Source organism: Ylistrum balloti, unplaced genomic scaffold, assembly GCF_031769215.1.
Source record: "Ylistrum balloti isolate Yb309-2 unplaced genomic scaffold, AGI_CSIRO_Ybal_v1 Utg370386, whole genome shotgun sequence".
Lineage (NCBI taxonomy): Eukaryota > Metazoa > Mollusca > Bivalvia > Pectinida > Pectinidae > Ylistrum > Ylistrum balloti.
In genome coordinates, this window is record NW_026782268.1 from 213261 (window position 1) to 285349 (window position 72089).

The 72089-nt window shown below is 34.8% G+C and overlaps 1 protein-coding gene across 1 annotated transcript; it reads right to left on the reverse strand.

Moving 5' to 3' along the window:
- Nucleotides 1–10423: 10423 nt before the first annotated feature.
- LOC132554146 (uncharacterized) lies at nt 10424–45125 on the reverse strand. Its single transcript, XM_060218448.1, has 2 exons — nt 44000–45125; nt 10424–10728 (listed from the first exon to the last, which is right to left on the reverse strand). The coding sequence occupies exons 1-2, from the start codon at nt 45123–45125 to the stop codon at nt 10424–10426; spliced, it is 1431 nt and encodes a 476-aa protein (XP_060074431.1).
- Nucleotides 45126–72089: the final 26964 nt, after the last annotated feature.

Here is a 72089-nt window from a genome sequence, read left to right on the forward strand (position 1 = left end):
TCTTATCATATCTGTCATAAATGTCATTGATCGCATTTCATACCAATATAACAATTGGTTAGAAAACATGCAAAAATGTTAGGAGTATCTGCGGAATAGAAAATACATCAACAAAGACTGGCTGTATTCTGGACACGTATTGTTTCATCGGCTATGTTATACAGGGACGTAACCACATTTCTAACGCTGTTGTGGATAACCAGGAAAGGATGTGACTTTGCATAATGTGACCCTGGGCAATAAGGTGTGAACAGTACCGTAGCAACACGGATACGTTCGTTCATTGGCGAAATAATGCAATTTCATTATAAAAAAACGTGGTTTATCAGTCCATGATTAACGACTGGAAATGTTTCACTCGTTGTTTGGAATCATTGCGGGGCATAGTCAATACCTATCTTGTACAACACAATTTATGACTCTAGCGATATAAGCAGCTAATGTACGCATTGCGATATAACATTAAAGATAATGACTCTGAGATTATTTAATTTGATTAATCATAAGTCATGCATTCAAAATACCTGCCAATAAAATTTCGGAAATGATACCAAACCTATTTTGCAAAAAATATAACGCACGAAGGTAAATTTCTCTAAATCTTTTATAGGTTGTCAAAATTTTTATCTTTTAACAGTAAGTGAATGTACAAAAATGACTTCGACTGATATTTGATATACAGGGGCCATGATTGTTAAAATGAATGCGGATATTTGCTGATTGTTCAAGTTCTAGAATCGTTGTGTTTCCGAAAGATACTACGATAACAATGAAAAAATAATTGTCTTGGCAAAACAAACCATTCTATACCGAATGCTAAAGATTTAAAAGAAAAATTAGCATAACAAGGTGGTGATGATTATTAAACCTGTTTAAAGACAAGAAAATACCAATGCGACAACATAACAATAATCCAAATTCAATAAAACCGATTTACACGAAGATCCATGGGAAAAATTAACGGAGAATAAAGCCAGGTATTCCGATAGAATAAGCGCCTCCTGCCTCATCGACGACACCGCTATGTTAACTTTGGTCTATCCAAGTAGGTAATGTCACGTTCTTAAATGAGAACAACGTATACAACAATGGAACCAACTGGAAGATTAACGAGGATCTTCATATCGTACAATGAAATAGGGTAGTCTTAATAAGGTCACTGTGGCAACGGCAAAGCTATCTCATAATGTGTATGAACTTGCATCTTTTGAAACCCTGTGTTACGAGTTCGTCAATTGTCGACGACTTCTTGCATGAAATGTTATTAAATAGTTTCTGATGTAGTCAAACAATTCATTAAATTTGACCAATGAAATATTCTGTTTATAAAGTAAAGAGAAAATGTTTGACGCAGTTGTTTCCCTTTGTCCAAACGAACGCCAATTACGTTGTCAGAAGGGAATGCAATAGAGCAGTAATGTGTACCTCAATACTGAGCGAAAAGTGGTATAGGAAGACTGTAGAAATCATTCATCCCTGATCTGTAAACACCGAGAGTAGATGTATCTGCTTTGAACAAGGATGCGGGTCTGTCAAACAGGACATGGTTACCCAGGTGACAGCCAGAGTGATTCCACAGGTTGTCGAGGCTGTTAAAGGACCATCAAAACACTATGTTTCAGAAAGTATCAGGTCATTGAAATAATTTGATGACTATGCACTCAGTCACCCCACATGTTTTCGCAGATATAGAGTTTCAGAATATCTGGAATTTGTAAGTCTGCTATTAGTAAGGCAGAACGTTCGTAATGAATATGAGAATATATTCTTCAGTAAAAAAAAGTGTGAACTTGAGTAGAAAAGGCAAGTAGAAATAGACAGATGCATCTATTTGCTATATTTGTTTCAGCACCAAAATGATACTAGATGAAAATAAAAAAAAATGGGTATCATAAATATTATTGGAATGTTTTGCTCTTTCGAGTAACCTCCTCGTTAAGGCATATGAAGGTTAAGATTTCACTTTGATAGAAACTGTATTGTTGATTAAATTTAGACTGTTTATAGTTTTTCGTCATCACAGTCAAGAATATCATATAAAAACAGTCTCTATAGATGACACTGCTGGCAACGGTTTAAGTAACAGTCCAGTTCAAGTAAATTGATTGTGTTATGTTTCATTATAGATACTTCCGTTGCTGTCTACCTTTTTTATATGCAGAAGGTCCAGTTTGAGATATTGCATGCAGTTTTTGTCGTCATTTACTTGGTCTGTATATTAACATCAGCTCCTTGGGGCGCTATTGTTTTACAATGAAATGGAAAGGAAAGCTAAGTTCGCAGAGGCACGTGTGTACTTTTACAAAATGTGGAAAACTATTAATCTCTAAATGTACTTTTAATCATTTTCATGACGTCTGGTGTCAAGTCAATTCCCTGTTTGATAAATAGGACGTTTGATATCTGTGGTAGACTCCGTGCTATCTAACATTCGTCGGGTAATAATCCACCCACATTTCATAACATCATTAGTTTCTATTTGACAACAATTAATATTTGTTCTATCATATAGAGACAGCTCCCATATTGTTCCCGAGGTGCTTGTTAGGACACTTTGGAAGAAATGATTTTACATTGAATGATGAGCCCTACACTCATTGACATTTTTATAGTACCATATCACCAATATGACTGATGACCATCCATTTACGATAACAGAAAGATGTTTTTTGTCCATCTTGGCCAAGGATGTAATAAAAAAAACCATTCACGCTTTTATGGCCAGGACCAAAGAACCAAGTGTCCCACATATGTTTTCTATGAATACAAGGATCACGAATGAGAAGAAAATTAGTCCTCAAGCGTCTTTAGATCATATGCAGTATCATATGTGAATGGATATAAAGATTTCATGGGTTGTAGTATTTACGTGTATTCAAACTATTTACACTGTAATTTCAGACTTTCCAACAACAGAGAAATCTCTTTAAACCAATATTATGATAGACAGGTTTTGAAACAACAAGAATGAATACAACATTCCAAAAAAGTTAAATAGTACATAAAACATTGACTAAGTAGCTGTCCTGCATTTCAAAAACATGCTGTTTCGATGAAAACAAAATTTTTTGTTTGTTTTTTTTTTTGTTTTTTTGTTTTTTGTTTTTTTTTTTTTCGTTTTAAGAAATAAAAAGAAACACGTTTTTATGATTATATCTAACAACAGAGAAAATCAAAATAAATATATCTCCTCAATTTATTATTCCTAAACAATATGTGTATGTATGTAGACAATATTCATAAACAGGTCAGGTCACAACCTTCGCTAAATTAATGAATCAATAAGGATTGATTGAACATTCAGCCTGAATGATTTTTTTCTGCATTCTTTCTTGCTGAAGTATCTGAAATGATCAGTGTTAAGACTGGTTACATATAAGATTGAACACTGTGTTTTATACAGGAAAGAATATAGGTGGCAGTGAAAGGACTTTTAATCTCCTTTATCATACATATTTATTATTGTTTCTTGTTTCTGTTTAGTCTAAATCATGTCATATGCTTAAAAAGACTCTTGCCTATCAATCAACATTTTCCTAAATCAGCCGCCCTTTGATAGTCGTTGCCTAAAACATCAAATTTAGCGACTCCTATGTCGCCCTGGAAAAAATGAGGTTATTTCAGACCGCATATTGTCAGATAGAAACGAATGAACGCTGGGCATATCGCATACACACAGGGAAAACCTAGAGGGTGAGATCGTCTTTAAGAACCATGAAAGTTATTCTTAGAACGATTTATTAGTAAAATTCAGACATTTCAAATTAATTGAGCTGTCGTCGCTGTATGATGCAGTTAAATTCATTGTTTGGCTACACTGTATCGCATTCTAAATTCAGAAAAGAAAAAAAGAAATTACTTGTGTGTCTTTTGTACAGTCTTTAAGACAGCAGGTGGTAGACACAACTGGTGGACTTTTAAGTCCACGAGGTTTGCTGTTACCTGCTTGCCACGTTAAAAATTCAATCGGATAGTGACACAATTAAGAAAAAAACCATGTAATTGACGCAATTAAAAATTTATCTGAAATCAAAATCACGAAATTTATCTAATTACGGGACTGTTTGGATTTCGGAAAATGAAATGCCTCATGTATTGTTATATTTCTAGACATAAAAGAAAATTCATTTATATCAGATTACACTAGGTAAAATAAAAGCAATATGTTCTTTAGGTCTGCATCGTTTACATGGTGTTCTAGTGTTTGTTATAAAGTTTGCTTATGTGACCTTGTATAAGGGTCAATGTCATTACCGGAAGCAGGATTTGTCGGGTTTTATTCAACATACTTGCCGACCAAATATCATGATTCAAGTCATTTTGATTAATTAAAAAAAACCACATGGAAGTGACTGAACAAGTACAAGCAGAAACAGACAAGATGTTCTGTCTTGGTGTCGTCTGCTTCATCAGTTACGTTTACCATCTGTCGTGTAAATCTTGGTCAACTCACATAAATGACGTCAGGTCCCAAAATGATAACCATGTTAGAAACAACGGAACGACGACATATAAAGCAAAGCATCAAATACTTCCAATTTCAATTGCTCAAGGAAATCAAATATTTCCCAATGGCATCATTATAATGAATAATCCATACTCTTTATCAACCAGCATCTCTCAAAACCTTGCGTTTTCAAGTTATCCATCACTTGTTACATCTTGCGTGACATATAGACACATTACATTAGGTAAAAAATTTTGCTATCCAGAAAATGTTGCTTCTTCGTAAAACCTCATATTTTGCGGTAAGATCACCTATATTTAATCAAATTATTCAAACAGTCCTTAGGCTGTTAGCAAATGACCTTATCTTCTCGAAATTTCTATAGCAGTTGATTTTTCGAAATCGAACCTTTTACACAGGATTGATATGAACCGTTAAATCTTAAGAAAAAAACAGTCATCTACATTTCATGAAATCATTCAAACAATCTCTAACGCAGTTAGCAAATGACCTTCCTGTCGTCTAGAAATTCCAATAGCTGTTTTTTCTAAACCGCACACTCATTTATAACGCATTAATATAAGTCCTTACCGACATGAATCAACCTTATTCGGTCCACACATCCTGATTAACAATGCTGCTGCTCATCTAGCATGGCCCGTTTCATTGTAATCAGTTAGAACAAAATGGATTGCAGAAATTGGTAATTCCAAAAGTAACAATGTAACGATCGCGAGATCTATTTCAACAACAATTAATCTAGTAATGTAGAAACACTGCCCTTGGTTTTTTCCATGCATTATGATGCATTGTTAGATAAGAGTTTGCCATCTTCCTTCTAAATCTTCATTCCAATACTCCTTTTTATGTTGTCAGATGTGTGTGATCTATAACAACGTTTTAGTTAATGAAAATAGAGCTCTTTTAGATAATTTCATGATCGCAATTCAATCAGAACGTTAAAGATGAAAATATCTATACATCAAGATACACGGTCAGCTGTTGTAATTACTTTCGGTCAACCAAGATATTGTATAATGATAATTTCCATATGACACAGGTACCATATTTTATATTAAGGTATAACACTCAGGTTGATATATAATTTTACCTAATGAGGTCCAAATGACCTAAAATTTGCGATGCATTATCCCTTTTGCTTTAATCTAACAATGCATCAAAATGCACGGTCAAAGCCAAGGGTAATGTTTCTATATTACTATATTGATTGTTGTTGAAATAGATCTCGCGATCAATATCTGACAATATAAAACTGAATAATTTATGGTATTTTTTTTCTTTTTTATAATAATTAGTTTTAAACAATGATCTGCAGGTTTAAAATAAGATATTTGATGAATTTTTAAAAGAAGTAAAACGCAAGATATATATGAGATTGAATGCCTTGTTGCGTTAATCAATATCTATCATCTAGGTCCTTATATGAAGATGAATTGAAGCTTAAAATTACATTACCATATACAAAATTTTTTAAGGTAATGTTCATAACCCTCCTCATGAATCACCTTTTGACCCTATTGTGGTCCTAAAATCAGCACCACGGATTCTCAATCAAGTACATTGTATTGTAAATGATTTCGGGGCCTGGTTGGCTCTGTCCTGTCATTATAAATATACGGCTTCACCTGTTATCCCGAAGTCTTCTTTGCTTTCTCTAAAGTTGACAGCTTCTCTTGCGTATGCCGGTAACAATGGTACTTGATGTTTCCTGCTTGAGGCACAACAACGACCGAGCATGTATGACTCTGTCTTTCCAATGTCAATATAACGAACCGGGGAAAATGTGCAATAAAAGAGACAGGGCAGAATGTAGTGCTAAATCATGGACAGGGAATGATATAGTGTCAAATACAAGAAAGGCGAGGGGATGTAGTGTCATTAAATGGAAAGGCGAGGGGATGTAGTGTCATTAAATGGAAAGAGAGAGGATGTAGTGTCATATAATGAACAGGGGAGGATGCAGTGTCATATAATGGACTAAGAAGGATGTAGATATAAACTATTTATTTTACAACAATTGCGAAACAAGTTATGTCAACTTATGCTGATCACTCTTGTTGGCCCGGATGTAAGCGCGCGAGGGGTCTTATTGTGGGAGGAAACCGGAGTACCCGAGGAAAACTCACGTGGTCGGGCAGGTGACCTCATACCTTTTCACGTCGAACCCCGGTCGGCTAGGTGAAAGGCGAGTACGTTACCACTGCGCCACCCGACCACCCTAAGAAGGATGTAGTGTTATATGATGGACTAAGAAGGATGTAGTGCCAAATGATGGACATGGATGGATAGAGTGCCATATAATGGACAGGGATTATGTCATCCAATGCGCCATTTACAACAATTGAATAATTCATGTGCAATTTGTAAATGTAGAGCAACTGCTGAGATGGTATGAGTCTTTTATGTACACCTATTACATTAAAGATCATTCTTACGTGACAAATACCGTAGAGAAATTCAATGCAAATGATTTGCTGACTCAACGGCATGATGACAATGAGAAACAAGGGAACAAGGGGTATATACGATAGAATATGGTCCATCCAGTGCTCCTCACAATTACTGTCCAAATCGTAAGTGACATATTGGTGGCCATTGTTTTCTGATCAGTATCAGAATACATAATTAGAAACCAAGGGAAAAATTAAAATGAAATTTGAAATAGATCCATCCAGCGCCTCTTAAGAATGCAAAAACAAAATGAAAGCTAACCGTCTGTCAGCCATTTTGATTTCGGATCAGTCCCAAAGTGGGACTACGCACAATATTGGACCAAGGGGAAGCAACATTTTAGATTAAAAAAAAAGGACTATCCTATAATTCTAAGACACTGATTCTAAAATTATAAACACATTAGAGCGTCCACTGATATATAGACATATTCTGAGACACTGATTCTAAAATTATAAACACATTAGAGCGTCCACTGATATATAGACATATTCTGAGACACTGATTCTAAAATTATAAACACATTAGAGCGTCCACTGATATATAGACATATTCTGAGACACTGATTCTAAAATTATAAACACATTAGAGCGTCCACTGATATATAGACATATTCTGAGACACTGATTCTAAAATTATAAACACATTAGAGCGTCCACTGATATAGACATATTCTGAGACACCGATTCTAAAATTATAAACACATTAGAGCGTCCACTGATATATAGATATATTCTGAGACACTTAAAATTATAAACAGTTTCACTGATATATAATATATGAACTGATGAAATATAAACATTGGGACTGATATATAGACATATTCTGAGACACTTATTTGAGTTTCAAAAATGAACGATGAAATATAAAATTGGGATGTGCTCTTACGTCGAATGATATTCTGATCACTACAATGTCTTTTTCGTAAAAGATTGATCGGCTTCTACTTGCACTTTGGTTGGTCCTGTTTGTATCCATATAATACAACGTCCTCCTAACATCCGGGTACACCAATTGAAACGGTGTCCGAGGAGCGGACAAATAACAAAGAACAGAAAGAAAGATTAGGCTACAAAAAGGAAGTCTATGTCATATCAGGATATAAAAATGTCAACAACAACACTAATAGATTCCTATTCCTTTAATGACGTCAATTAAATAGTGCACTTGATTCCTCAAGTCAGCTGATGACATCTTTTCATCCTCATGGTATCGATACCAAGCCTTAATTATAGCATGATTTTCTGCAGTGAAAATATCGCTTATTTCTTAATGAACGGAAATAACAAGTTTTGATATTCTCACTCAATACAGGCGAATCATATTAGCTTTAGCGCTGAAAGTGTCACTTCACCGTCAGATGCAAACTACGGGAATGACAATTCTGATAGAAGCAGCACTACGGAATGGTAGGAAACTATCTTTATAGTTATTTGTTGATGCATGCTAATATAAATATAATCATTATGGAGTTGTTAAATACTTTTGAGACCCGATTTGAAAGATGTATCCGGAGAAATAATGGTAATCAAACGAGAGCGAATATCACACATAGATATAGATTGACACGTAAATGGCGTAAAATTCACACTGGCATCGACGGAAGATGCAAAATTGAAATAAATAAAGCATTTATTGTAGTTAGATGAATAAAAGATATATTCCATCTCGTGAAAAAGTCTTAAATATATAATTTACCATCCTACTCGATGACATACATATGTATAAGTGTTATTCATTAAAACAAAAAATGTTCTGTTGACAAGCTGTCCTTATTGATTATGTTATAAGTGAAGATCGAGATAGGACACTGAACGTTGAGTTTATTTGGTTTGGTAAACTAAGGTTTCCTAATTGTATGCAAACGTTCAGCACTTTAGAGTTTCCAATACATAATGAAGGTGCAATCTGTCTTAACTTGTTTGTTAGTTTGCTGTATTTACAGCCCGAAAATAGTCATGGATATTTCGAGACGTCTTCTTGTAATATGTATTCGCTATCCAGTTGAAAGCCAATCAGGGGATCAGTCAAATGCTATCTAGAGCAAGCGGGATAAAGTGTCTTTCCCAAGAACACAGCCATGAGAGCTTTTAAATCAGGTTATTAAAAAAAAAAATTTTACCCGACGTTACGTTACCATATTCCTCGGGATTTTACCTGACGTTACGTTACCACATTCCTCAGGTTTTTACCTGACGTTACGTTACCAAATTCCTCGGGATTTTACCTGACGTTACGTTACCATACTCATAGGAATTTTACCAGCCGTTATGTAACCATATTACTCGGGCTTTACTCGGCGGTACGTAATCTTACAGCTGAGATTTTAACCCGATGTTACGTAAACATATACCCAGGATTTTTACCCTACGTTTCGTTACCATTCACTTCGGAATGTTACCCGACTTTACGTACGCCAATGCTCAAACCAGACTATTATATTTCCTTCCTTCTGAATTCACGTCATTGATTTTACATAACATACTTGGCACATCCGTCATCTGAGAAGCTACATGTCTTTGACATGACTAAAATCAAAAACGTATAGTCATTTAATACTAGCAAATAGATAACAACACTGTTAAAATGTCAGCAGTCTGTATTCTCGTAATCGCTCCCGTATACAATATCCGTATAACAGGAAGTATTCTGATGTATGTATAGCATGGGTAAAGACCGCGGAGAGAACCGATATGTCATGCTGGCGAATTCAGAATTTACCTCATATTCGATTTAGACAAAAACGCAGTTGACATGAATAATTGATTGTTGTATTTTACACATCATTTAACTGTGTCGGCGTCGGGGTGTTGTTTCAAATGCTGTCAAGTGCTAATAAATCATACCCTTGTTTACGAGGAATGATGGACGTTCTGTGTGTGTTCATAGCGGGGATATCACTATTGTCGCCACCTGATGTGGGATAAAATCATTTTCTGTTAAAAAACTGTGATCTATGCTACGGTCTAAACAAGTTTTTTCTTGTGGTTATTAACAAAATGTTGTATAACAACATAAAGTCGAACCTCGTTATCTCGGACTTGTATAAGTATTTCGTCTGTCTCGGCCAACCTTTTTACCAAACATTCGATATTATTTTAATCGAGTACTCTGTTAACTCGAAGTTTTCCAATGGTCCCGCCAACTTCGGAGTAACGAAACTCGACTGTATAATAATTCCTGTAAAGCCTTAATAGGACAAAAGCAAGCTGTTGACAAGTTTAGCAGCTGTTGTTCATTTTATTTTTTTCAAACATCAAGCTTGTACCATGTAAAAACGTTTGATTGTTTTATATAAGTAAAATCGATCATTTCAAACTAAGTTTGTCCCTACGACAGATGATCTTGTGCTGTTCCTCAAGTTTTCGAGACTCTACTCTTAGAACACCGATAGTGCTACTGTGTCTATCCAAGATGACACCATTATTTCTCTTACACATTCCAAATACAGAAAATTTCGGTAAAGTAAACGAATCTGATGATATATTATGCTTGGTAAGGCGATCACACTTGCATGATTCGAAGTTCCAAATAAAGGTTTTGCGTCTGATTAAGGACATTCCCTGCTTCACCTTCCCCCTGGTTTTGTGTCCGACGAATAGCATTCCCTGCTTCACCATATCTCTGGTTTTTTGTCCGACTAGGAACATTCCCTGCTTCACCATCTCTCTGGTTTTTTGTCCGACTAGGAACATTCCCTGCTTCACCATCTCTCTGGTTTTTTGTCCGACTAGGAACATTCCCTGCATCACCTTCCCCCTGGTTTTGTGTCCGACGAATAGCAGTCCCTGCTTTCCTTACCCCTTGGTCTTGTTACCATATTTGATTTACATCAATTGGCAGCAAGGTCGTCTGAAGAAAAGCTCAAAGGTAGGATGTTCAAATATTAAACTTAAATTGAGCCTTTCTTCAGACGACCTTGCTGCCAATTGATGAAAATCAAACCGGGTAACAAAACTAGTGGGAAGGTGAAAATTATATGGAAGTTTTCTGATCGTCTCAGAAATCTCATTAAGGCATATTCTGTTTCTTTGTGCGATGAAGCAGAGGACGGGTATTCTTCCGGAACACTTGGTACTTTCTCAGCAGTTTCTGTTAAAATATTTGTTTCGTTAATTTTCATTGAATAGATATGAGTTTATACCATCAAGCATTCATTAAACACATTGCTGGAACATCTAAAAGGTTTGCCCTAAATATGTTTACAGATTGAATTACTATATATTAAGGAAGTGATGTTTATCGACACCAGTATTTTCGAGGTCTTAACACCTCATATGTCATCCAAATCAGGTCAGTATTTAAAGAACAAGATCTTCTTAACTCTAATCTAAAATAAACAATGATTTGTCGAAGTTTATTTGTTATTTCGAGCAGAGTCGCATATGACACAAGTGTTTAAGTTTAGAAATCCTTTTTATGAACTAGTAAACAACAGGTTTAGAAGTACTCAATCTGCCTAAGTTCTTTTAATGATGAAACAAATTGCATGTTTAAAAACATATCTCTTTTCCGTAAGGTTCGGTAGGTCTTCTCTGAACACTGTCGCATAAACATAAGTCTTGCTTTTAGTTTCTCTGAGTGGCGCCATGTTTGTGGAATTGTTTGCTTTGATAAGATTGCACTTCGAAATACATATATATCAAGATATCCTTAATATAGAAAGTTTTCAGCCGTTTTCGCTTTAAATCATTCAAGTTCTAATCAGTAGCTATGGTAATTTGAAGGACCTAGTTGAGAGGCCGTGGTGGCGGAGTGGCTTCTGACCGTCTTAATCAGTAGCCAGCTACCTATGGGTCGCAGGTTCGAGGCCAATGTGTAGCAGTCGCCAGGTAGTTGCCGCTGGTCGGTGTTTTACTTCGACTTTCCTCCACCAACCAAACCCGATACGTCCTTAAATGACCCTGGTTGTTAATAGAACGAAACAATAAACCAAATTTCCCTTGGTAGGAGAATGCAAGTACAAGTCTTGTTTGTGAAAGCTTGTGACATGCTCACATAAGATTCATTGTGCTAGTGCATGTTTGAACGACTTAATGTAATAAGCAGTAAACTTTTGTCGCAATAATGAATAAGACAATAGACAAAATAAATAGAAACAAGTTTTCTTATTTACCTGACTTCGATTGTGTACCTAAAAGCATTTAAATGAACATCTATGGAGTGCATATATCACGATTATTCGGTATTACTATCTCGTCCTTATGTATAGTGGCTTGTGTTCCGCAAATAACTGTGTAGAGTTAAGTATCTTTATTGATAAATGCGTACACTAATTATTGAATATAGACAGTTTTTTTTTTATCTGATAACATTTGCCGTTACAGTCGAGGTAACAAAACTACGAAATTAATATATTTTATCAAAGTTAACTTTATGAACAATACAAGTAACCAGCGTGAAAAAAAGACAAAGAGATTACCGACATCTTAACAGACTTTAAGATCCAACTGAAGTTCAATGAAATTAGAAGATTAAAAATGGTAAAACGATTAAAAGAAACAGTGATACGTTTTGTAGATTGTCCAAGACAGGAGGAACATTACATCGGTCAAACGGTAAATGCATAAACTGATGAGAGAGTTCTGATATGCAAAAATGATATTTCATCTTAAAGATAAATATGGCAAAGGGACATTCCCTCTATATTTTTTTTTTATAAAATGATGAATACCTGTATCAAAATATGAAAATAAAATGATAAAATGGACAATTCAAATGGGCAAAAACATTCTCAGCGGACAATAAAGGTCCTCAGAATTAATGTTATCTTAACAGAAGTATTGAGGTTATTAACTCCCATTATATAAACTATTTTATGTAACTTTGTGGTAATTAAGAAGTTATATTAATTAATCGCCTTCACAGAACCCTTTTATGGCTACGTTATCCAAGAACTCCACCATTTTGTGACAACAAATTGTGCCGAAAACGACAAAAAATAAAACCATTGTCCAATATGTGATTTTCATGTGTGTATCACGTGTTCTTCGTCTTGTATGTTTAATTTTGGAAATGATCTGCACAACACAAGCAATCACCTTGATTGTGGTATGGGACGAGAGTATTGCCATACACACTAAAAAAGAGACAAACACAGAGGTATAATATGTACAGTATCTATTTACAACATGTTTAAAGTGCAATTATTTACACATCTTTACTAAATTTTTAAGCTGTATACACAGTGCTCTTAAATCTATACAACAGTTCGTTTTACCGACTCACAGTAGTCTTTCAACATCCACAAATTGTCGTTTGGTAATTGGGAAGGTCTCTCTGGTCAGTTAATGATAAAATACAGAGTCCCAAGAGTAACGTGTGCACACAAATCTGGACGTTCCACAAAGCTCAAGAAAGATGTTACAACACCTCCATGAAGAACGTAGGCGCAATCCACCAAGATCACATGGTAAACATCCAAAGAGCATTATGCAAATCCTCGCAAGGAAAACATCAGATAAAGGAATTAAGATTGGTGCTGATTGGGGACCAGTTCGTTCATATCTACAAGGTCACAAACTACAAAGAAAGAATTACACAGAAAAATACTTAAATGTCTAAATCCAGTGTAATTTCTAAAAGAAAAGAAAAGAAAAAAAAATACGAAAAATCATTATAAGTATATGTTATTTTATACAAATTTTGACTCAAAATATGACCGATCAGTGACGTCAATTCAATATAATGTATTGGCGATTTCAATGGACGTTAAACATTATGAAACACAAACCATTTTTTGGTCAACATAGTGATCTTACTGTGAAATATTCTATTTCTTCGTGTGGACGTATTTAATGCTCGTCTGTTTGTTCGGTTGTTGTATGCCATGCTCTCCTGACATTACTTACTTGGATTGACCATGGTTTACGTGGCGGGTGTCGTCGATGAAGCAGAGGACGCTTACTCTTCCGGAACACCTGATCTTCTTCTTGTACCTTTACTGGAGTTTCCCTGTAAATCTTCCTATTGTTCATATTTTGGCATTGTTTTATTGAATCTGAGTTTTAATTATGATTATGTTGCTATACTGGTTTTTTCTTGATGTTTATTTTGTTGCATCGGGAAATTGAATCACTGTCTGTTCGTCCTTTTGTAAAGTCCGGTCCTCTTCATTTTATTTCCCTGACACTACATTTTTATCTTCGACTTACGCGTTCGCCAAAGTGATAAAGATAATTATTTTCCTGCTGGATGACTTCGGTAATAAACTTTAGTACGATAGCACTAACAATTCGGTAACATATCGTTACCTCCCGAAAACACGAAACAGTCTGCATAGCCAGTGAGTTGGTTGTTGAATGAATATAGATGTTGATAAGACATTAAACTGTGTAAAACAAATTAAATCTGACTCGATTTTCATATATTTTCTGTCTGCATCACGTTACCACAGGACAACAAATACTTCCGAATAAAACAAAAGAAAGGCCGAAAAAAACGCCTTTCATAATAGTCACTGCGGAACGAATAATTCCCGTTCGCCTTTAAAAAGTTTACAGCTATGCAGACATTGTAACAAAATGATAAATTATCGCATGCTTTTAAATGTATCAATTTAATCAGATCAATTGCATTTCTGAGCTATTGAGTGCAGTATTTGCGAAAAAAACATAGAGAGGCGAGCACAGCCCTAGGAATCAGTTTGATTAATAAAACACACAATACGTCAAATAAAGACACGTCTGATTTCTGTATCACGTGTCCCTTTTACACTACTCGCTCATCGACAAGGCATTCTCAACCTGTGGACGATCGCATTCAGCGTTTTAATCACATCGGTTCACCTTCTAGCTATCGCCAAGCCTTAGAAAACTTCTCTTTGTGTGAAATACATTTGTGTCTCAGAAAATCTTCCGTCCGAGGATACAGATGTGACAGCGCTGTTCCACATTAGTTGATATTGTATCGCGTTTTATAACAGATGGTATTTCCTTTAGGCAAATCTTTTGTTCATAATATTTCTCTCCTAAAAAATCACATGTTTAGTCCATATAAATTGGATCTCTTGTATAGTTTTGAATACTACCAGCATATAATTCAATATTTGTCACCAATGTAATTTCTATACTTCGTCTGGTATTGCTGAATGACAAGTTAAAGCAATGAGCGATCAAATAAGGAGTCAACATTTACGATTTTGTCCGATTTTGAGGTACAAAAATTTAATCAAATATAAATTTCTCATTCAACATAACTCTTAAGTTTGTTTGTTCTTTTTTTGAAATTTCTATCAGCAATATAACTCCTAAGGTGTTTTACCTTGTAATCGTCATTGCAATGGCTAAAACAGACGGCGTGACATTTTAAAGACTAGCATGCCTACCAATATTCAGAGATAAAGACATGATTTTGTCGACCTAGAAATATCACACACGTTTACTTAAAGATACTCACTACTTCTTAATACTTACAAATATCACCTTTGCTGTACCTCGATATAGAAATCACTTGTTGCGGAACTACAAAGTGTTATTGGTTTTCTCTTTAAGATTCGAGAACATTCAATGTACAGAAAACTAATACGTTAAACAGGACTTATCTCCACATTTGTTCACTAAAAACACTCATAAATGTTGATTATACCTCATTTGTTTTGTTTATCGTTTGCCTTTCAACTGTTTACTTTCTTTCTTTATACTTTTCGAAGACTATAAAATCATCTATGTGTGTGTCAATTCTCCTAATACGTTGCTGAAACAGTCTTACAATTTCTTAAAACCAATTATCATTATGAACAATGTTTTTCATAAATGTGCCAGGACCAATTAGTTAAATTAAATTTCAACAAAACAATTCAATCAAATTAAAAAAAAATATCCTTGCACTGTCGACTTTTCAAATCAACTTTATTTCGCGCTTAGTCGTCCGTCAGTCAGTTAGTCCGTCCCACTTATAAACAATTTCTTGTTGTCACTATCGATATTCCTACCAAATGTACCTCCTTGTTACTGCATGGACACATTCAATATTGATCCACAATGAGCATGTTATTTTTTTATCACCACAGGTCAATCAAAATGATCGCCAAAACGCCATTTAGTATTTTGACTTTTTAAAATTGTTGCCACACGCGAATCTTTGGTTCTAATTGTGAATGCAACATTTAACCTTCAACATGTGCATGGTGACGGCAAGCAGCCTTTTCCAATTTTGAAAAATAAAGATATATTTTCCGCTCATTCTGAGGACCGACTATAGCACCATGTTAGTAAGCATTTGGCCCTAATTATGTATGATACACTTTAAAACTTCTTTGAATGAAAATGATGGCCGTTACCCGTGATGTAAATTGTTTAAATCTTCTATCACTATCTGTCAAGAATCGCTGTCTCCTGTGTACATTATCAGTATGTTGATTGTAGGCCCTGGTCAAGCATGTCACATCTCGAGCTTTATATGTGATTCGAAATCACTAAAATCTGCCTCTCTGATCTATGATTACTTAGCAAAGCTGTAACATGAATATGTTCAAAAGTGGTCCGTTGCTCTGCATGAACATACTGTATATTCATTGTACAAAATCAATTTCGTAAGGACCATATTGGAAACGCCTTTGTTTTTTGTCAGTTATCGTCGATGGTGACGTCAGATGATAAACCTGAATAAGTTTTCCAGAATATGTTTATTCAATTGTCAATAAAATGTTAATATCTATGTATTTGTATACTTTGAATATGTCTTGTCTATATGCTTAAATAAACAAAATGGAGATCATTAGAGATTGATGTAGGAAACCCTATACGATCTCTTATCTTAATTGTCGGCTTTGGTCACGAAAATGTTACCAGCGTCTTTGAGTTACTTAAAATAAACAAAAAAACAGAGTGCCAAATAAGTGATCCTTAGCGAACTATACTAAATTTAAATTGGTGCTAGGTGCTTTAAACTCTTAAGCATTAAATCAGTTAAAGGTCAAAGACGTTCCCTTCACAAGTTCATACCCTGTTGTTAAACTAGTTCTTAATTGTTTCACTTTATAAACTCGATGTAGTCCATACCATTGGTATATGTAAAGATAAGAATTTATTGTAAAATCAAAATGGTTATACAGTTGCACTTCGTTATCTCGAACTCGGAGGACCGCATGAAAACTTCGAGATAACCGAGCATTTGATTAAAAGGAGCTAAAATATTTTTTGTAAAATAAGACAGGGACCGACGAAATGCTTCGAAATTACCAGGGTCCTGGAGTTATACGAATTCGAGATAACGAGGCTTGGCTTTATATTCCTGCGTTTTCCGCATCAAAACTAATGCGATTATATAACATTGCTATGATTGCCGTTTCTGTTTAGGGTTTGCTAATTCATTGTGCGCTATATTTGCAAACATGGTGATATGCTAAATATTGCGCAATATCAGATACGTTTACGGAAATTCAATTGAATTGGTCTGAGAAAAATGATTTTTGCTTTTGTAGTTTAAATTATGAAAAACTTTGAAATAAAATGTATCAAAAAATGAATGGCACAGTAATCTGAAACTATTCACTGTGAAATGCAAAACTTATTTCTATTAAATTGATTACATGCGATTTCCGTTATTCTTCCCAAAAAAAAAAAAAAAAAAAAAAATTTAGCTTAAGAAAATGAATAGATAAAATGATTCCTGATGATAAGTCCCTTCTAGTGTTCCCGGACCCGCAACGTTTTTGAATGTAAGATTGAAAAAAAGCAGAACCGAATATAAATGTGTAAGAATCGTTTAAAATGTTGCAATTCCGCCATAAATAAACCTAATTAACTGATAAATTGTATTGGTATGTACTTAAGTAATTTATCGTAATTAAGTCATAAAACGTTTTGTCTGATAAGATATTATGAATTATATAAACTATATTTTAAAACATGGTAAAGAAAGAAGTTTGACATTTATACATTCTTCCAAATAATTGTTTTATCAACACTAAAACGGTTCACTGTACTAATGAGAAGACATTGAGAAACGGGATATAAAGAAGGAGCCTACTGTTAACAATCGTTTATAACCTAATGCACACTAATGTGTTTGTTACCATTTAAACACTCTATCCAAACATCCAGGCGACCCCCATCAGTCTTCATTACTTCAATCTCTGTGAATGGACTTCTGGCCCAAACACATCCACAAATGTCTTCGATGTAGAGTGAATCGATAGGATCTCCTCTCTTGTTATGAACCCCTCTCTATTATCAGAATAACTATTTCCATCGATTTTTCAATATGTTATAAGCATTAGCTGATCCCATTTCTTGATACAAGAAGCCAGTCCATTTGATAAACTCGTGGAAGCGAGCGAACCTTGTGTAGGAGTAAGTCGTGCAATTGCTCTCTCTAATACATACCAAACTTGATATCTATCGTGTACTTTATCGTGTGATGAAACAAATGTTTTAGCGCAATTCACAAAGGAAAAACATTAGATTAATACTTCCGTGATGAATGGCTGAGCTCTGTCAACAAACATTGTTTCCTAGTATTTTTCCTTAAAAACATCAATTAACAGAGCATGTTAATAGCGGGAGGATAGGAAATGAGGAGGGTCCGGAGATTTTCCTGGAATCAGCACAATATTACTTTTTATGAAAATGTTTTTGAAATCATTAACGGATACTCATCTTCGGGTATCAAATCTTATTGGAAATTAATTAAAAGGTTAATTAAAACGTCTAATACTTGACAACCTATATCTTCCCTTATAGATCCTGTTACTAATGACAAAGTTATAATAATAATAATAAACATTCTTTAATGAGGATGAATCTTCCACATGGTCCTCTTGTTAGTAAAATACATGAGTTAATTACAAAATTAAATGAGAAGAACGGTACACACAATAACATAAAGCAGAATCACTATATAATAAGACAAAATAACCTAAAAACCTACCATCACATCATTTGGTAAGTTAAAGATATTACAGAATGCACAATGATCATGTAAAGTTGTTACATCAATTTAATGGCTATTGCCTAATATACATGCTAACATAGCAAAACGTAAAAAATGACCTAGTTATACGCTACTGTAGCATAATCTACAATAATTGTATTACCAAATTAAAAGATGAAATTTAAAAATTATGAAGATATTTGCTAAGCTTTTGTTTAAAACTGGGAAATGTGCTTATAGTCTTCAACTCATTTGGAAGGCCATTCCAAAGTTGGATATCAGCAATAAGAAATAAAAAAAAATAAATAAAAAATTACTGTAGAGTGTTGTTCTGGGTTTTGGAACACTGATGTTGTTTGCATCTGAGAACCTAGTACTTCTGGAATGGCCATTCTGTGCCAAGCAAACGTTTTCTAATAAGTAATCTGACACTGTTCCATGTAGACATTTAAACACCATACATAATGTTCTGAATTTAAAATATGATTCAATGGGCATCCACTTTAGAAACATAACCTAGATGAAGTCGTGTATGGAACTTCTAAAATAGTTCTGGCTGCCTGTTTTTGAGCCACGGATAGCTGATTCATCAGTTTAGCTGTACACCCAGACCAAACTGTGCTGCGATATATAAAATGTGGGAATATGCAAGAGTTATAAAACTTCAGTCTGTCACTGATTGGAAGATATTTACGAATTCTACGTAACAGTCTTACGCGCTGTCAGATTTTGGAACAATGGACGAATTATGTCCATGGAATGGCAAGTACTCATCTATATTCACATCAAAAAGTTTTCTCGGTCAACCTGCTAAAAAGGAACATCTTTCATATTCAAATTTATAGAGTAGTCTTTACGTGATAATGTTTGTTTTAAATCAACTAGCATGTATTTGGTCTTACTTACATTGACAATAATTTTATTTTCATCACGCCAAGTCACAACATAAGATACATCTTGTTGAATTTGTAATTGAACACTTTCAATAAAGGCACCAGACGCAGATAAGCTAAAATCATCTGCGTTCATGTCAGTTTGGGATTTAATACACAATAAGAAATATTAATAATGATAATAAAAAACATCATAGGGCCCAGTATGGAACCCTGAGACAAACCATGTGTAATATGCATTGCATCTGATAAACTTTTTGTGCTCGGTTTGTTGGATAAGATGTAAACCAAGACAATGTATTGTAATCACATTTATACAACTTCAGTTTATCAATATGAACATTGTGATTTACCAAGTCGAAGACCTTTCAAAAAGTAATTTCTGTTTAAATAATCATAAAAAGTGCTATGTACACGTTCTAACAATTTTGATAAGATAGGTAATACAGAAATAGGTCTATAGATGCTAACATCAACAGCATTTCCACATTTAAAAAGTGGTGTAACTTTGGCTACTTTCCACTGACTTCGGAATTTACCTGTTTGATTGCTCAGATTCATGATATAGGCAATCGAGGGTGCAATTTCGGAATATGCTACTTCCAATAATCGAGAGCTAATACCATCTACACAAACAGCATTTTTAAAATCTTTCAATGTCCATAATTGGAATTTCAAAATTGCAGTTTACCAGCTATACCAGTAAAGTACTTATTGAAATGGTCAACCCTTTTCTTTTTATCATAAATATTTTCACCTTCGCTTTCAATGACATTTGGTGAAGAACATGTCTGTTTCGGAACAACTTCACGAATGAATTTCAACAAATTACTCGGATTATCCAGATTGTCTTCAATAACAGACTTGTGATAAGATTAATTTTCTTCTCGAATTTGACTTTTTACTCGTTTTCTCTAGATCTTATATTGATCATAGTCACCATCAAACTAAATTTGATCTCTACATTTCATATTTTCCAGGATAGTTTATCTATCCAATCATGAGGACTGGATTTTTTCACTCGTTTTCCAGTTTTGGAGTATGTATATCAACTATGCTGTTAAACAGGTGTAGCCATGCTTCCAGTATTATTATATCATCATTATTATTATTATTATCATCATCATCTCTGTCAGAAAAAAGTTTTAATTACTGACCAAGTAGCACTGGCTTTTAAATCTAATCTCATCGAAATGCTTAAAAGATCTAAAAAAAAACCCATTTTAATATGTGAAAATTTGTATCCTTACTAGAGATGAAGATAAAGCTGAATTATTAAATAAATATTTCTGTAGCATTACTAGAATAGAGGACAGTTACAGTGATGTTCCCATTATTAAGCCTAAAACTGACAAACAAATTAGTTAAATTAGATTAAATTCGAGTGAAATACACGATATTCTACAGACATGGAAGCTCGGCAAGGCCTCGGGTGTGGAAAGAATCAGCAAACACATGCTAGAAAATACTGCACACACTGTTTGTACTGTTCGGTTGAAATTTGATTTAATATGTTCTTGTCAGCAGGGATTTATCCAAACAAATGGAAATAACCTAATATTATGCCATTGTTTAAAAAGGTAATAGACATTTCCCTTCGAATTATAGACCTATTTCCTGCTGTCCACTGTGGGTAACATTTTTTGTGGTTTTTAAACATTTGTACAACAACTTCATAGATAATTCGTTGTTTTACTAATATCAGTCTGATATTATGCATGGTGTCAGTGTATTGATAATTACCACAAACTTGTATTGAACTTGAAGAAAAACAAACATACATGTGTTGTATTGTGTGACATATTCAACGCCGTTGATAGGGTCTGGCATGAAGGTCTTTTGGCGAAGTTAAGAGTGTACGAAATGTCAGGTAACTTGCTTATATGACAAGCAAATTATCATCAAAAGGTATTTGTAAACACTCCGTATCCTTCTGCAGGGCTCATTGAAGCAGAAGTCCGCAATGCTCTATTCTCGGATCACTTTTATTTCTTATCTTTATTAATGAAAAAGCAAATATTTTTTAATCGACGTCTCGGCTCTTTGCAGACGATACATCATTACTTATGTCAGTCTCACCTGAAAAAAACCCAGATGTATTGTTATTCTGAATTCCAATGATATCGAAGAAGACTTTTAGACTTAGATTTTGATGGGAAAGTCTTTCATTTTACAGATTATCGTAAACATATAGGTGTTACTTTTATTTGGAATGAAAAGTGGGGGGAGGGATCGTGCAAATGGAAATTACACTTCGGTTAAAAAAATAATAATAATGTCTATCGGAAATTGAAACACTCATTAAGTAATAATGCTCTTTTAAAAAGTTATAAGAATTTATTTTTACCTGTTTTAGAATATGTTGTGGGACAGTTGCCCTACCTTTAAGTCAGAAAAAAATATAAAAAGAGGAACGTGAAATTACCACATTATATTAGTATTTGCCTTCATATAAACCCTTAGTTTTACTTTGCACTACGAACCCGGTCTCGAAATCTTATCTAATCGCAGAAATCATGAAGAAACTTCAACTAATGTATAGCATGCATAATAAACTCCTGAATACCTCAATCATCTTTCGCCGCCTTTATTTATCGAAAATAATCGTTACGAATTACGTAACACTGCTTACTATATGATTCCTCCTTTCAGACTGTCTCTTACTAATTTTTGATTGATATTCGGTTAGATCCCAACCCACTATTAATCAATTTAAATCCTGTTTAGCATGAAATATTCAGTCAAGTCCACCAGTTAACCATAAAAGTGGAAATCGCAAACATAATATATTACGTATCAAGCTCCAACACCAGTGTAGTTCACTTAATTAGGACGTTTGTTAGAGTTGATAATGCATCTTGTAATTTCGGTCCTCCTTGTGAGAATGTCTTTCACTGTTTTATTGAATGTCAGCGTTTCTCAAACGAAAGACGTATTTTAGTTCAAAATAATTGGAACGTTGCGTTAGATATACAAGTTATTTTGTTTGGCAACTCTCAACTTTCCGTGGACCTTAATTCAAACATTTTTAGATCTGTGCAAAACTATGTTAAATCCAGCAAGAGTTTTTGATGTCAATGTGTAACAATAATTGTATATTGGTATTGTCAGTATTGTAATGTCATTTAGAATGTATATTGGGAGAATGCTTTGATAAGTTGCAATTACTTGTGCCTAATTCCTTGTCGATCTTTTGACAATAGATATGTTTAAACAAATCAGCACAGTATTTGCTTGATCTTTGTGTTCTTACATCCCAGATTATACAATTACTTTACTTGTAAAAGAGAGTTGTAATCGCTGTAGTAATCTCTTTGAAGTCATGCTTTTAATGTATTGAATTTACTTTTTTAGCAAATCAGCGTTACGATTGATTAGCACGTCCAGAATAATTGCTAATTAATGAACATATACAAACACCAACTAGCCCGACCATATCTTAGCGCGCAATAGGTTTTGCGCGAAAAGCGGTAAAATGTTCAGATATACTGTGGTATATATATTGTTCTGATTGGTGTTTTGTTTCTGTCAATCTATGTTTCACTATTTTGATAAAATGTTGTCTCCTATAACTAATATTTGCAGTATACATTGGTTACAATTGTCATGTAACTTTTCTGTTCTCTATTTGATGTAGAATATACTAAGAACAAATTAGAAATCGGAAATCATGATAGTAATGTCAGACATTGAATGCTGGTTACCGTGACAAGTAAAAACTAGAGTACCACAGGGCAGAATTGTGATAACACCCTTTTAGCCAATCTTTCAACCGTTGGGATTTGGCCTAATACACTTTTGAATATATGACATGTTCCTTTTCGCATGTTTAGGTCGTCTTATCCTGGTCCAATGACCTCCGCGGTCTTTACAGGGCATTTATGGTACAATCTAATCTAATCTACCCGCAAGGCTGAACATTATACATTCGTTCCACGTCAGAAAAAATAATATGAAATAAATGCAAGTACAGAAACAAAACAATACCATTGAGAAAGCACTATTCAATGTCATAGGAACGTCTATCGACTAAGATGATCTACAGACAAGATCAAAGAAATAAAAGAACAAAGGTCAATTACTCCTCAAAAAGTCATTGAGTCAAAACGCCGTGGGTAAAACAGAGCTATTACTTTAGATGAACAAACATAATCAGTAGAGACACATCAGACGTTTGGGTCTTCTGACTATAAAAACCTATAGTAATAGTGATAGGAACAATTATTAAATGAATAAACCAGTTTAGAAATAAAGCTTACATAAAATCAAATAAAAAACAAAACAATAGATTAAAAAATCTTTATTTCTGTTATCAATTCTGGCAATCTTACAGCTCAATGCGTCAGTTGAACTTGATTAAGTTATTTTGTTGTCTTGACGTGTCTTTTTCATTGTCATAGAGGCCGTGCTAGTCTAAAGACCAACCCAAAAATTAACACTTCTTCAGTTTAATGATTCAGTTGTATCCAACTGGTGAAACTTAGGAAATCATTTCATAAAACAAAATAGATGTCATGCTGATTTTTTGGAACAGGCCAAACATATATTAACATTTTATTTGCAATTTCAAACAATTGTCAGCCCAATGGCACCATTGATACTCGAAGTCTGTTTTCAAAGACAGGGGTAATTCTGCACTTTTGAATGGCCCGGAGAATAAAATGCTTGATGACCAATACCATGGGTTCATTCATGGTAAATTTCAGATTAATTCCCTTATTTCGGCTCCTGGTGATAGGGCGTGTCCCGAAAGGGGACACTAACAGATGAAATATAAACATCTTAATTCAAACTCAAATTTGATAAAAGTGGTACAAATATGAAAAATATAAAAAACAGAATCAGACCATGTGTTCCAGAAGGTCAAGTAACTTCTTCTTCAGGGTGAAAATTTATTTCTAAAAACATTACCCAGTGTGTCCTACAGATACATCTGGCTAGATGAGAAACTATGAACCCATACGAGATAGGAGAAACAAGTTTGAAAGGATTATAAAACATATTGGAAAACACCAGAACAAGCAATATATGCATATTGGACCACGCGGGATTTCATAAGAAGTCCTTGAAAATGCCATTTCGATAAACAACATAAACTGGTTCATAATTTAGCGCATTTTAAGAAAGGAACAACGTTTAGTTATCTAAATGTGCTTACAGGCCAAGACAATCAATCAATTACAGATTTAACGCGATGAAAAGGAGAGGAACACCATTCGGGGTAAATCTAAGGCAGCACAAACTTAACAAACTTTCATTATGTCGAAGGGGAACACAAAAGACAAACGGGAAGACTGTCATTGAAAATGTAGTAACAAGTTTTGGTTTAATTGCTTAGAAAATTAGATCGTTAATGGATTCATATCGTCCTTTAATGACGTACATCACCCGTACAACGTCACAAAAAAAGTTTTAATAAATCTCAAGTTATCAGGCCCTTATACATCGGAAATTCGAATCGCCATTTTGAATTTAGCTTTGTAATAATTCGACATGACCAAAGCGACAGATAAGGGCTTGACAACTTAGCAAAATGTAGTATCAGAGGGATTTATTGGTGACATGCTCTTTGAGAAAATGGAAACTGAAAAAAATATGAAATTCTCCAGAGACTTTGGATTTTGTTTGCAAAAGTGCATATTTTCATTATAGTAGCCGTAGTCATTATACTGCCTTGTAATGATAAACGACAAACGATACGGGGCTTGTACCACTTTGTTCTGCTTTGAGCGGTTTTGAAAGAGTGTGTCTTTTACAAAACCTAAAAGTTAACGATGCTATGTAACTTTTTAAAAGCTCATTTGACCAAATGCATTTAAATTTAATGGCAAGTTTTTGTATGGAAATTGCAGAAAGAAAATCAAACGAAATCGCGGAGAGACAATGTTGCCAACAATTGTTTTATATTCATTTGTTCTATGGAATCAATATTTACAAATGGATTTGTTTGAACCTGAGAGACAATCGCGTTCAAAGTTTTAATTATAAACAAAGCAAAATATAAAAATATCAATTGTTGAAAAAATATCAAATCCTAAAGTAACATACTAAGTTTCAGTGAGATCGGATGAAAACATAGAGATCTCTCTAGACCAGCACAAACTTAGGACACAGACGAACAAGGCCGTGCCCAAATAATTCTTCGTTGATTGTAAAAAAGATCTTGGATTCGTCCTCCCATTTGATAATAAATAGAAAAATTCACGGCAACACATCACATTGCTGATCTTCTACATTTCAGAAAAATACAACTTTTATAGGACATAAGTGTTCTAATTGTTTTTCATAAATATAAAATCATGACAATAAAATATCAACATAAAGTGTTTGAAACAATGTGGTGCGATTCATTTTATGATATTGCCATGTTTAGAAATAAGAAACATCGAGGAACGGAAATGGAAAAGTGCTTGCACATAAAGACATCATTTATTGCCAAGTAATAAGGAAGTAAAGAGATACAAAGGTAATTCGAGCGATACGTCTAGATGGCAGATGTACAAACGATATAAATACACTTTGATTTACTTGCAAATTATTCAAAGCTAGTCTAATAGTCAGCTTTTTTCACCAAACATATTGTTTCCGTAAATGTCTTATATCAAACCAAGATGTGTAGTAAGAGTTTAATGGTACATTTGTTTGGGTTCCAACGTCCTCACTGTCTCAGATGTAATCAGAGGATGAATGTCTGGAGTTCAACAATCATATATATATATGGAAAGCAATATTACAGGCGTTTCCATGATGATATACCAGATCAAATAAAGAGTCTACGGAAACCAATTCTTTCGCCTATACATGTCAATAAACTATGATAAGAAGAGTTTAAAATCGTGATTTGGAAGTTGCTTGTCCTGACATCTGTAGATCTAAAGTAACAACGGAAATGTCAACGCGAAAATTCTGCAAATTATACGAGTTTCTAGATGAACTATGTCATTTCGAAGTCGGCGGGACCGTTGAAAAATTTCGAGTTTTTCGAGTATTCAATCTAAGTGAGCTCGAATGTTTGGTGAAAAGTTTGGGCGGAACAGACGAAATACTTCGAATTAAACAGGGTCTTCGAGTTATACGAGTTCGAGATAACTAGGTTCGACTCTATTCGATATCTCGCATTCAACTGCTAAATAGATTTTCTATTTCTATATAGTAATGCTACCTACAAGGTTCCAATGTCGCTTTTGATTTTTTATGCATTGGCGTCTTCAAAATATTAAGATTTCCGTTAAATATATGGACATCTGATAGATAATCTCAAAAACAGTGTTTCAATATAAGTTAAAAGGTCTACATCATAAATTCATTTGGCAAAGATTTACACAAACGATGTCGTCTATGTAGCAAGCAACGCTTATCCTTCCGAATCACTTGGTTTTATTCTCCATCTGCTTCGTCAGGGTATCAATGTAAATTTTCCTATGTACTAATCATGTCTCCATCAAGTTTTACATATGGTTAAGTTGACATGTTGACTTTTTGTATTTCCCTTAAAGATACTAAATGAATAGTGTCAAGGAAAACATAAAAAATATAACAAGCTCGGTAATGGTTTATCCCGAAACGCAGCTGTAAGCAATGGATGTTGTGTTTCGTTCTTTATTTCTGCTGTATAACTTGTTTTCTCCCGTTGTCAGTAAAATGTGTCCCGATGTGTACCCTCCCCTTGGAAAGAACGTCTATAACTTCATCCACAACCATGTTGACAGGGCTTGCCTTACTTAATTAGGGAGGCAGTCCTTAACATAATTTAGGACGTATGTCCTTGATTTAACATAAATGTTGACAGGACGTACCTCACCTACTTAGGGAGACTGTCCGTGAACTAACATAGTTACATATTTGTTGAAAGGACGTACCTTCCAAATATAGGGAGGACGTCCTTGAATTAACATAACTGTCGATAGCACGTACCTCTCATGCTAAAGGCGGATGTCCTTTTTACTTAACAGTTGAAAGGACGTTTATCTTGAAACTTGCTAAACAAAGTAATATTGCAAATTCAAAACCTTACATTTACGTAGATAAAGGTCATTTGATCAAACGTTACTGCCAAATTCTGTATATCTAAAACAACATTCGCTAACGTGAAATGGAAGGAAGTGTGAAAAATAACTGTTTGCTTTGACGCTACACGAAATTATATGACATTGCAGCATTCGTCATAATATAGCCTGCTTGAGTGTCGCTTTGTCAGCTTGAACAACGTCCTTGTTTCTATCGATTCCGATGTGAACGCAAATTCAGCTTTAGATAATTATGCTAGCAGAAACTTTGTTAATAAAAATTGGATATAACCGACACCCGTTTCAGCCAGTAATGCTGCTGTGTTGTCACTTTTAAGATTTGTACTATCGAATACCCTCTAAACAATTAGTTTAAAGTTCTGATGCCCTCGAGACATTCGCAATATTTTCAATGAAATTGATTTTTAGAGGGCATAGTCAAAAGACAGCCGAGGGAATTTGATTTAGATACAAAAAAAAACTTTCTAGCGCTCTTGCATATTAGATCTTAAGTTGTAATAGACAGCGCAGGACTGGTTTGCCTTTCCCTTTAATACTTTCCACTTGATCAATACCTAGTTTGTTATTCCCTAGGTGTGGGACATTTAAGTTGATGGTAGAAACAACAGATGAAGAACCTGTAGAATTATATCATTCCATGACACTTTTCCTTGTGTAATCCCTTAATAGTCCATACCTGTCTTCGAATGTTCAAGGCATTTCCTTTGTTACCAAAACATTTTTGTTCGACAAGGCACTGCATCTTCACAAATGGAATAGCTAACTTTCATTTGTGCTTTGATGACCGTTGGAGAAACAAAAACGAACACAACCCTCTTAAAATAGCTGTCCCTTTCCATTTCTCTTCAGGCTCCAAATTACATCATATGCAGAAATATGGGTTGAACGTTGCACACACAATATAGATTTGTCCTATGCTATATCTGGTGCTTCATAATAATTTTTTTTTTTCATATCTTAGGTAACTTGTCGTAAAACTCCTTTTCTAATATAAGAAAATTCTTCTAATCCTACATATCATATTATGTTTCTTCAAAATCAATATCTTGCTTTTTTATTGTTTTTTTTTATTTCGTCCGGCCATTTTTGTGTTCTTAATTTCCCGGTATTGGATAATTTAGCCAATATTAACAAGTTTTAATCATTCAGAGTGGGGAACAGTCCTTTTTTCACAAGAAATTAAATTCAAAACCGAAACTCAATTCTTCACTGCTTTCTGTGATTAAGCAGCATTGACTTCCTAGCAGTTTCACGCATTTGTCATGACATTGTTCATAATTTTTTAGAGCGCAATCATATAAACTGATCATTTGCTTGATTGAAATGAAAAAAAAACATAGCGTGTGTCCGTTTTAGTGCAGCGTTCTCGTATTGAAAAATTACTAAGGTTCATATATAAAAACAGCGTGATGATATTCACTCAAAATCAACATTGTTTCTTTTTTTTTTCGAAAGTTGAAAAATGTAATTATCTAATTAGCATAAACTTTAAAAGAAAGTATTCAGTGACATGGAAACGAGGAACTAAATTTGATATTTTATTTGTCAACATTTATAAATGTCTTGCTCCAAAAAGGACACACAAATGATACCGTTCTTCTGTCCTTCTCGGACATCAGGGGTCTAAAGTGTAAAACCTAGGAGGCGGCTGAAGGTAATAAGAATTGATGCAACGTATCAAAATCTAGAAGTGAGGTGAACTTAATCCTTAATACAACAGTCCAAAGACAGTAACGCGTCTCACATTCATGATAGGAAGAACTTGATATATTTTTTTTCTTTTGACCTATGTATGACGGCCGTCGAAGCGGGGCGAGGAAAGTTATGGGTTCTTTAACATGGCCGAAATCACAACGACGTCTTTACCGAATTATAACTGCCTCATCACTAGTGGTGCTGGAGGCCTACAAGAAGAATATTGTGAAACAGCTGTGTGAGGTTTAGGTATGTTAGATGTGTTAACGCGAGAGGACAGCTTTCTCTATGGTGTTTGCCTTCCTGGTAGAACATGTACATCACTTCTGATCATCCTTCGTCGTCTTCAAAGTTTTTCGTTTTAGGCCCTTAGAATCCAGGACGAATGACGGAAAAACTGCATGTATGATTTACAGTTCATTATCCGACTCTACTGTATATAATTAACGTCTGTGTTGAAAGGTGCATTTTTGTTACATAGTCTGGTTTAAGAAATATTTATTGTATTCTTCAAACAAATAAGAAAAAACACCTTCGTATGTTCTATGGATGTTCTGTGAGGCAATTAAGAATACATTGCTATAAATGAATGCTTATAATCACCATCAATTCATTTTTCTTTTACTATGAATGCACCGTGAAAATCCATTGGGCTTAGTTAACAGCCATAAACTATGTATTATAGTTCATGATAAAAGTTAAATGTAATTGATTCTAAGTGTCAGAGGTATGCCAAACTGTGGTAGCTAGATATCAACCAACATAAAGCCATCATTGTTTAATAAATGTGTACCTTCTTAACAAACGATTTGATTTAGGTGAAGCTCTCGACAAGAACAAAATTCAGAGACATACAATCACAAACAGTCGCATCACCTTCTATAACATTGTGTCCTTAAATCTATGGTTGTGGTAAGCGATATTTTGCATTTTAAATTTACTGTATCAGAACGTAAAATCTGTAATCACATAGAACAGTTTTGCGTATTCACTCGTACCGCGATAAACTGTAATAAATAGCCATTTTTGGGAAATATACTGTTTTTTTTAGCGATATTGTTTTTTTTTTTTTTTTTTTTTCGTTTTTTGGTTGGCAATCGTTTCATGCTGTATGCTTTCTTGTCAGTGTTTGCGGAATTGAGTCAATCCGATATTGTGATTTAGTAACTTTTTGTGAATGTGCTGCAGTACAATGCCTCTCAAAACGGCCTGTGTATCAGATTGTTTTTCGCATGTTTCGAAATGTTTAAATCTTGTTCCTTTTATGTTTATCGACTATACTTTCCATATGAAGTGGATGGACATGGGTTCCATGCAGTGTAATTTGTTTTATCGCTAAAAGATGCATAGATTAAACTACTCTCGACTTAAGTATCTCGTACATTTGAACCTCTGGTGGCATTTAAGCACGGAACAGCCTCCTCTTGATAACCTCAGCTGTAATCCTTTAGTTTTACACGATATGGTCAACAGCATCATATCCGGTCTCCCTACGGATTCTTTAAAGAATCTGGTTTTAACATTGATCACTCTACGCCTGGTTATTGTGCTTTTACCATTACTAGTACGCATATCTGATTGGCAAGGAAACCTGTTATTGTGACTTGAAACTGATATATTAGACATAGTAACAAATTGGTCATCGGGAAAAAGTCAATTATCTTCGCACGGACACTGTGACGCAGATAACATTGGCCAAAGAAGGGTATGTGTACTGCTGTAAGCCCAATTTTATCATAAATCTTTCTGTACGCTTTTGGTCTGGTGATTTGTTTCATGTTTTTTCTGTAAAACCTGATTAATATGAACTTGTCAAATACGGTACGTCCATTACGGAAATAGAACTTTAGAGCAGCACAACATGTCTGTGCGCATGACAGGAAATCAGGGCAAAGCTTGCTTTTACACATCGGTGCGCATAATGTGTGGTTATTTGGTACAACTGTACGATTCTATAGCAGTAGGTTTAAATTTTAAAATGACGTACTGGTCACAATATACAGGCAGTCATTTTATTAAAAAAATATATATATATGTTAACATTAAATGGCGTCTCCCTTTGTCTCAGCATTAAGTCCTCTAATTTCTTATGTCTTCAGAAAGGAACTTTTATTGACGTTCCTATTGCGAAATGGCGTTATAATTCGTGTACTGTTCCGAGGATTTCGTGTAGCTACAATGTACCACTCGGAAGGCCTCGTACATTCCCATTACCAGTGTTTAGACCCGCATTTGTCGTGAGGATCCAGTACAACACTGACGTCTTTACCTGTCGTTCCGGGTCTGTCTAACAAAGTGGTCATATAAATACGATAAACCATTGACACTACTCGATTGATTTTACAACATTGATGTCAGAAGTGGGATTACGTGTTATTTTTTAATCCGAAAATTGAGTTTGTTTATTCCGATTCTCTTTGTTACTTTTACAGTAATCGCTGTGTTTACAATGGTCGAAATTAAAATTTCTGTGTTTGCTGTTTTGGTTCGGCTAGATGAGGCAATCTCATCAATCATGTTTCAAAATCAGACTGAAATTTTTGTAATTACAAATAATTTTTTATAATTTTATTACAATTTACATTTCTAAATAGTGCAGATGTAGAAATGTGGACATTTTTGTCTCAAGAGTGGACATGTATCTCTTTTGTTAGTTGAAAAGCTCACCTAATATACAATTTATAAAGATATACATTTTTACATATATTTTTTAAGCAGCGAATCTATCTTAACCTTACATAACAGGCCTACGGAAAGTGCATACTGAATTTCTGCGTGAAATGTTCTAATGACTCGTTCTGGCTTTTGTGTGGTGTGCCTTGTCCTATGTTTTACAGTTTTTAAAAATGGTTTTGACCGGTACTTTGTGTATACAATTTATTTTGTATTTGACTTTTAAGACTACCTGTAATATTGTTTTATACATATTTTGCTTTGTGTTTATTCCGGAAGTCCTTGTTTCTTATCGGCCACACGGATCGTTTACAGGGTGTGACTGATGAATTGCATTTTGTTAGGTAATGGCGTGGCATGATTACGTCCCCCATTCACACAGATAATTTTGATGTTATCGTTTTTATCTTTTAATATCTCTATATTTTTTGCGAATTTGGTTTTAAATCTTTCCATTTATAAAATCTAGCTCTGTTTTTCTTGAATTAGAAAAACTTGAGGACACTTATAAAAGTCGTTGTACACATTTATGCGTGTCAAAAAGGGGACAGATTACAACGACAATTGACAAAATATCCATGTTTACGATCCTCATAGACAATAAGAAAGCCTCTAGCCTCTATTCGTCCTCTTGCAAAACACCCCCGTGATTATTTTCTGAATCCTTCACATCACAGCTATAATCAGTTTCACAAGCATGTCAAACGTCCTCCCATGCGAACAGTCGTAGTCAGACGTCCTCCCACACTTCAAGTACAATCTATTCCTAGGGAAGAACTATATCTAATTCCAGAAACATTATTGTGTGTAATATATTCTACTCATTCCTAGTTTTAGAAAATCGTTTATGTATGCTGGGTTTTTTTTTAACTCGTTGGATGTTTTTGTATGTATCAGATCTACGCGTCTCAAATTTGTGAACACGCCTACACAGATGTATCTACATTCCTGAGGATCACAAATTTGCTATGAATTAGTATTACTTTTAATTTGACCTACAAGTCACATGCCTTAGTGCAGTTTTAATGTCTACTTCAGAATTTCGGGGGCATAGTGTTTTATTAGCACATCTTCTTTATTATGTAACGAGGCGGAATGTTGTGAAACGGCAACAGAGTTCATGCATAATTCCGAGGATTCCTGGTAAATTTCACCCGAAAGGCCTCGTACTTTTACCTTGTTTTAATTCTCAGTTATCTTGAGGCCCCTGAGCAATACAGACCGTCTTTACATTACTACTTTTTACAATATTCCTTTTGTATTTATCGAATATATATGCGTATATACGTTATTCTGTTGCCCTTGGCACACCTCTCACCATTCTTTGAGGTGTGAAATTTATACACAAGGAGACTAGTTAACGTATAATTCGGTTGTGTTTCGATAATTGTCAAAATGAAAATGATCTGTATAAACACTGGTTAAATATGAATATCCCAATGGAAGCAACATTGTATTTGGTAAGAACTACACGAGTTTTTCGTTTTATTGTCAATCCGAAATATCAATCAACCAATTCTATAAAACCGCACAAAGTGTGCTACCCTATCGCACAGTCGTTCGCTAGATACTGTATCATGTTTGTGTGCGGGGGATTTATAGACAATGTACACACAAAGGTCTTGGTGCGTTATGCAATCTCAGTACTGTATATACGGTACAACTCGACACAATTGATTCTCATGAAACTTCATGGGTACCTCTCCAGTGCGGCTCGTCATTGCACAGTGTACTTGTATCAAGTTAAGTTCCATTGCATGTTCGAAAAGGTAATATATTTTTACTTTTGGAGGCTTCTTATTTCTATTTCTTAAGAACTAATATACAAAATTATGGTCCCGTCTAGGACTTTTTTGGTGCATAAGTTTACTAAAATACGTCAGTAACCCATAAAATCATGCAGTTCAAGTTCTTCCCACACTCTACTCTCCTTATGTGTCTTGAAAATCTATGTAACGTTCTCTCAGATCTATTTATTTCACTCGACTAAATGGACTTCTTTAACAGACACTTCATAACCAAACTTGTATAATAGCACAAACGATTGACTAAATATTTCGGCAATCGGCAGCAACAGTTATTGTTATACAAAGCAAACGAAATCCCAAATCTGAGATTAGCCAAGAGGTCTCCCACAGGTTTATACAAAAGGCGATATTCATTGCTTCGCGAGAGACTATTAATAAGTTTCGACATACGGCGATTTCCGTTTCTGCACGAGAGACCTCTCATATGTTTCGACAAAAGATTTCCATTACTGTGCGAGAAATCTCCGACAGGTTTTGACAAAAGGCGGTTTCAATTATTGCACGAGGGGTTTCCCACAGGTTTCGACAAAATGCGAATACCATTTCTGCACGAGAGGTCTTACCAATGTTTCGACATAAGGCGACTTCCATTACTGAACGAGAGGTCTCTGACAGGTTACGACAAAAGGTCAATTCCCGTACGAGAGGTTATCATTACAAATTGGAAACCAAGATTAAATATAGTAAAAGAGAATTTTTGTGACGCCAGGTTATCATTGCAATTTGATATCCTGGGCTGAAATAAACATACTTTTAGTAACCACTTGGACATTTTACTTGGCGTGTCTTATAACAAAACAGTACTAAATGTTTAAGATTAACAGGAAGATGTGTTAACCATAAAAAGGTGATATTCCTTACGGATCAGAGGGTACCATCTTTCTCAGGTCGACAAATACTCGTGTTAAAGGTAAATAAATGTATGATATATTATGCCGTCGCTGTTTACGAGGTGTAGGGTGAACGGTTTTCACCTGTCCTTCTACTGCTAATTCAATATAAGCGTAACTCGCGCTGAATGGGATCCTTATCGGCTGTGACGTCACTAGCCCAACTACTAGAAACAACCGCCCAGGAAGGAATAGGCAAGCTTGAAAGCAGTCAAATGGAATTTGCCAGAATTTTCCGAAAGTGATCGATTTAAATATATTTATTGTCAACCATAGAACAAGAAATGATGCAGAATTTACCACAAATCCTTCTCCCAATATACATTTACATATGGAAAACAATTGTTGTCATGGAAACATGCATAAATCTACAATAATTATCATTAATACAATCAAAATGTGTTACTAGACTTAAGGAAGAACTGCACGTGTCAGAAGATATTTAGATTAAGGTATACGTTTAGATGAGAATTTCCGAACAAAACTGTACCCAAATTGGGTGCAATATTCAAAGTAATGAACTTTTAGATAAAATATTACTTTAATTTGTATAATGATGACAATGTCACAAGGAAAACCACAAATACACGAAGTATCATATAACAGTGCGTTAAACTAAAACCAAACAGACAATTTTATAGTAGCAAAGCCGAGTAGCATTGTGCAGTGTCTAAGCTCTGATAAGGAATTTGCTGTGTCGTTCCAGAATTTCAATATTCCAAAGGTTTGTAATGTGGTACCACTACGGTAAATATTCCAAAGTTTTATACTGTGGTACCACAACGGTAAATATTCCAAAGGTTTGTACTGTGATACCACTACGGTAAATATTCTAAAGGTTTGTAATGTGGTACCACTACGGTAAATATTCCAAAGTTTTATACTGTGGTACCACAACGGTAAATATTCCAAAGGTTTGTACTGTGATACCACTACGGTAAATATTCTAAAGGTTTGTAATGTGGTACCACTACGGTAAATATTCCAAAGTTTTATACTGTGGTACCACAACGGTAAATATTCCAAAGGTTTGTACTGTGATACCACTACGGTAAATATTCTAAAGGTTTGTAATGTGGTACCACTACGGTAAATATTCAAAAGTTTTATACTGTGGTACCACAACGGTAAATATTCCAAAGGTTTGTACTGTGGTACCACTACGGTAAATATTCTAAAGGTTTATAATGTGGTACTACTACCGTAAATATTCTAAAGGTTTGTACTGTGGTACCACTACCATAAATATTCTTAAGGTTTGTACTGTGGTACCACTACCGTAAATATTCCAAAGGTTTGTACTGTGGTACCACTACGGTAAATATTCTAAAGGTTTGTACTGTGGTACCACTACCGTAAATATTCTAGAGGTTTGTACTGTGGTACCACTACCGTAAATATTCCAAAGGTTTGTACTGTGGTACCACTACCGTAAATATTCTAAAGGTTTGTACTGTGGTACCACTACGGTAAATATTCTAAAGGTTTGTACTGTAGTACCACTACGGTAAATATTCAAAAGTTTGTACTGTGGTACCACAACGGTAAATATTCTAAAGGTTTGTACTGTGGTACCACTACGGTTAATATTCCAAAGGTTTGTATTGGGTTGCCACTACGGTAAATATTCTAAAGGTTTGTACTGTGGTACCACTACGGTAAATATTCTAAAAGTCTGTACTGTGGTACCACAACGGTAAATATACAGTATATTTATGCCGTCCAAACATGTGGAATGCCTAATTTACAGCAATGTCCTTAGCCATGATAATGAGGAAATGTATAGGGACCAATCTGAAGAAAAAAGTCAATGAATAAAATGCATAAGTTTTACATTGATTAAAATAAAAAAATATTCCCTCTCCATATCTCTATTGATGCAAATACTTCTATCACAAATACAACATTGTTTCTTTTAAAACTGCATTTTAAAGTTCACGTGTTGCTCTCATTATGAGTGTAGATTTTTGTACATGTGGATCTGTGTCAGTAGTTTATCTACATTTGAAAAGAAAGGGGTGGCGTGGGTCTCTTTCGTTCACGTGACTAGATTTTTTTTATTGGTTATCAGTTTGTTTGAGACCAATTGGATAATGAAAAATAAAATAATATTAACTGTCGTCTGATTCACGAATTATGATAAAACAGCTTTATTTACATGGTGTCCTCAGGTACATCTTTTGTCAACTCAAAAGGAAATAGTTTCATAATTAGAATTGTAAAAAGTAAATTCTATATGTATATTAAACTTACATAAGTAAGTATCAACAGCATAAAAGCTTGCAAACCGAACACAAGATAGAAGCTTCCTGATATAGGGCTGACAGTGACGTTTGTTGGGACGATCGCCGCTGGGTCAGAGGTATGCATTCTGATATATCATGATATCTGGGAATCAACTACAGCGTTCGCACTTTTTTGACCTTGTATTGTATAAATATGAAGTATTTCAATGCCAAATATAGGAACACGCTCGGGGTACACTTTCAGGCACAATATCCAGTAATTTCAGTTTACTCTAAAGACTTTTATCACCGAGACTCGTATGTTTTACATCGCTAGTAAACAAGAGAGGACCAGGATCGAAGTTTGCTTTTTTAATGAAGAGCTTTCATGGACAACAAAAAATACACAAGATACAATGATATAAGTACACTTTTCTCTGACACAAACTTCATCAAAAATGCTTGCCTAGAAATGATCTTTATATCAATTATTGGAGTGTTTCTTAATTTTTTGTAGGAGAAAGTCGGTCACATAGTATAGCTTACACCTGCAGAAAGTAGTGAATAATGTGTTATCGGCTGCTAATTCTATCATACGGATGAAAAATTTTGCTCTGATCAAACACATTAAAGAAGCAATCATCCCATTCGATAACTTGTCGAAATTTGGATTAATCCAAATTGGGGCTTCTTCGCTGGAGATACAGCATCCACAATATTGACCTCCATTATTGTCTGTGTCGTGTCATTTTCTTCTCTTAAGACTCCAAGCAAAAATCGGCTTACATCAAACGTCTGGCTGAACCAGACCATTACTGCGCGCGCGTTCTGTACTCCGCCCCTCCAGTGGAGTATGTAATTACTGATGGGATGACAATAAACGCAAATGATGGACAAGATAGCCATGTTTCCGTACTTTTTGGTCAGGGTTAGATGTGATTATTAGTCCTCCACAAACAAGGAAACCCGTCAGTTGCTCGTAATTATTCGACAAAATCCTCACAGTGTCATCAACATTGGCGACTAAGCCACAAACACCACCTTAGTAGAGTCAAAACAGGAATGATATTTGCTTAGACACTTCAGCAATAAAACACAGAATTCGTGAATACTTAATGTACATAGGAAAATGCACTTATTTTTCCGATCCGTTACAGTGGTTCTTATTCTCTAATTCACAAAAATGCAAATAAGCAGATTTAAGTTGCGTGTCAAATTTGTAACAATATTTAACTCTTCTTACGGTTTCTGAATATTGTTTCTTTTACGATTTGGATTTTTTAAAATACAAATATGTACATAATGAGAGTCCTTTATGTATAAACAAATCTATTCGCGACCATATTGTTTTCTTTTGCCTGACGGCAAAACCAAACTCCAGCACCTAAGTTGAGTAGAAAAATACTTTTATTCAACAAAAAGAAAACATAATGTCATTGTAGGCTCCACAGATCGGCATCGGAAATCGAAAGAAACATACATTGATGGACTTGAGAACAAACATTGCAAGAAACTATAGGTAAACATCGTTCTGAAAACTGTACAAAGTTATACATCTACGGAACATATGGGATCTATTTATTTGCAGAATAGGACACAATTCAGTGAAAAATATCATTATTTAATTGAAAATAGATAATAATGATGATTTTATTTCTTGGGTCTTTGCAACGTAGTGAGACGTTTCAGTTTGTTTTGTTTTGTTTTTTTTCTTTTTTGTGAAAAAAAGACAATGTTATATCAGATGACACAGACACTCCAGGGTGTATTTTAATGGCTGGCAGGAGATCACGTGTGCAAAAAATCCAGCCAATCACAGGTAAAGTGACATGAAGAATGGTCTTCAATATTCCTCGTTAAACTCGGGATCTCCGTCTGAAAAAAAAATAGATGAAATAACATAAATAGTCAATTACCAATTATGTTTTATTTCTTAACCAACAACCAATGTAACACGGGCTACCTTTTTATCCATTTGCGTGTTTTCTTGTTTTTTTTTTTTTTTTTTTTGGAGGGGTGGGTGGGGGGGGGGGGTGGTGTGTGTCTTTTTTTGTTTTGTTTTTACATATCGCCTTGCTCATGTCATGCCGCAAAACCGTCTTTACCATCTTCTCTTCTTTTTTAATTGTTTTCTTCATTTTACGAATTCAGAACTTTTGTAAACCATTTTAATATCTAATCACAAAATGATTAAAATCATGATGTAGACATGTTATATTTAATTGGACCAACTAAAGGTAAATGTTTCCTTGTGAGAGAGACAGGCACGCAGAAACGATGTTGTCTTTGCCTTTTCTGGGCGGGTCAAACGTTCTTTACACATAAAAAGAAGAGCAAAGACTCGCCTCAATGTCTGTCATGCAATGTATAATCTATAGCAGAACACACATTATTTTACTACATTTATATGTAGCCCGTGTTAGCTTTAAGGATATTTTCTGTATTCCGGAACCGTAAAAGGTATAATAATTATTTCTTTATTACCGCAATGAGTATTACATCATTCGTCCCTTCGAATAATACAAAAATGTCAACATAACTATCATCTAAACTCTAATTCAATAAAACTACGACGAAATATGAACAAAGGAAATATTTTCATGGAGACTTCTGAAAAAAGTATAAGACCAGTTGTTCTGGAATAGTAAGCGTCTTCCGCTTCTTCAACGACACCCGCATGTAAATATTGGTCAATCCAGGTAAGTAATGTCACGTTCTCAAATAAGAACAAAGATATATCACAACGGAACCAACAGGTAATCTAAAGAGAATCAAACACGTCCAGCTTCATTTCAAGCTAAGAAACAGAATATTTCTTAATAAGGTATCTATGGCGACCGTAAAACACAAACGTCATTAGGAAAAATAAATCGCGTGGCGGACAAAACGGTCCAGAACCTAGTAACAGCAATCAAACGAAAAAGATGCAAAATGACAAAGCATCCATATAATTGTACAAAAGACACACAAGTGAATAAAACCTTTCAATGAGAATTTAGAGTTCGATCAGTAGCGCTAAAACAATGAATTGAAACCACATCATACATCTGTTTCGTCCTTGTAAGAACCGACAGGGATATTCATACTGTATTGTAATGAGTCTGGTTTAGAGGACTATGACGTCCTGAACCAGAAATAAACTTATCTTATTTCATATCAAAGCCTGAAGTAAGTTATACCTTTGTAAACAGACAAACGGTTTTAAAACACTCTAAACTTTTGAATATGTATTGTTTTGAAAGACCATATACAACTTGTTATATAATTTTAAAAGAAGCATTTCAAGTAGGGTGTAAGTTACTGCAGTCCAATCAAATGCATTTTATTGTCAATGTGTTATTTGTGCTCACAAAATATTCAAAGTCTTTAAAATGAAGTTCAAACACGTCGGGTGGTAGTCAAAGAGCCATTTTTGCGACATCTTTTCATTAACTGATGTTTCCATGCCAACAGGTAATCAACAAAACAATAATACAATTTGAGGTATGACTTTATTGTAAGCGTTATTTGATGTTTAAAACAGAACGGCAGTCAAAATAAGTATTTGTACCCAGTAGAATATTAGTTTTATGGGTTCAAGGGCGAAGTAGCGTCTACTGAAAATATTGAGGCTTTTCTTAGCAGTGTTGCATCTTGGGCAACCATGGTCGCTGAAGTCTAATGCTGAACATTTCATGAAAGCTTTCGCGTTGCAAACTTCACACAATAAAATACGATGATAAAGGAAGGATTACGGACAGTTATAGGGTATCGGCAGTATGGTGTAGTGGGCCTAGTATCGTATTTCTATATTTGTGACAGCATCACGGCATCTTACCATTGATAGACTCAACGTAATCTATTACAGACAGAAATATCGACCAATGTCTTGTCTTGGCACGAAAATGTCAAAAAATGAACGAATTACATTTCCTGTCTTTTTCCGTATTAAAGAGGTTTATTCCGGAAGATGTTTGATAAATTTCTGTGAACCTTTAGCTTTTTACTTACATAAGACAGAACAAAGATCATTCAGTTGTTATTACCCACTATACGATAGTGTTCGTTTTGGTTTACGACTCACTGACGCAGTTAACATTACGTGCCAATCGCAGATAATGTCGTAAGAAAACTATGTCCCCGGATGACGAGACCATTCATAGACCGAAATAATGCCACTGTAGCATGGCATTTTCCCTGTGATATCAAACTAATATGTTTGACAAAATACGTCAAGCCAATAGCATAATAAAATACAGAAAACAAAAACAAAACAAAAACAAACAAAAAAAAAACAAAAACAAAAAAAACAAAAAAACAAAAAAATTATTACCATTCCAACAGCAAGAAAATGCATACTTATCAAGAGATTTTTATTCAAATACAAATTCCATGACACGTTGGCAAGACAAGAACAAAAGAAAGATTTCCACGTGCAAAAAAGTACAAGAATAAGACCAGGTGTTCCGAAAAGGTAAGCGTCCTCTGCTTCGTCATCGAAAACCGCCACGTAAATCTCAAATTAGAACAAGAAAAGCAATGTCTTCTCTGTCTTCCAACAATTTGATTTGATTTGATCTTTTTTTCATTTTCGTTAATGTGATGTATGGTTCAGTTTATTCTTTACCCTGTATTGGTCCTAATGATGTTTCTTGATGAGTGATTAAGAATGTATACTAATCATGTCATGTATGATAAATTGACATTAAAAAGAATGCCATTTCACTTGTGGAATATACCTTGGAGCATTTTGCATTGGATGCGTCATGCAGAAAATGATTGTGATAACATAATATGGACAATGACGTTACTTCATGAATTGAAAATGGTGCAACAAAATAGCTACGTCATTTTTTTGTTTTCCACAGATCTATTTAAAACCAGTTAAAACTCTCCAAGACTCGAAAAAAAAATCGAAAAAACTTTGAGATCATTATAAAATCTGCTATTAAATGGAAAATTAATTACGATCACTTTTTAAAATCCAGGCTATCACACACTTGATAAGGAATATATACATAAGACGGCAGTTTTGTTGATATTTGTTTGATATCAAAAGGATACACTGACTTGAACGACTAATTTTTGAACTAATCTAGATTTTGTCAACCGCATTTAAATCTAGGCGAAATGAGTAAACATAAATACATGTTTATATCAAGACCAAGAAAAAGATTTCTTGTAAAACTACAGACATGTTTTCTAGGTGAGGCAAATATAAATAGTAACCACGCCGATCAGATGGTTCCTACGCGTACCAGTCGGTGTCGATGTAATAGCTTGTGGTGGCTTTTGTTTCTTTGTCTACTAATATAGTCATACATAATGCACTATTGTTTCGTTAGGTTTGCAGCCGCTCATTAATGCTCTTTAAATGCATTCGATACGTCGGTAATGCACAGCTATCATAGAAATGAGCCGAAGTCGTTAGAGGCTGTGTTATGGTAATTTAGATACACTGGTGACAATCCCTTGATAAAATGGCAGGAAGTAGGCACTTGTGACATTTCTTTAACCACCATTGCGTTTTTTGAATTGTTTGTTATTTTTGTAAACTGTTAAGTAATGGTATGGGGTTTCATTCAGTGGGTCACGCCATGTTGTATATTAAATCACCTGATGACATTCATAATAACTGAAGTTATGTATTGACAAAACGCAATAATGACGGGTCATTATTAGGTCAGCGTTTTATGGAAACTCTGTTGTTTAATTAGTAAAGCAAGTATTGTATTGCAAAATCATTGCTTAAGGAATTAGAGTAACAGTATGACTGCTAAATTTCCCACTTTTGATATGACTAGGTAAGAAAACAATAGTATCATGGGGAAGTGAAAACAATAGTATCATGGGGAAGTACATTGTATGCGTGTTCATGCCATAGTAAAGCATACAGAATTTTAAAGAAACTGGTTGAAAACTAAGAGAGAGGATCTGAATACAAGATGAAAAGGTTGAAAAGAGCAAAGTGCAAGTAACTGTAAAAATCGGAGTGGCATTCAAGTAAAAAATATATCATCTGGTGATCATAAAGCTTATGTTTCAAGGACAAGGGGCAAGCGATGTATAGTCGAATCACACTACCTAGCACATTGCCATAGCATAATAATCGGCGCGTTCCAAAACTATTGACGGTTGCATGAAATCGTCAGCACCGAATCTTCGTCCTCAGAACAGATGTCAATTGATTTCCCATGTACCCTAATTGTGGAAAACAGAACCCCGTCTTTTTTAATTTGAAAACAAAAGTATATTAAAATGAAAATTATAGTCGATGCAAATTAATTTAAATATCCAATTGGTGAAGTTGTTTCCCATGAAAACTATGATCACCCTAGTTCTAAGACTTACATAGCGGCTGTCGTCGATGAAACAGATGGCGTTTGCTTTTCCAGAACATCTTATCTTATTTTCTTATTAGTTCATATTTGCACTAGATTTATTGAATTGGAATGTGGATTTTCACTTTTGTTGGGTTTTTGTTGTATTTTCCCCTGACCAGGTATGATTGTGGACTGTGTCATCTTACAGGTAGGAAATCTGAAGGGCTTCTTCAAGCCTTTCAATCAAATGTCTTGTTTCTGAAGCATCCGATCATGTTTTCTGCTGCTTGAGGTTCGAGTGTTAAAGGAGACACGGAGTAGAAAGAGATGGATATCCCTATTGGGTCATAAGATCATTTATATCATATAGTAATTACGTTAGTATGTATGTTAGTGTCATCCAATCTGCCGGGATCTGAAACCGAAACCGGTCAGTGGCTTCTGCCCTTGCTTGGCATAAGCTGTTTTTATCGTTGTAGCGTAACGCGTTTCGTGCAACAAGGCGAATAACAGCCGCCGAATAAATCCAATGTGTATGGGGTCAAATGAACAAAATGATTACTAAATCTTATTTGTTTGTGCAGTAAAATCTACGAACAGATCATTTGAATACAATTTGGAACAAACAAGCACACATATCTATTTGAAACGAAGACATATCAACAAAAAAAGGAGTCTTAAATATGTACTTACATGTTTCGAACGACCGCTTGCCAAGTTGGGGAAAGAACCGAAAGTTTTGTGTCCTCCGGATGAGACGTCGTCCTAGAGCTATCCTATTGTACCGTCTGGCGCGGCCATAGGATGATCTGTTCCTCAGAGATCTGGACAGATTCAGTGATGAAAGAGATCTTTTCCTGCGAGAATGAACATCTTCAGTCTGGTCGTCGAACAGTTCATCATCTGGGGAGGATACCGATCGTTTTCCAAGTGTTCCAAAGAACATTTGACGGCGTTTTCCAAGAGATCCATAAAATGCTGGACGCATTTTCATTCGGCGTTTTTCCATGTCGTCATTTTCTTCATTATCGTCGTTGAGCCTCTTCCCCAATGAAGCAAAAGCAAATCTTCGTCTTTTTTCTAGGTCCAAATCGTCCTCGCGTTTTCCTAATGTTCCAAAGAATTGTTTAAATCTTCGTTTTTCCATGTCGTCACTTCCGTCAAAGTCCGTCATGTCCTCTATGGACGTTCCATCTCGTTTTCCTAGATTGCCATAAAATCGAAAACCCTTGTTGCGTCCCCGCTTGCCTAATGACCCGAAAAAATGCATCCGTCGCTTCTCTACATCATCTTCGTCTTCGTCCTCTTCTTCGAGATCTCTCTTGCCCAAACTTCCAAAGAAGTACTTGTTGGCCCTTCCTCGTTTATCAAGTTCATCCTCCAGGGCATCTTCTTCATAAGAACCTCCATCCCGTTTCCCTAACCCAGCGAAAAATGATGGCATGCGTTTTCCTAACGATCCATAGAACATTTTGCGCATGCGTCGTTTTTCCATGTCCTCAGGATCATTCCGCTTTCCAAGAGCACCATAGAAACCATATCTGTTGCCCCCTCGTCCTCTTTTGTCAGGAGAGTCTGTTAACAATAAGTCGTCTATGTTTATACCACTTGCACTACGTTTCACTGGTTCTTCGTGAAAAGTGCTATAGTCTAAACCGGCTTCATCTGAACTTGTATCCGCCTCTCGTTTCTGAATGTTATTCCCTACTTTAGTGTTGTGTAATGGGAGGTTCTCCTTTGAGCAGTGGACCGCGATAAAAAGACACAAGAAGGCTAGTATTGATGTCAAGGGCTGCGATTTGTGTTGTCCATTCGTCATCTCAACTCGTTGAGGCCTGCAACAGAAACAAATATTACAGCTCGCGTTGCGAATTATACAAACATGATCTGATTGTTTTTTGACTGAAAACCAGAATCAGTCAATATTTCCTATTCATTAGCAAACAAAAGTAAAAGGAATGATAGACGGTCATGCGTGATATGAGCAGTATAACATATTACTTGTACAATCAGCAATTTCAATTAATTGTTAAAAATCTGTTAACCTTAAAAACACCTGGTAAATGTCAATGCTAGGAAACATCTTTCATCGATAATCAAAGTACTTTCGGACGTAAAACCATTGAAATATAGAACGAACAACGGATTTTATTCTATTAACTGCAAAGAAATCATAAATGAATTCAGAGGCGTAATGATAATATATCAACTCAAGTTCTTTAGATTTGAAGATGACAGGAGGAGAATGCCAAGAACCCATTTATTGACTTTTTCGTGATAAGGAGGCCAATGTTTAATCTGTTACAGGGATAGTTGTTTACATAAATACACAAAGGTATATATATACACGTATAAAACTGGAGTGTTTATAACAAATTTTAGCTTGTAAAATGAACAATTTTTTTCAAAATAAGTAGACATATATGATCAAGCCTAAAAAAAGCAAGTTGTAACTATTTTTTAAAATTAGACGAGAAAATCTATAAAATAATATATTGGTGGAAACACTTTCTTAATATAAATTTATGTATATGTAAAAACACTATGTTTACAATAAATTCAAAAATATATCAAATCGTGACATGCTCTATCGGCACTAATATTCATTATTGCTATTGCCAAATGAAGGCATTGTTTATGTGTTGAATGATTTGGCATTGGTAATATAATGAGAATATTTCAGGAGCAGAGACTCGGTCAGGAAAAACAACATTGTCATTAAAATGAATATGAAAATATCATATATTGTATTAACGCTATTAGTGTATTAGAACCAGTTTAGAATGACGTGTATCAATGTCAGCGATAATGACCTGAAACATAGTCTCCATTACTGTTGTTTTATTTAGTATTTAGTGTGAGGAAAGAATGTGTATTCTTTAATTATCAGGACAGTTGGAGAAATATGAACACATTTTATGACTTAACGCGTACAGTATCACAGGAACGTTTACTCCATGAACGAAAGTATTGACACTTTTTACGACTAAACGATTCATATGAGCGTTGTTTATTTTCAATTTAATCAAATAGATATTCTATACCTGTATCCATATTAAGTTAAATATTGCTATGAAATACACATAAAATAACTAATACAAACAAATTAAAATATTATCAATAGCTTAATCTTGGTGATGATATTCATTTTAACGTTTCTTCGTAGTTTGGAAAGGCAGGCGAAGGACACAAATGAGCTATCGAAAATGCAAGTATCCGTTTCGTCTATGTGGCTGTTTAAGAAATTGTCGCATTTGACAGATTTAGTGGGACATGCAAAACACCCAACATTTACAGCGAATCTGTCATTAATTGCAGCATATTTGGCAACAATTTGAGAAATATTTGCCGTGAATTTTGTCGGTCTGCTTTTTTTTTTTTTTTTTTTTGTGTGTGTTTTTTTTTTTTTTTTTGAAGATGAAATTCTTAAGGAACCGTTACAGAAATTCACAACCAAAAACTCAAGTTTTATTTTACAAATACAACACACGTATCGCTACAAAATGGATGTATATTTCGTAGCTGATTTCACTAACTAAGGTGCAGTTCCAACTAAATCATGTGCGTGTATGCTCACGCAATTTACTCGACAATCAACGTTGTGATCGGTTGCCAACTCCGTTCACAAGTTGTGATTATTTAAACCATTTTACAATGTGTTGCCCTTGAGGTAATCAACGTTTCATTGATTACCGAGTAATGCGTAGAACATTCGCTTTATATGGTTAAAATTTCCTCGCATTTTTCGTGGGTGACATAAAACGAACTATTCTAAAGATTTTATTTTCAGGATATCTAGTATCGGCGATGTTGCTCGCTCCTCGAAAGAACATTTTTTTGAAGAATATATATTATAAGGTTACTCTTTAAGAAAAAATGTTTTAATTTATTTTTAAATGCAAACAACCAAAAAGTAGATATATTGTGATTTTGAATGTTGTAGTCGTGAACTTATGTACTCATCATTCGGAAATAGAATTGATGAACACGACTGTGTCAATACTAACCCGGAAATGGTCTGTTTATATTGAAATTAGATAGTCGACATAGACCATTCGGCAAAGTAAACTAATGAAATGCTACACAGAATCAGGTAAAACACCAAATGTCCCATTAGCTAATTGGTCAGGCAAGTCTAATTTTTCTTATATAACACTGAACGGGCGTAAGTGCAAATTATTCCGTAGAGGCATATCAGCGTGTCGTTCAGGCATTTTACCGACAATAATGAAATCGATCACGTGCTATATTTCAACAACAAGTACACATAGGCGCGCTTAATTAATTCCGAGAGGTGATAGCCTATGTTGTAGATTTTATACGTGGTATCTACGGGGACGTAGTTTCGATAGTATCATTGTAATTTAATGTAGCAAGCTAATTGGGGAATTATCACAGATTAATTAAACCTGTGCCTGAGAGAGACATGAAGTACGTGCTCCATTTGATCTTTACTTGCAGATGTTTATCTGATGTTATTTGTGTACTAACACAATATATTGATAACACGAAAATAAACGAATCTGGACACAATTCATCGTCATTGTGAATAGTACTAAACAGGAATACCATTATCTATAATACTTAGACATTAGGCATAAATTGTCGCTCCGGGCTTCACAAAGGTTTAACGGTAAGCGGAACGTGATGCCCCGACCTTTACAAATGGCGTCGTTCGTGCGGTCATTTGAACAATTACTGGACAACATCATGCGGAAACAAAACAAAATTAAGAAGAAAAACAAACAATTACTGCTATAGTAGCTTCGAAAGTAAATACATTTGTACCTAAGTTTGTTCGTACATAGAGAGTTTTTCTTTGAGGGGACTAAATGGTCAGTTATTCATTTCATAACTGAAATAAAACATTATAATATTTAAATATAAGTAAAACAAAATTATACTTTCTGTTAATTATGATATTTTCAAATTTGCATAACCATTTTATTAACAACGTCAAAATGAATTGAATCAAAATAGAAACGATCCAACATTGATTCGTATCATCATCGTTCGGAGAGTGTAAACAATATGTTTGCGCATGCAATTTGAGATTCAGATTTATTCAAATTAATTTATTTCGCTCTGTCAGGCGTACAGCGTGAAACAAGATGTCATTTTACAAAGGAAGAATTGAAACATGACTGGCAAATTAAATTTTGGCTAATTACATAATGATACATAGTTAGAGATCATATCACAACCGCGGGTTAAATCGAGGATCCGAAAGGTCACGTGATGAACTCGACTATCTCTGATCAAAACAACGATGGGTGGCACACACATCAGTGAGTGTCGACTTCCCTTAGTTTGAAGCTGATAATCTTGATCAATTCTCTCAGAGAAAGTTATAATTTTGTGAAGAGTCTAATTTAAAGTATTACAATGCTTGCCCGAAATCAAAAGCATGGGAAAAATATTGAAATTTAATTATTAAGTCCCTTTAAATGGCCTTGTAGCATTTAACCAAACAGCCCTCTGTTATCGGGCTGAACTTATTTTCCAAACTAACCACTGCGGGATTTGTTTTAAAATATTGCTGAAATTTGTGTAATACTGGCAAAGAACCATATTTATTCAAGGATGGTCCGCACTATTTTTTTGGATGACAAGATCTATTATAATTTTAAAATGGCCAGACCTTGTGAGCGATGCGAGTGAACCTGGTTTCAGGAGCTTGCAATGTGTTCATGTGAGCTTCCTTTTGATAGGACGGAACTGAATTGACCACATTGAATTTACAGAGCTACCACATTGAATTTACAGAACTGCCTCATTGAACATACAGAGCTACCACATTGAATTTACAGAACTGCCACATTGAGTTTACAGAACTGCCACATTGAACATACAGAACTGCCACATTGAACATACAGAGCTACCACATTGAACATACAGAGCTACCACATTGAATTTACAGAACTGCCACATTGAGTTTACAGAACTGCCACATTGAACATACAGAACTGCCACATTGAGTTTACAGAACTGCCACATTGAATTTACAGAACTGCCACATTGAGTTTACAGAGCTACCATATTGAACATACAGAGCTACCACATTGAATTTACAGAACTGCCACATTGAGTTTACAGAACTGCCACATTGAACATACAGAACTGCCATATTGAGTTTACAGAACTGCCGCATTGAATTTACAGAACTGCCACATTGAGTTTACAGAGCTAACATATTGAACATACAGAGCTACCACATTGAATTTACAGAACTGCCATATTGAACATACAGAACTGCCACATTGAACATACAGAGCTTCCACATTGAATTTACAGAACTGCCATATTGAGTTTACAGAGCTACCACATTGAATTTACAGAGCTATCACATTGAGTTTACAGAGCTACCACATTGAGTTTACAGAGCTATCACATTGAGTTTACAGAGCTACCACATTGAGTTTACATAGCTACCACATTGATTTTACAGAGCTACCACATTGAATTTACAGAGCTACCACATTGAATTTACAGAACTGCCGCATTGAAATTACAGAACTGCCACATTGAACATACAGAGCTACCACATTGAACATACAGAGCTACCACATTGAGTTTACAGAGCTATCACATTGAGTTTACAGAGCTACCACATTGAGTTTACAGAACTGCCACATTGAATACTATAGCTAAAGGCGCCAAACAAATGGTCGCAATATGCCGACTTCTTTCAAATCAGTCGTTACACTACTTATTCACTTTCTTGCTTATAACTCACCACCTAAAACTAAATACATCTGGTTACAAGTAGGATTACGACGAAATATTCCTATCGCGATTCGTTTTTGTGTGTGCGTGTGTGTTCTTGTTGCCAAGACTTATAAATATGGCAATTTCTCATATGCGTACGCATTAATCCCATGTTAGTTAGTTGTATAGAGCAGTGGTAGATTATAATCAATGTCATCAGTTCCTTTTTTTGGGGTGTTTGGTAGTGGTGTGTAATGTTGTTTATGCACCTTTTCCCCCAACAAAAGAAAACTATGATAAGCCATAAATATAAACTGGGTAGAGTGAGAGATTTTTGTCAACAATAAAAATCGTCCAGACTCTAATTGTAACAAAATAGTAATACAATGATGTTACATATTATACTAAGGAATAGGAATGAAAAACGGCATGTAAGCTGTTGAGATGTGTGAGTGTTATTGGTTCAAGGGTTAAGTACAGAGCTCTAAACCTGAGTATCTCTGATTAGGAACTAAGGTGCAAAGGTCCGGAATTATTCCCCTAAGACAAATAATTAAAAGCAAAAATAATAGGAAATGTGATTTCTGTTTTGTTTTAAGATTGCATTACAAAAGGCAATCAACAAGCTATCTACAAGAGCTAAATAACATGTAAATCGTATATGGTCAGATTGCTGACGAAAACCTTCAGACATACAAAATTGATACCAGTTTAAAGATAATATCTTGGTGTCAAGCTTAAATAATTGTCTGGGTCAGAACAAATAGACGGAAAGGCGCCATATTTTCTCTGTCGCTAGCCCTGTAAAATAATCATAGTGTGAAACAACGCATAAAGTTGTCACTTCCGGCAATAAGAAAATTGAAAAAATCAACACTGTCAGATACAGGGACGTTGACTTCATACTTTTTTGTAAAAACAGTCTGCGCCATTACACGTGTTCGGATGTAGCATTTCTCTGAAACAAAACTGTTTCAGTAAAAATGGATTTTTTTTCAGGACTGTGGGGATTTTGTCGGCGTAAACGGCAATTATTACACGAGACTGAAACTTTCCCATGCTTTAGGGGGAATATTAAGGATTCAAATTTACAAATGTGACGTAACACGTGCGGAAAAACCATTATTAAATCGACTTAGCATTATGCTTGATGTCAATTGCTATTTTTTCCAGAACACAAATATGATTCCAAGACATGATAAAAATGTAACTTAAACATTTTTTGACGTACGATTTAAATGTCTAAGATAAATACAAAAAAAAAAAAAAAAAACAAGGAAAAAAATCAAGATGTTCCGCATTCCTTGATATACGTTTTATACATGTAGATGATAGAGAATCAAGATGAATGTAGATGATGGCAAATGTCTTCTCATTTATTACAGTAAAGGAATAATACCATAGAGGTCATCCGAAGTTTATATAAAGCTGGTGCCCTACCGGGACATTTTACCCCCATGTCGTCTCCACATAATATTCCTGGCAATTACATGAGCGAATCGAAGGTCGAAAATGACCTTATATTTATCTATTTGTAAAGAATTGTCTCTTTCCAACCCCCCGGGCATGTTATTAAACGAGACTGGTATTTCCTGGGGACCACACAAATTTATGACCTAAGGAACCTCTGCTTGACTAAGATGACTTTTTGGAACCAGATATCTTAGACCTCTTCATCAATCTACTGCTTCCTAATAATACCGTATATCAATGATGGTAAAACATTGACATCCAAATCCATATTCACAGCTTGGTATATACACGATATCCGCGACGTTTTCATTTCGCAAACAGTACTTTTCTATGACACGTAGAGACGGAGTGCTGTCACATTACAGGTTTCCTTTCTCGATCGATTTCCTGAAATGCTCTCTATCATACCACTGGAGGCGAATTCTTGTATAGTGATTAATATTGAGGATTCAACTACGTGTGATCGAGAGCACTACACTGCCGTTATAAACTTGACATAACAGCTGTGAGTACAATTAAAAGACAAATGGGAATGCAGTTCTCTCTTATCGCTATTCGACCTTCCTGTTATGTATTTCATGGTTCATGTTTAGATGACCAATTATTTTACGACTGTCGTATATCATGAAGCTGGGATATATATATATATATACATATATATACGTATGTATTTATGTATATGTTTACACTGCAAACAACTTATATTCCTTATTCAAACATTGCAGTTCAGTATTGCGATCACCAAAATGACATCCTTGCAACTTCTAGTCATTTGACGAACATATCAACGGAAAATTGACTTTTATGGTTGAGGCGCCATCACTTGCACAAGGTATCTTTTCAGCATAACCGGCCACCTACTGAAAACAGCTTACTGGTCCTGATTACATCTTCAAATAGAACATTAACTTAGACACAAGAATGCTTCGCACCGACTTTATACACTTCGGTTTGGTGCCAGAATCATAGCCTCCCACACTGTGTTAGACATTCAGTACAAATGTCAAAAACGAGGTATTGCAAATTGGATCATAAAGAACAATGATGTTCAGGAAGAAGAGAAAAATTCAATAAATTTAATTTACCCTCCGATTACGACAAAAGCATGAGAACAATAGAGACAATTCTATCACCATACTTGTAGTTATGACTGAATATCTAATACGCCATTTTTCTTCTTGATTCAACGCGACCCGATTTCTTGCAGCTTACCATAACATCCGCTGTAGAATACCCCTAATTTTCTCTGCTAGAAGGAGACCGATCAAGGACGAATCCGGGCAAATATATTTGAAATATGAAAGCATCTGTCATATCTGAGATGAAAATTATAACTACACTATTTCACGTAGCGGTACGTAATAAAATGAAAACTGAGGCTAAGTATATATTTCCTCTCAGAATATCTTAATATAAAGTGTAACGAATGTCTGCTACACAGGCGGCAGTATCCTATTCTTACTTATGTAGTAATGATATTCTATCGTGCCAAGAATGATTTATAATTCTTATCGTTACGAGGAAACACAATTCCTTAAATACGATGTTATAGACATTTATATGGTAGGCTACCGGTCATAATATATCTTAATTAACGCCTCAAACGCAGTTATTCATTATTTCGTATGCAGTTTCAGGCTCTGCATCTTCGTATTAGAGACACACGTACTTCTTGGTATATACTGACTTGACATGTTCATTACATATCAGTTAGGATCGTTGTTGGCAGACTTCCATCTAGTTGTGACAGTGATTACAAGGTATTCTAAAGACAAACTGCAATTTGAAGGAATGCTGGAGGTTTTATTTTTTCTACTTGTAATTTTAGATATAACGGTATTAACACGATGATGTTTTTGATGAAATAGAGTGGTTAATGAACGATCAATCATAACAAGGAGACTTCTTCTTTAGACCTCGTATAAAGTTTCCTCAAGGTAGGCAGATGGAAAGTAATATGAAATAAGGTTTATAATTAACAACTGAAAGTATTAACGGTTAGATATCAAAACTATTAGCCCATCATCATTAAATGATGGGATTAGAATAATTGATATTGGTTTTTCACAATTTTTGGGTTTTTTTGTTTTTGTTTTGTTTTGTTTTTTTTTCTATTTTAATATATCTATGTTCCCATTGAACGCTAGGAATTTATTTCTAAACTCATCGCAAAAACAACATCTGACAGTATCCATCTTGAATTATGACAGCTCTGTTTTTGCTATCATTATTTCCGGAGAACTACTGGAAGGATTATTCTCAACACCAGGGCTTATGTTTCCTTTGTTGCATTGTTATAAGAATACAAACTGACCGACACGTGACCATTTAGATTTTGACAAAAAATATTTTGATATCGCTCTAAACATTTTTTATGTAGTTTCCCCATGGTCCCGAGCATTTTTGCATTTTTGGCTATGAGCTAAATCACAAACAAAATACATTTTTAACAGCTGTAATTTGTTATCATATTCCTTTCGAAATAATTTATGAATCTTAATCTCTTGTTGTGTGTTGTCCATTTGGGGAAACAAGATGGCCGAGTAGTAGCCATCTTGGACAATGAAGCTATATTTATAGATTGGCATTACTACATCTCAAGATGTAGAATAGGGATCCATCTTACATTAAATACTTAGGTCCCCTCTTGTACCTAGTTGAACAGCGTCTATCCATTGGTGGTTATTTTTATTTTGTGATTAAGATCTGAATTTTGAGATTGTTTCTCTAATTTATTGAATATAAGATATACCTAATGCTTCTGTTCATTCAACAGCAACAAACAGTTAAGAGCAAATTAGAGACAGAAATGAAAATATCCTACCAACAAAAAATCATTCACCGATCTATTGTTTTTACGTTCATCTAAAAGAACATTGGAATGCGTTTTTTTGTACTAAAGGCATTTGAGAACTCTCGCAATCTGTAACGAAAAGCGGATAATTCTAAAACGTCGAAACAGAAGGTTCTGTAACATTTTATGTGAGCTCGTCATTAAGTACAGCGCCACACTAAATAAACTATGACTAACGTGGTACTTTGGCGTTACTTTGATGTTTTTTTATTTTGCTGGAATTCCCACGCATCGATCCAGCACATACAGACATGATGTAGTGGTGTATGTCTTTATGTTCAAGAAACAGACTCTGTTCATTTCAAGATGTCGTAGTTAGCGTATTGAAAACAATAAAGCCGTTGTGTTAATGAGCAACTCCAACAAACACTGTCGCCTTAAAAGCTGAAATTATCGCTCCTTAACACAGGTAGACTTCCGTTTGCATGTCAGATCATTTACTCGTGAATAGGTATGTACTAAAATGTAAGCATATTCAAAATGTAACAAAAACGTTCTCGGTAACATCAGCCCTTGATGACGTTTGTAACTGTCAGAGAGGTTATTTGCGGAAGGAAATAATGACCATAAAACACTCGTCAGTTCGTAGTCATCGCTGAACTTCTGTAGCCAGTGACAGCATTGACATCACGCGACAACCTCTTATCATTAGGACCCGGCAGATGAGCGGGCAGATTTTGCATCCATTGATACGACCATTCCGAACTATCGCATTTCTGTTATAAAACTCATTTATCGATTTCTTGTGAAAGACAAATAAAGAGAGGTATCTATTTTGTTTTATTGTCCAATAACAAATTAAAGAAATAGTTTTACTCAGGAACACCCTATTGGTTTTGAATTGATTTCGTTGGTATATCCATCGTTGTTCACACGTACCCAATTATAGGACATCTGTACTATCATTGTTTGTGTATATTATAAATGGCACTCACACACGAACATAATTGGTCTTGTCCAAACTTTGCAGAATATCTTGTCAAGGTGTCTGAACGCTTGGTTAGAAATAAATAGTGGTAAGTGAAAAACTAAAATTGTTGCCAACGAAAAATAACTTTCAATTGAAAAAAGAATTTCAAAAGAAAATGACACTCCAAATATGTCTTCTTGACCTGCCCTAACAAATATACAGCTGTCACATGATAAAAGCTCTTAATTTCATTAACGTTTGAAAACATTCACTGACCACAGGTTGATTCTAAGCTCTAAGCAATTTGGGCATGAAATACAATTTCTATCGTATGTATTGGTATTCTTTCACATAAAGCACTCTTGACTGTGTTTTATTCTTTCCACTTAAGTAAGCATATAATTTCTTACTGTGTTGGGAGTAATGAGGAATAAAATAGTAAAGAGAGTAGATACTGTTTGATATCTAAACAAGTGTATTTCCAATGATAAGGCTTTATCGACAGACTATTGAATTTATCGTTTTTCTTTCAGTAACGTAGCCATAGATATGTACTTTCAGGTCCGCTTGTAACAGACAAAACGACATTCATTTCGCGGTGATCGAACCTTTTTTTCCCATGTATTTTCGACATCTTTGCTCAATCCTGCCAGGCGTATTGCTATTGGTGGTATACACAGTGAATATCATGTGACTGGCTATTATCTATAGGAGTATCCATACAACAAACACTTAGATTTGCACTTTTCTGGTTCGAGAACGTTGTTAATGCTCAAAATAAGAATGAAATAATTTCTGTGTGTAATGTACCATTTAACTCAGTTTATGTCTGATTTTCGTGCCGCATTCCGCCATGAAATACTCATTGTTCACGAACATTAAGCCATGACCCCATATCAATTCAGCCTTTTATTTGTTACGGCCACAGCAGGTCAATAACTTGTACACTACACTTCCTTGACCATAGCTTTGAACTGTATATTGTCGGAGCATAGCTTATTATATCTGTTCAACATTGAACTCGATAAACTGTAGTGTTTTGATAGACAAGAATAGCTTGTTCGGAGGATTGCACGAATGCAAAATAAGTGAATAACGCCTTTCAATGCAAGTTTAGAATAAGATACAGTACAGACGGATATTGAATTAAATGAAAAATCAGCTGTTTCGTCATTCTGCATTGTAGGACCCGTCAGTGATGATAGGGACCTAAATACACTTAGGGTATTAAAAAAAAGAATATTATATGTAGATTCGTCCTGTTTGATCAGTTGTTATCGAAATGAAAGATGGAACTTTAAAAAAATATATATAGTTTGTAATACAGAGAAAGAATCATATAGCAGTTAAGGGTTGTTTAGTTATAATGAGATGGTGTATACTGTATGCAATCAAACGATATAAAATGCAGTACGGGAATGAAATTAAATATTGTTTACAATGGTGATTTATTTATAGATGTATCGATTTGCTTCACTTCAACACATGCAGGTCGAGTATGTTGATTACATATAGATACGACGCACACAACAAATGTATCGATAAAACATATATATTTAATACTGCAATACACACATATCAACAAATACTATCCTTTCACATAGCACTCGTGTTGTTTGCTTGATAAAAAACTGATCAGTACTGTTGATCTGTATGTGCTAATCTGTGAAGGGTTCATCGCCAGCTCAACAAAAGGGTTGGTCTCCACCCCAAGAAAGGATGAGATGGGCAAGACAAATATGACGATTTCGCAGGCAGCCAATCTTGTAAAGCTGTTAGTCCCCTATCTCCTGAGGGTTTGACAGTTTTGTTTATCGTCAAACTCCTTTTCCGGTTTATTTGACATTTTAGCGTCAACAAACATGTAAAAAGCAGGACTTTGAAATGGGCCAATGTGATTTCATAAGTATCTAGTTCCAGCAGATAAGCCGACTTTGCAGCACGCTCTAAGAATCTTTCTTCCTGTATTTTCCCTATGGATCGTTTGCTTTCTTGCGTCTTTTTTATGTTTTAGTTGAGCTTCCGCAAATTTGAGGAAGGCTATTGTTTCTTTCCCCTAGTCAGGATATAAAGACATTTAAAATTCTCACTTGTGCTTCCTGCCTGTTTTATACCTAAATTGACATGCAAAAAGGACTGGTTAACAGGATTGTCGGTATGATAATACCGGCAGGAGGCGTCATGATTCCGTGTCCAGATCATGTAATTTCAACATGATGAATTTATAAAAGCGTCCGTCAGTGGCGCACACATCCATTGTCAACGTCTTTATATAACTTAAGTTACTGCAACCAAATTAAACTTGGATTAAAGCAGCACGATCTATCATGTTATTACGGGACATTAACACTAGACATGGAACCCAGCAAACTGATCATTGTTTAGTTGAATCTCTGTAGCCAAACCGATCCGTTCCGAACGCCACGATTAATCTGAACACATAGAATATCACTAATAATTTTCTCATATTAATATGATGAAGTACAAATATTATGCTTTTAGATAAGGTATTTAAGGATTTGCGAGTAGAAGCCTGCCTCACCTTAGTGTGAATGTGACAGATTGATATATCGGTTTCTATTGAGAAGTCTTGGACAGTGTGTGGTGTATGTGGCAGGTATAAAGGTTTTTATAACACACAATCAAGTTCTCCCTTAAATCTATTTTTCTATATTCGTATTGAAGTCAAGTCATTACCATATATTTGTTTAACAAAAAATTGATTGGTCGAATGAGACTTAAACGTAGCTTGATGGTAAGAGTATACAATTCACCTCCTTCGAACAGTAGATTCTGAAGGAATCTATGGATATTCTTGTGTAAATTATATATTGTGCGTATGCAAATAATTGCAACAACTTCTAAACGTCAAAAGCCTTAACTGAAAACAGTGTGTCGTTCATTGTGGAAAGACTGGTGTCAAATGATGTGATCTTGCCTGAAATACATAAATGAATCTTAAAATTATTCCAGGGGTCATATCAATTATATTGATTTCATAATACATTATCAAATTATATTGATCTTGTGTGTGCACTAAGCGAGATAGCGAAAATAATTATTGGTCTAATAATATATCAACCGAGGGGAATCTTACCTTGAGTTATGAAGTCCAAAATATGTCATAAAAAAGCTTGAGAGTTCCGTTCAAGCCATGACAGTTTTGACAGAATCGTTGATAATTTCAGATCAATGTCTGTTCCTGAATGTTGCGACTAAACTTTCAGTCTTATATCAATATTGCTATAATGGTAACCTATCAACCTGAATATGAAACAGGTGGATTTGCTGCATTTAGTTTATCAGATTCAATTTAAGTAAGTAATGTTATGTTCTCAAAATGAGAATAATATATACAACAACAGGGCAAATAGACAAACTATCGAGCATCAATTAAATTCAGCTATAAAAAATTCTAAAGATATACCAATATGTCAACATGAGGATAAATCGAACTCAAAGTCCACAAAACTAAAGCAAAATATGAACAAAAGAAAACTTTACACTGAGACGTTTGAATACGTGCAAAGATAATAAGACCAGGTGTTCCGGCGGAGTGAGCTTCTCTTTCTTCTCAAAGAAATAGAGTACAACTAAGTGCGCTTGGTACAAACATCCAAACGGTATTCTGAATTAATCTTATCTGCAAGTATATATGCTAATTAGAACAGCACCTAAACAAAGATAACATATGTAACTAGGTTAAATAATGACGTGATGACGTCATCACATTATTCTCGTTAACTTTAGAAAAAAATATATATTACATACGACACCCATGTGAATAACACATCAATTCGTAACCGTCCGTTCATTCCTGTGATTATCGTAGAGAGCAGCTTAAAGAATACTATAAAATCTATCCTTAATAGAAAAAGTCAATCTCTCTGAAACACACACGGATGTCATCTCAAGTATGCATGGAAGGAGTAGAAAGGTCTCGATCACAACGTCTAACTACTTACCCGCTAGACTCAATAAAACGAATTAGTGTCAACAAATAAAGGAATATCTTCAATGGATCTGCGGCATGGCTGAGAGATAAACAGTTTGAAATTCATGACTTCTTTCATGGTATTGATCGTCGTAAAGTAAAAGATCATGCAACATTTCCAGAAAATCATGGATTAGTGAGGTTTAGGCCAGCTCATATTCTGCTACCGTGTAGTTATATGACGGAAATTACTTATTTTTTACGGAACGAATGAAATGGAAACTGTCGTATCAAGAGGGAAGGTAAATGACGTTTGTATTTGATGACTTCGTAAGATTGGGACCCAATCACAAACGTACATACATGTAATTCAATTTTTGAGTGATTTAATTTCAAACCAAATATAAATCGTTTGTTTTGACACATTTTGAGAACATGAACGACCATTTGACCTAGATATTGCTGAAGTATGATTTCAGAAGATTAATACATTAGGTATATACTATTACGAAGATAAGTAAGCCTTAACACCTGCTGATACGGTCGTTATTATCGGCAAAAAACAAAACTCAATTTTATTACAAGACTTGGCGTATTTTAATGTTGGGTTGTTACTTTGATAAGCCTGTCACTTCCTTTTACCATAATGTTACATCATATGTGGTTTGTTTGTGAATAGTAAAGAAAACTCGTGCAAGAAAACGAACAAACCCATTTAACTGGACACATCATCAAACAAATAGCTACTTGTCTGCAAACTATGTCACCTTGAGCCCTTCCCGATTGCAGAACCGCTCTTATCTAGCAACACATTGCTGGATATATATATATAAGATTTCATACCTCGTGCTATTCCCTTGCTGCTGCCTAGCGATTGATATGTGTGGCTTTCGGTCATCAATCATTGCTGGTATTTAATGGAGTATCTATACGCAGTTAGAGTGACAAGCCACTCTGTGAAAGCAATGACTATATATTAGGTCTTTAAATTCACAAACTGTGTAAAGTTGGATGGTTTCGCAATGAATCGCCTCAAAAATCGAGTCGTAAACAGGGTATAGAAAATATAATTTGGATTTATGAAAATTGCTGTCAATACACTGCGTCAGAAAACATATTTTCAAAATTGTTACGCATGTACAACTGCGAGGGATGAGACACTTCATAGCGAAGTCAGATGGATGCTCTGAAGGTTTGTGTATTCAAAATAGTGCCTGGAAAATATTACTCCTGCTATGTCATGCCGCATCTCGTAAGGGAATATGACTTTTGCATGATCTGTGATGTTTTTTCCTACTGCGAAAGTTAAGTGAATTTTGTTTTTAATTTTGTAGCAGACAATAAAGACACGTGGAAACTGCTACTTCTCTAACAAGTTGAAGTAGAGAAGTACAAGCACATCACTAATAAAATAAAACTTCTTCAGCTTGAACCATATAAAACTTTCTTATTCCTAAGGGTGGATCAAAGGTGAAAGCTAATGACAAAACAAATGTTTTACATAAATATACTGAATTAATTTCAAACTATAAATAAACATTGTGTAAATGATAATTACTATTGCAATCTATTTTAGAGGGCGGCTTCCCCGAATAATTTGATTGGTGAAACTGGTCATTCGGAATAGACTATGCATATCTGAGATATCTTAAAGACGTAATTAGGGTTGTAAATAGATTTTGCGAATCTATGTCTACTTCCTGTTTCAGATATATCATTCTCTGTTGAATTTTTTTTATTTTTTTTTTATTTTGCAGACAAATGAATTTCTCATGAAAGTGGTTTGATGCTGATGCCTCGTACACAAGTTTATTCTATTTATACATACACTGAACATGCCGGCATTTAGCCAGAAGGAAAAAACTCTTTCAACTGGTAAATAATTAGTAGACGGCAAAGCCAGACTCTTAATCATTATATTATAGCTCTCAGCAAGCTGTCACTTATAATGGGGATCAAGAATTTTAAGGATGAAGAAGGGAATCACTGTTTCCATCTGTGTATCCTACTATCCAAGACAACACGTCATCAAAGACAATAATTCCGGTTTGTCATACCCTTTAATCTCATACTGAACAAATATCATGACTTAGAGATACTTTAGAAAATTTCAACTGTATGCAAATATTCTGTTCAGTAGAACTGAGCTACAGCGTATGCAATAGTCTGGAATACTACACTTTGTTGTATATTAAACTGTTTTGTTATCTTAGTTAAAATAGTTTAAAAACATTAGAGCATACTTTAAGTGCAAGATGCCCCGAAAACACTTTAGATTCGCTGTGCATCTCCCGTTGAGACCATGCTATTGTTTCGGAAATTGCCAAACCAAATACGGATCTCATCAACGTGCCTAGAATTACGGCCACAAAAAGAACTGACATGAACTGTACTTTTCGCTGCCTCGTTTATCTTTTTGCTTTTATGACATTTAATCGCTCTGGACATGCCTCTGAAAAGTTATTGATTTGGAATGGTCGTATATATTAGCTGCCGAAGGGTTTTGGAAAGAGTCAGTTTTATGAGAAATGACTACATGGATTACGTCATGTCTAATGTAATTAATTTGAAAAAAAACTGTATCAGTTACAGTTTTGTTTTGTCGGTAAAAATGTACTTTTAATCATAAATATGGCACGGTAAGATAATTTGTCTCAAAGTCAGTTAATCAATTCTCAGACTGTTAAATGAAAACAATTTCCATTCTAATGTTTGTACATTCATCTGCATATTGTATCGTACTCCGGTAGATATAGGATCTTACAAGTGTTTTTCATTTCATAAGTGAATTTTTATCAAACGAGCCCTGATGAGCAAACATCGAGACCAGTTTTGTAAAATCTCATATAAAATAAAAACAAATTCAAGATAGAACATAATTCAAAATAATTGCACTTTGACATGTTTTAAGTTGTTGTCCAATCTTCAATTTCCGATGTATTTGACATCTCATTCTTTTTCTTTTCGGCACAGTCAATGAAAGCGCTTTAAGGTTAATTTCCTTTGTGATAAATAAACAAAATATGACATTGACGATTTTCCTGGATAACAGACGGATCATGTGATTAATACTGGTAAGCGTTAAATTTATATTTTTCGTATTGTTTTTACATAAAAAAAAATACTGGAATCAGTTTTGATTTCACGTCTCTCGATAATAAAATCCATAAGCACCAAAAATGTTCGAAGTGAAGAATTGGAAATTTGTTTACACGGTATGGAACACGTACTACAGGTTAGCCTATTGTCGGTTCATTATCTTATTGATGACAGTCAATTAACACAGAAAAAGTAATAAAGGAAAACGACAACAAACTGATCCCATATTACCTTGTCAAAAACCAACAATAAAATACTAACATGTCAAGTTAACCATAATCCAAACTCAAATTCCATAGCACTAGGGCAAACTATGAACAGAGAGATTCACACGGAGATTAAAAAATACAAGGAGAATAAGACCAAGTGTTCCGGAAGAGGAAACGTCAAAGCTATGACAATAAAATCTTACGGCATTGACAAAGTATCCGTTAGTAGTCCCGTTTTTTTGTTGACATCATCTTCATAAAGATTCCAAATAAAAAATAACATTTGGAAACTGTCTAACAAAGATAGAACCAAAACTGCAAGTTTCGCATGAAACTGAAACACAGTAGAATACTGCTATATCAATAAATAGAATAATAGTTGTACAGTCAGTCTCATCAGCAGTGTAAAGCTGCCGCAAAAAGATACAAATCAGAACTATAGGAAATAAATTTAACGACTTAACTTTTCTTCTTTGAGAACAGAATCTTTAACTGCTCAAATCCTATTTTAGTAGGCGGTTTCCTACAAGAACGTTATGTCCGCAGAGTAGTGTATAAAGTTCTAGATAGGTTAAAGAGTGGGGTATTTAATTTCCTTATGCTTTAGTTCACACTTGTCAGGGAGATTGAAGTCTCCCGTGTAAGTTGAAATGTTGGTTGAATTATCGGTATCTTTTTTTACTTACCTCAACGTATTTGATAAAGCTGAAATACGACTGGAGATAAGAACCCACAAGAGATCGGTCAGGCAACTGTTTGACATTTAGTACATGAACTTTTAAAGAATTAATGACAAAATTGTGATTCTGCTGGGAGACATATAGTATGCACAAGTGCCTGACAATGTAGCCATGTATGATTTCTTACATTGTTGAGCAACCTTTCGCTTCTGTTTAACAGTTTTCTACGTTTGAAAAGTTTGGTACATATTTTGGTACATTAATAGCACAGGAAAGAACAGAAATTCATTAGAATTGAAAAGTACAAGTGAAACTAAATCGCCCCTCCCCACTCCTTTGTTTTTCTTTGTGATGACAATTCAACATTTAACATATGATAAAAATTACCTTGACAGATCTATAACATTATTCCCATTTGACATATTAGGATATACGTATTGAAATTTACATATGTTTCCATTTTAATCGAACGAGTCAGATGGACATGGTTGATTTATCATGCAAATATGGTAGCAATCTGACATTTCTCTGTCAAACGTCAAAGTCATGTTCCTTCTATATCCATGGTCCCTATTTTTACATCAAAAAATGCTATTTGTGAATGTGTGATGTCATTTCGTCACTTACAGTGATAATAGGTAATCTCTCATAAATAAGAATGAAAGCACATGATAAAAAGTGACAGTACCTTATTTTTCCATATACTACCAACGGTAATTAATCTTCTTCAAACATGAAATGTGTGCAAGACCAATCTATAAAAATGGTTAATGATTTATATTTCGATATGAAAAGAAGTATTTAAGAAGCACGTCAAAAAGATTGATAGAGAAATAATCAACATGTCACAGAATTAAGTTGTTTACTGAAAGGGGCTATTTCAGGTCAAGAGGAAAAAAAACCTTCCGCCGAACGTGCCTACGTATGTCGTAACATATTACGTCAAAATCAATCCGAAGTTGAGTAAATATCTGCCCAACCAATTGATTCGATGAATTTGCAAATCATGAAAAATTTAGTCGTTTAATACACAAAGCAGAGATTAAGCCTGATGGCATCAAGATTTTCACTAGAATTGCCCACATGTGAATAAATATCGTGATGATTCTCAATCCTGACACATCTGACAAATATTAAAAAGATAATGTTTTAAAGAACGATGGCAATGTTCAATGATTCTTGAATTCAAAGATAATTATTTATCATTTTGATCTATGAAATGGTTTTCTCATAGACAGCTGATGTGTTCGTGTGATTGCTCTGATAGCAAAACACACAATGCTTATAACAATGCGAAGCTGTCAGAAACGTTCAAATGAGAAAACAGCCCTGACTGGCACCATGAAGAACAATCAATAGACGCACATCACCACAGTGACAGGTCGCGAACACGACACCTCAACTCATGGAAACTTTATTGAAATATTACTATTTTAAACAATGGCTATAGGCGGTTTATACTTAATATGTACGAGAGTGGGATGATTAGTGTTAACGCATACAAAAGGTTGCACTGTGAAGCATAAATATGGTCAACATATTTATCGATAGTTAAAACGGTTTTATCGTAGATAATGTCAGCTGTGCACTAATTTCTTGTGGACTTGGCAACAAGCTGTCAAAACTGACAACTTATTGGCAACATTAGGCATCCTTCCCAATGTTGTATATTCTCGTCCTATGCTAAAAGATATTTTACGAGATAAATGCCCCCAATGCGAAGTAGCTTTGATACTATCCAGGGGGACTTAATTTCAACATATACGCGTTTATCAAAGAAGGCGTTACATTAACTGTGAAGCCAATATTAAACATAAATCAAAATGTAAGGAAATCTGAATTTACCTGTATATATGTATACCGACGTAGACAAGCGCAAAATAAAAATCAATTAAGGCAAAATAGACCGAACAGCGACGACTCGATAATATTAACCCCACGAAATTAAACAACTACATAATACACAGCATATAATATTGTGTCAATATCCATCTAATTATTAGACGTAGACCTAATTGAATGCTCAAGCAAAAACACTACCCAGGCCATAATCTGTATAATCGTGGTACAGACATGTTTTATCTAGTTCATTGGTCCATTTTTATAACAATTACTCAAGTCATACCATGTCCTTGTGGCATCGAACTATGTTGTGTTGGTATGTTCTTGTTTTATGCTTCCTGATCGTATAGCAAAATATTCCTTTCTGTCAATATATATCATAGTAACGTATTCCTTCATGAATTTTAAAATTAAGTTTCATTGTCTATTAACTCTAAATACGTTTCCTTACCTCCTCGGGAATTGTGTCGTAAAAATGATTGGTTGGTTAAGTTAACTGTTAAATTTGTAACAAACCCAGATAAGTCAAATAAGCTTTGTATTTTTTTAAAGCTTTAAATATACCATAAGTCTAAATCTTAGTTATGATTGTGTACTGCGGTACGTAGATAGCAGAACACATTTAACTCCTACAAAATGTTGCAGGAAGTAGCATTTTGACTTTCTAAACGCTTGTCTCAAATGCATGATAAAACCTTTTTATTTACTATTAACTGTCAAAATATTTGTTAATTCCTGAGCTTGTTGAAAAGCTTCTCGTTCACTCGGGTGTAGTTTTAAGGTATCACTTACGAAAAATGGTTCATATCTTACAAAGGAACAGACGTCTAAGGAATTAAGTGGTAATTTGCCAAAAAGACAGCATGATCGAGAAAAGGAAAGTCAGTCTACACAGACACCTACTAAATCTTCCAAGTATCCAATGCGAACAGGTATATAGCTGTTGTCAAAAAAACCAGACACTTAATAGAACAGCATTAAACATTACATGAGATATAAGAACAAACCTGGTTTATACCAACCTGACATTATCGTCCCCTTTGCGCATTACCAGAAGAATCATCAAATAACCCTACCTTGTTACAGTTTTTTTAGCCTTTTAGGTCTGAAATAGAGCATTTAGCAGGAAAGGTGGTGTTTATTCTTCAAATAATTGAAATCATGTTGGTATTATTTCATTACTGCCACGATACATTTCATCATATCATATATACATATATATCATGATACTGTTTATTGGATATTCTGAATTATGCTGCTTAGAGACAGATTACAGATCGACTCTTTACTCTGTACAACACCACCGTCTTCAAAATGTTTGAATTATCAGCGGAAACAAAGCAAGCTCTAGAATTCTAAACTAACAATAAGATCATGTTTATTTATCGTTTAGGAGCGTCTAATAGCATGTGTGAGGTGAAGTTAATAAGTAACAGCGGCCAGACTGGGTCTACAAAATCCGAGATGTTACCATCACGCTGAAATACCTTAGCTTCTTCTGAACAGAACCCAAACTAGTGACATCTCGTGCAGGAGAGCTGATTTTGCCTGCTGCTACCATAGCATGATCGTAATAGGTCACTATTTTCTTCCTATTGTCTATCTTTCAACAGTTTCTGTTAAGCATAAGTGAGCGTTCGTCGTTGCAAAGAAGGTTGGGGTTCTGTTCAATATAACAATGGTTGCAGCTTATTACTCATTGCATGACGTTTTGTATTGCGCTAGGAAACGAATACTCCGTCAGTCGTTAGTTGTTGTGTACAATTTTAAGGCGCTTAGGCAGCATTCTTCATCGTGATAGCACTATAATGTCGTCTTCTGTTCCTCACTACCACAAGGATGCTCACTCGAACATATCGCAGCCTTCCACTTACGTAGGACACAGCATATACATTCACATCGCATGCCTGGCGCTTGGGGGACGCCGTCCGCGAATGGTCATAGCCGTTGAAAAGACATTTAGCAAAATCATACCAAATCAAAACCACATTATAAAATTGAAATATGGCGTTAGCAAATTACGAATCTAACGCATAGAAAATACATGGCTTGTTGTATTTTGGCAAGGGTGAAGAAAGGCAAAAGTGGCGAGCCATTGTTTACTTGACACGTGGCAGGTGTATTCGAACAACGGCAGTGCCAGTTGCAAGATAAAAACCTTCAGTGGCCGTATCCATAAATAAAACATATTATAAGTCATCTTGATGTTAGCAATGGTCGATGAATATTTTGCATAGAAGTCTAAATTCGAAAACCCTAAAGTCCTCACTATTTTACCCATTGGTAAAATGAAAGTTATTGTTTTTTGTGTTTGAGCTCTAGTTTGGGTATGGAAAATGAACTTGTTGAAAAGAAACTGTAAATGTTAGAAAGTTAGAAATAAAACTCGAGGAATTATATTCTTTAGGGAGCTCCGTAATACTTATAGTCTCTTCCCAATCAAAAACAGTTTTATTACTAACGGTCGGTTCACAAACCATTTGGTCTCTCTTTGCTAGATTTATTTTTAGTTCACTGAAAGTAGAGAAACAGATAAATGTAATTGCAAAATCCTGTTAATACAAGATCAGGAACATTAAATGTATCCGACAGTCTATCACCACAGATGCATGCAAGACTTGGGTGTATTTACTTGTTTCATTTTCCACTTCCTGTTTAGACTATGGAAATGCATTACTGTGTGATATATCTGATCGGTATATTAATTTAACATCCTGCAGAATGTGCAGATCACTGTAGCACGTATTGATGTCCGTGCTCGTAATAAGGAACACACTTACTTGAATCGATAACCTGTTTGATACAGGTCACAGTAAAACATATTTATGTATAAATACAAGACATTGGATAGAACATCTCGGCGTGTGCAGGGCAACAACTTGTCATCAGCTGATAGCAATTATAATTGCTGCGATCAAAAAAATCTCCTTGTTTTATGTATGTGTTCCGAACTCCTGTACTTTGACTAATGGTAGCAATCACTCTGTGGATTAGTTTAGCTTACTATTTGCAGAAGAAGTCGCAATTCTTAGACAAATTAAGGAAGAACTCCAGAACTCATCCGTTCACGTTTGTATTTTAGACTCTTAAAAAAACTGTACCTATGTCGTATACATGTATACTCACTTAATATAAATGAATGTTCTATTATATATAATTGTATATCCAGGTTATATAAAGCATAAAGCAATATTGTATATTAGGAGCACCTCTTTGTAAATAATTCTTCAAAACATTCTATCGTTGCCTACGTAATTCATTGTCATTCATTTTTTGTGTATGAATTGTTTCAAAGATTACCTTGAAGATTGTAAAAAAAATCACAGCCGGTATCAACAGACCAAAGTATACAGAATATGTGACCAGGTTCTGGAAAGGTATTGACAAAAACGCCTGTATACAGCAACCGCTGAAACCCTGATTGTTTACATTCCTTTGGGTAGAGAGTAATATTATCAAGAATAGCATTAGCCCTATCTACACAAGCAGACAATTTAATTGTATACGTATTTACCTCGAATAGACATAGACAAGATAATATAATATACATTCTAAAGTGCCGATATATCTTGCAGTATTACAAGCATTCATTGTCACTTTGATAAAATCAAAATAAAAAAATCTTTAAAACAAACCATGCATTCTAGTCAATCACAACAGTTTTAAAAAATCTTCAATTGAACTCTTTATGTCTGTAGATGAAACAGCCGTGTAAAATCATCCCCACATTACAATGGCATCTAAGAGCGAATTCAAAGTATGATTCCTTCGAATTGTTTCTACCCAAACAAGGCATTGTGATAATACCACTGCTTATTCTATTCTGGACGTTTTAGGGCTAAACGTATAATTGTTCAAAGTGGAGGAACATATCATAAGTTTCTCCCAATTTAAATAAGCAAACTAATTTTGTTTTAAAAAAAACAACATATTTTAGGTTCAAGAGAGGTCTATATCAATTGAAAAATTGAGAAACAATCCTGCTACCATAGTAGGTTCCGAGAGTATAAACATAGAAGTAAACTCTATATTAGGTGTTATGTCACGATTGAGATGTTTTCCTGGACCCATCACAACGCAAAGTTTGATCCTGGACGCGTTAAGATAGCATTACAGCACCATCAACAGATATTATATAATATAAAACAACAAAAAAAGAACTGCCAGTAACCCAAAGCCTTCTACATTCCCGCTGACACTCAAAATCAATAGTCAAAATCAAACTATTCGCATTGGTAAATAAAGGAATTAAGCAGCTGAAATGCTCATATTCATGAAATGTCACATTTTCCTCTTCGCAGATGTGTTTCGTCTCGAATCTGTGGATTTAATCTGCTATCTCACTGCTGCCACCAAATACAATGTGCTTCAATGGTTTGGGTAAAACGGAAGCAGTCACCCATCAAATATAACCCCTCATCAATGGGGCAAAACTTTAATTTGTTCTTTAACTATACAATGTTCGAAAAGGCAAGAAAAGGCCTCAAGCCAAAGTTAAGAGTGTTTTTAATTCTTCAATCATTTGCCTATATCTCGTATCTGTTCAATTAAAGGAAACCTGTGCATATTTGTTTGCAATTATTAGAAGGAACTTTTGCAATAACATGAACCTATTCGTGAGATTACATTAATGCGCATGTCCGTACATATTACGGACTTGTTACGTAAATGTCCTTTCATATGTCATATTCACTACTGCTCCTCGTTAATAACGCCATTGCATTGGTATTGCTTGAGGAAATGTAGAAATTGATTATCTCTGAAAACTGAGTGTGAGAGCAAATATTTAATACATAGCAAACAAAGGAATCAGTCTAACTGTTTACTCGCCTTCATTTTATCGAGAAAATCGCTTTGAATCGCGGTTCATAAAGAGCACAATGATTACTATAACTCATCGCTGTAATACATAAAGTTATTGTAACGACCAACAAGCATAAAATCTTGTTAGTATGAATTACGTGTGTGATAATTACCCTGTTGTCGAGTTACAAAAGTGAACCTTTATCTTAAAAAGAGCTTATTTGCATCGTTTATCAAATTATATCAACAGCAAAGCAAAATTAGTACTCTTAATAGTGGTGTTTGTATCATTAAATGATAATCAGAAAGTATTTAGCCATGAGAAATAGATACCTTTAAGGAATCAAATTATGTGTCTTTCATAAAGTAAAGAAAACAATCATATGATATCTTATACATTATTTTCCTATGTAAGAGTTCATCAAACGTGATAATATCAACGTTTAAATCCTGCTTTGACGTCAACACAATCAAAAATCAATTTTACGTTACTTATTATTTCGTTATAATAATGTAAAATGTGTATATTTGAGCGAATAGGATGGACGATAGATATTTAGGGTTACAGTAAGAAAAAATAGTCGAACGTTCGAGAAAGAAAGTAAAAACAATTTTCGCGATATATTTATATATATTGTTTTTTTTTCTTTTCTCTGAATTCATGGTTCCCCTATATCCACTTATTCAAATGTCCACGTAATGATAAACGGATCATTGCTGACATGAATTATGGTACTAGTCAATCTCATGTGCGTGATTCATCCGCACATGAATATATGTAATTTTCACAGTAAACTATCCCAGCTGTTACAGTGTTTGGGTTTCTTCAATGTCTACACTTAGGGATACTTCCCTCTACTCTATACTCTGAAACCCTCCACAAGTGGCCTTAAACGATCCTAAAGTGTTTTTGTACGTCCTGGCATAACATTAACTTGTACCAAACGCTCTTATTTAAAATACTTTAATGTTTATAAAACAATGAAAAATATTCCCAATTATAAAGTACGATAGGACGGTCTCTAATTATGACTTTCTATGGTATACCAGACTTTCCCAGGTGTGCACAGACTAACATCTTAATACCTTGAAATAAGGTGCAACTATCCTATTTTACTCCGTAAAGGAACTATAAAGGTTGCGTAGCATAACATTGGTTTTACGGTTACTGACTGAGTGATTGACTTTTAACATGCTTTTGACGGTTAAAACTCGTTTCCTCTTTGAGTAGGTGATGTAGTTTAGTACCGCTAAATACGTCTAATTCCACTCTCAATGAGGTGACTCAGTGAAACCGAGGATGGAACAGTGATATGGAATTACACAATCGTTTGAAAATTGATACTAATTATTAAATGCTGTTATCATATTGTATGCTTGAATTGTCGGTTAATGGACTCATGACAGTATCGACTACTATGAAATGCATCATAAATGCATTGTGATGGATGCCTAATCTGTCGAAACGACGTCACCTCATTTGGGAACTACGCTAGTCTGACAATTGTTGAATGATTACGGTGGCATGTCTTGACAAGACATGTTAGCATTACAGTAAAAGCGAAAATAGGAGTTCATTTCAGCAGGACTTTTTTAGTTTTAATACACAGTTCAAAAGACTAGGTTAATATAATTGTCGTTCAAGGAGCGACTTTTATTCTGACAAAATTGTGTTTGATCGTTAACAAAGGAAAGTGATGTTTAGAAATTTCAGACAATATCTAAAACAAAATGGAAGGTACTACAAAGTACGGACCGATTGATTGAAATGCAATATATAACGAAATCGACATAACAGTTAAAAGATGTTATTAGTCGAAATAACGGTAGATATATATACATTACTCTTTGAATGTCATCTAAATACCGATGACGCTCACCAACTGGTTACATAATAGCGATAACCAATAGGGCACTTCGCCTGGCCACATTTTACCGACAACTGATCAACTCCAGATCTGGTATGTCTAGGTCAGAACCAAAAGCGTTCCACACGCAGGTGAACGGTCAGCTAAAGGCTAAAGGGTAGGCAGTGTCAAGGGAGACATTACGAAGAGGAAATATCAGATTCCACATTACGATCATACAATGGGGGCTTTAGGTACAAATATTCCAGCCACTTCTTCAAACATTATCGACGGCAATGACGTCAATCTTACCTTATCCGCTACGATAGCATTGTTTGGCGATTTCTTTGAATGTAAATAAAATTTTAAAAAATGCTTTGCTTCATTAAGTTTCTTATGGAGTTTGTGTTGTTTATACAGAGTG

Excerpts from the sequence above, each read along its gene's own strand:
- LOC132554146 (XM_060218448.1), bottom strand. The coding sequence starts at position 45,125 with ATGACGAATGGACAACACAAATCGCAGCCCTTGACATCAATACTAGCC. Across the intron at positions 10,729-43,999 it reads CAAGCGGTCGTTCGAAACAT|ACCAAGGGGTAAGGAAAGCA; the intron begins GTAAGTACATAT and ends TATGGTAACAAG.